General features: G+C 50.1%; 2 protein-coding genes across 3 annotated transcripts; one reads left to right on the top strand and one right to left on the bottom strand.

The window, feature by feature from the left end:
- The first annotated feature begins 38174 nt into the window (after positions 1–38174).
- Positions 38175–40798, top strand: LOC100191377 (uncharacterized). The gene is made up of 6 exons (NM_001136811.1): positions 38175–38525; positions 38630–38754; positions 39248–39477; positions 39827–39866; positions 40029–40120; positions 40347–40798. The coding sequence occupies exons 1-6, from the start codon at positions 38376–38378 to the stop codon at positions 40529–40531; spliced, it is 822 nt and encodes a 273-aa protein (NP_001130283.1). The 5' UTR covers positions 38175–38375; the 3' UTR covers positions 40532–40798.
- Positions 40799–43541: 2743 nt separating this feature from the next.
- On the bottom strand, positions 43542–47450 carry LOC103634991 (IQ-domain 1). Of its 2 annotated transcripts, NM_001362604.1 has the most exons (5): positions 46920–47143; positions 46110–46302; positions 45670–45990; positions 45216–45458; positions 43553–44669 (listed from the first exon to the last, which is right to left on the bottom strand). In NM_001362604.1, the coding sequence occupies exons 2-5, from the start codon at positions 46212–46214 to the stop codon at positions 43908–43910; spliced, it is 1431 nt and encodes a 476-aa protein (NP_001349533.1). In that variant the 5' UTR covers positions 46215–46302; positions 46920–47143; the 3' UTR covers positions 43553–43907. The 2 variants fall into 2 exon arrangements, with proteins under 2 accessions (XP_008655798.1, NP_001349533.1); XM_008657576.4 differs by lacking the exon at positions 45216–45458 and having other exon boundaries at positions 43542–44669; positions 46920–47450.
- Between the last annotated feature and the right edge of the window lie 24151 nt (positions 47451–71601).

The raw sequence follows: 71601 nt of genomic DNA, 5'->3' as shown, positions 1-71601 counted from the left end.
GTGAAATGATCAACTAGGCAAACCAGTTAGTCCACAAGGTTTGTGATGATCGTCAAACACCAAAATCGATTATAGGAAATGTTGAGACTATTTCCCTTTCAATCTCCCCCTTTTTGGTGATTGATGCCAACACAAACCAAAGCAAATACAAAGTGTAGAAATATAACTAGTTTGCATTTTGACAGATGTGCATAAATTATTTTGAAATGAAAGCATTTCTAAGCATATAAGTTTGATTTGATATATTTAACATTTTGGACCACATTTGCACCACTTGTTTTGTTTTTGCAAATTATTTTTGGAAATTCTTTTCAAAGACTTTTGCAAATAGTCAAAGGTATATGAATAAGATTGCAAGAAGCATTTTCAAGTTTTGAAATTTCTCCCCCTGTTTTAAATGTTTTTACTTTGACTAAACAAAACTCCCCCTGAATCAAATTCTCCTCTTAGCTTTCAAGAGGGTTTTAATAGATATCAAGTGGAACTTATACTTAGGATGCTTTTGAAAATGTATTAATTGAAAATCAACATACCAATTTGAAATATATCAACTAAGAATTTTCATCATAAGATACCAATTGAAAAGACAAACATAAATCATCATTTCGAAAAGTTTTGAAGTTTGGTGGTGCAGTCTTTTTGCTTTGGGCTTAATATTTCTTCCCCTTTGGCATTAATCACCAAAAATGGAGACTTTGAGAGCCCTTGTTACTTTCTCCCCATTGGTACAAGTCAATATGAGTGAAAGATTATACAAATTTGAGAGTGATGTAGAGTGATGGCGAAGGGTAAATGATACCGATAGAGTGGAGTGGAAGCCTTTTCTTCGCCGAAGACTCCATTTCCCTTTCAATCTACGACTTAGCATAGGATTACACTTGAAAACACATTAGTCGTAGACATAAAAAAGATATGATCAAAGGTATATAAATGAGCTATATGTGCAATGTTTCAATCAAAATTCCGAGAATCAAGTATATTTAGCTCATTCCTAAGCTTGCTAAAGGTTTTCTCATCTAAGGTTTGGTAAAGATATCGGCTAATTGTTCTTTGGTGCTAACATAAGCTATCTCGATATCCCCCCTTTGTTGGTGATCCCTCAAAAAGTGATACCGAATGTCTATGTGCTTAGTGCGGCTGTGTTCAACGGGATTATCCGCCATGCGGATTGCACTCTCATTGTCACATAGGAGAGGGACTTTGCTCAATTTGTAGTCATAGTCCCTGAGGGTTTGCCTCATCCAAAGTAATTGCGCACAATAATGGCCCGCTGCAATATACTCGGCTTCTCCGGTAGAAAGAGCTACTGAGTTTTGCTTCTTTGAAGCCCAAGACACCAGGGATCTTCCCAGAAACTGACAAGTCCCTGTTGTGCTCTTCCTATCAATTTTGTACCCTGCCCAATCAGCATCTGAATAACCTATTAAATCAAAAGTGGATACCTTGGGGTACCAAAGTCCAAACTTAGGAGTGTAAACTAAATATCTCATGATTCTTTTCACGGCCCTAAGGTGAACTTCCTTAGGATAGGCTTGGAACCTTGCACACATGCATACAAAAAGCATAATATCCGGTCGAGATGCACATGAATAGAGTAAAGATCCTATCATCGACCGATGTACCTTTTGATCTACGGATTTACCTCCCATGTCGAGGTCGAGATGCCCATTGGTTCTCATGGGTGTCTTGATGGGCTTGGCATCCTTCATTCTAAACTTGTTAAGAATGTCTTGAATGTACTTCATTTGGCTGATGAAGGTGCCCTCTTGGGGTTGCTTGACTTGAAATCCTAGGAAATACTTCAACTCCCCCATCATCGACATCTCGAATTTTTGAATCATGATCCTACTAAACTCTTCACAAGTGGATTTGTTAGTAGACCCAAATATGATATCATCAACATAGATTTGGCATACAAACAAATCTTTTGCAATGGTTTTAGTAAAGAGTGTAGGATCGGCTTTGCCAACTTTGAAGCCATTACTAATAAGAAAATCGCGCAGGCATTCATACCATGCTCTTGGGGCTTGCTTGAGCCCATAAAGCGCCTTTGAGAGTTTATAAACATGGTTAGGATACTCACTATCTTCAAAGCCGGGAGGTTGCTCAACATAGACCTCTTCCTTGATTGGTCCATTGAGGAAGGCACTTTTCACGTCCATTTGATAAAGCTTAAAGCCATTGTAAGTAGCATAGGCAAGTAATATACGAATTGACTCAAGCCTAGCTACGGGTGCATAGGTTTCACCGAAATCCAAACCTTCGACTTGTGAATATCCATTGGCCACAAGTCGGGCTTTGTTCCTTGTCACCACACCATGCTCATCTTGCTTGTTGCGAAAAACCCACTTGGTTCCTACAACATTTTGGTTAGGACATGGAACTAAGTGTCATACCTCATTCCTTGTGAAGTTGTTGAGCTCCTCTTGCATAGCCAACACCCAATCCGAATCTCTTAGTGCATCCTCTACCCTGTATGGCTCAATAGAGGAGACAAAAGAGTAATGTTCACAAAAATGAGCAACTCGAGATCGAGTGGTTACCCCTTTAGGGCTTGTTCGTTTGCTAGGGGATTAGAGGGGATTGAAGGGGATTAAATCCCCTCCTATTCAATTTTGAATAGGAGGGAATTAAATCCCCTCCAATCCCCCTCAAACCACTAGTAACCGAACATGGCCTTATGAATATCGCCAAGGATGGAGTTCACAGGGTGATCTCTTTGAATCGCTTGGTGGACTCTTGGGTGTGGCGGTCTTTGACCCTGAATTTCTTGATCATCTTCCTTGTCTTGATCAACTTCATCTACCCCTTGATCATTGTCTTCCTCTTGAGGTGGCTCATCTTCTTGATCTTCATCTTCATCATGAGCCTGTTCCTCATCTTGAGTTGGTGGAGATGCTTGCATGGAAGATGACGATTGATCTTGTACTTGTGGAGGCTCTTCGGATTCCTTAGGACACACATCCCCAATGGACATGTTCCGTAGCGCGACGCACGGAGCCTCTTCATCATCTAGCTCATCAAGATCAACTTGCTCCACTTGGGAGCCATTAGTCTTATCAAACACAATGTCACAAGAAACTTCAACTAATCTAGTGGATTTGTTGAAGACTCTATATGCCCTTGTGTTTGAGTCATATCCTAGTAAAAAGCCTTCTACAACCTTAGGAGCAAATTTAGATTTTCTACCTCTTTTAATAAGAATAAAACATTTGCTACCAAAGACTCTAAAATATGAAACATTGGGATTTTTACCGGTGAGGAGTTCATATGATGTCTTCTTGAGGATTCGATGGAGGTAGAGCCGGTTGATGGAGTAGCAGGCGGTGTTAATCGCCTCAGCCCAAAACCGGTCCGGAGTCTTGTACTCATCAAGCATGGTCCTCGCCATGTCCAGTAGAGTTCTATTCTTCCTCTCCACTACACCATTTTGTTGAGGCGTGTAGGGAGAAGAGAACTCATGCTTGATGCCCTTATCCTCAAAAAGCCTTCGATTTGTGAGTTCTTGAACTCCGTTCCGTTGTCACTTCTTATCTTTTTGATCCTTAATCCGAACTCATTTTGAGCTCGTCTTAAGAATCGCTTTAAGGTCTCTTGGGTTTGAGATTTTTCCCGCAAAAAGAATACCCAAGTGAAGCGAGAATAATCATCCACAATTACAAGACAATATTTACTCCCGCTGATGCTTATCTAAGCGATCGGGCCGAATAAATCCATGTGGAGTAGCTCAAGCGGCCTGTCGATCGTCATGATGTTCTTGTGAGGATGATGGGAGCCAACTTGCTTTCCTGCTTGACATGCGCTACAAACCCTGTCTTTCTCAAAATGAACATTTGTTAGTCCCAAAATGTGTTCTCCCTTTAGAAGCTTGTGAAGATTCTTCATCCCAACATGGGCTAGTCGGCGATGCCAGAGCTAACCCATATTAGTCTTAGCAATTAAGCAAGTATCGAGTTCAGCTCTATTAAAATCAACTAAGTATAGCTGACCCTCTAATACTCCCTTAAATGCTACTAAATTGTCACTTCTTCTAAAGACAGTAACACCTATATCCGTAAAAAGACAGTTGTAGCCCATTTTACATAATTGAGAAACAGAAAGCAAATTGTAATCTAAAGAATCTACAAGAAAAACATTGGAAATAGAATGGTCAGGTGATATAGCAATTTTACCAAGTCTTTTGACCAAACCTTGATTTCCATCCCCGAATGTGATGGCTCTTTAGGAATCTTCGTTTTTCTCGTAGGAGGAGAACATCTTTTTCTCCCCTGTCATGTGGTTTGTGCATCCGCTATCAATAATCCAACTTGAGCCCTCGGTTGCATAAACCTGCAAAACAATTTAGGCCTTGTTCTTAGGTACCCAAACAGTATTGGGTCCTATGATGTTAGAAACAAACACCTTGCGTACCCAAACACAAGTCTTTGATCCCTTGTGTTTGCCCCCAACATATTTGGCAACTACTTTGCCTGTTTTGTTAGTAAGCACATAAGATGCATCAAAAGTCTTAAATGAAACATTAGGCTCATTTGATGCAGTAGGAGTCTTCTTTTTAGGCATTTTAACACGTGTAGAATGCCTAGAGCTAGATGCCTCATTCTTATACATATAAGCATGGTGAGAAACAGAATGAGATTTCTTAGCATGAACTCTCCTAATCTTGTGCTGAGGATAACCTGCAGGATATAAAATGTAACCCTCGTTATCCTGAGGCATGGGAGCCTTGCCCTTAACAAAATTAAACAATCTTTTGGAGGCATTAAGCTTGACATTGCTTCCCTGTTGGAAACCAATGCCATCCTTGATGCCAGGGCGTCTCCCATTATAGAGCATGCTTCTAGCAAATTTAAATTTTTCATTTTCTATCTCATGCTCATTGATTTTGGCAGTTAGTTGAGCTATGTGATCATTTTGTTATTTAATTAAAGCTAGGTGATCATGAATAGCATCAACATTAATGTCTCTACATCTAGTACAAATAGTAACATGATCAACACTAGATGTAGAAGGTTTGCAAACATTTAGTTCATCAATCTTAGATTTTAGCATGACATTTTCATCTCTAAGATAGGAAATAGATTCATTGCAAACATTTAAATCTTTAGCCTTAGAGATTAACTTATCATTCTCAGTTTTAAGGCTAGCAATTGATTCATTCAATTTATCAATCTTAGCAATTAAACTAGCATTATCATTTTTAAGATTGGTAATTAAATCATCACAAGCATTTGATTTTTCAACCTTAGCAATTAAACTAACATTCTCAGTTCTAAGGTTGGAAATAGTGTCATGGCTACCCTCATCACTAGATGTTGTATATTTAGTGGAGTCTCTAGATTTTACCTTCTTCCTTTCGCCGTCCTTTGCCATGAGGCACTTGTGGCCGACGTTGGGGAAGAGAAGACCCTTGTTGACGGCGATGTTGGTGGCATCCTCATCGGAGGAGGAGTCGGTGGAGCTCTCATCGGAGTCCCATTCCCGACAAACGTGGGCATCGCCGCCCTTCTTCTTGTAGTACCTCTTCTTCTCCTTCTTATTTCCCCTCTTGTCGTTGCCCCTGTCACTATCACTAGACATAGGACATTTTACAATAAAATGATCGGGCTTACCACGCTTGTAGCACATCCTTTTGGAGCGAGGTTTGTAGTCCTTCCCCGTCCTTTGCTTGAGGATTTGGCGAAAGCTCTTGATGATGAGCGTCATTTCCTCGTTGTCGAGCTTGGAGGCATCGATGTGGAGCCTACTTGATGTAGACTCTTCTTTCTTCTCCTCCGTCGCTTTGAATGCGACGGGTTGCACCTCGAGTGTGGACGTGTCGCCTTGCTCCAAGTTGATGATTTGTTTGGAGCCTTTGATCATCAATTCAAAGCTCACAAACTTTCCTATAACCTCTTTGGGAGACATTAGCTTATATCTAGAATCACCACGTATTAATTGAACTTGCGTAGGATTGCGGAAAACGAGTGATCTTAGAATAACCTTGTGTCGGGGACCATAATTAGGGGTACCCCCAAGACTCCTAATCTTAGCTGGTAACCCCCATCAGCACAAAGCTGCAAAGGCCTGATGGGTGTGATTGAGTCAAGGCTCGGTCCACTCAAGGGACACGATCTCGCCTCGTCCGAGCCCAGCCTCGAGCAAGGGCAGCCGACCGTGGAGGGTTTACGTCTCGCTCGAGGGCCGCCTCAAGCAACGGACACACCTTTGGCTCGCCCGAGGCCCAGTCTTCGCCAAGAAGCAACCTTGGCCAAATCGCCACGACGACTGACAGTATCGAAGGAGCATTTAATGCAAAGATGGCCTGACACCTTATCCTGACGCGCGCCCTTCAGTCGACTGAGCCGAAGTGACCGCAGTCACTTCGCCGCTCCACTGACCAGTCTGACAAGAAGACAGCGCTGCCCGCATCGCTCCGACTGCTGTGCCACTCGACAGAGTGAGGCTGACGGCGACCAAGTCCGGCCTCGGGCGCCATAGGAAGCTTCGCCTCGCCCGACCCAGGGCTCGGACTCAGGCTCGGCCTCGGAAGACGACGAACTCCGCCTCACCCGACCCAGGGCTCGGACTCGGGCTCGGCCCCGGAAGACGACGAACTCTGCCTCGCCTGACCCTAGGGCTCGGACTCGGCCTCGGAAGACAGACTCAACCTCGACCTCGGAGGAGCCTCTGCCTCGCCCAACCTAGGGCTCGGACCGACCACGCCACAGGAGGAGCCATAATTACCCTACCCCTAGCTAGCTCTGGCTACGGGGAACAAGACCGGCGACCCATCTGGCTCGCCCTGGTAAAACAAATAATGATGGCGCCCCGCATGCTCCATGACGACGGCGGCTCTCAGCCCCCTTACGGAAGCAAGGAGACGACAGCAAGGACTCGACAGCCCCGACAACTGTCCTTCCGCCAGGCTCCAGCGCTCCTCCGACGACCACGACACCACACGAACAGGGTGCCAAAAACTGTCCGGCTACCACGACGGCATGTACTTAGGGCACTAGCTCCTCTCTGCTAGACACGTTAGCACGCTGCTACGTCCCCCATTGTACACCTGGACCCTCTCCTTACGCCTATAAAAGGAAGGTCCAGGGCCCTCTTACAGAGGGGTTGGCCGCGCGGGGAAGGACAGGACGGCGCGTGCATAGGCCTCTAACTCCCTCCCGCGCGGACGCTTGTAACCCCCTACTGCAAGTGCACCCGACCTGGGCACGGGACAAACACGAAGGCCGCGGGTTTCCCCTTTTACGCCTGTCTCCCTCTGGCTTTTCCCCCTTCACGCTCCGTCTCGCGCCGACCCATCTGGGCTGGGGCACGCGGCGACAATTTACTCGTCGGTCCAGGGACCCCCCTAGGGTCGAAACGCCGACAGTTGGCGCGCCAGGTAGGGGCCTACTGCGTGTTGACGAACAGCTTCCCGTCAAGCTCCAGATGGGTAGTCTCCAGCAACCTTTCCAGCCCGGGACGGTGCTCCGTTTCGGGAGTCTTGAGTTCATGTCCCTCGACGGTAGCTACGATATGATACTCCTTCCCCCGCCGCGCGACAGCGACAATGGCGGCCGACAACCCACCCGCCGGTGGCGGAATCGACGACGTCTTCCCCACGTGGCGGAAGAACGACATTCGGGTTTGTCCCGTCCCCTCCCCCGCCGACGGAGGAGGAGGCGAGGCAACCAAGGCCAAGCAGGAGGCGGCACCTCGTCGGCTGTCGAGCGAGTCGACGGCGCCGGCGCCCCAACGGGGACACGCCGGGTATCGACCTCGCGTCTGAGACAAAGACGAGCGCCGTTTCCCCGCAACACGTCGACTCCGAGTGGATAGACGATGCCAGCACGCTCGCAAAAGACTTGCTGGGCGTCACCCTCGTACCTGAGACGACGGTGCAGTCTGCCCCTGACGTGACTTCGTCACCGCCCGTCGACCAAGAGGTACCGACCGATACCCATCTCGTGCCTTTTGGATTCAGCCTCGACCCACCAAGCGACTTCGCTTCGGTGGACGCTTTCATAGAGGCAAGTCCAAACCCTCCGGGGTACGGTATGCGGTCACCCTGGGACCGGCTGACAGCCATCTCGACCTACGGGCCCTCGGGTTCCGAGGAAGATGATGAGCCCGACTTTTGTTGGGATTTCTCCGGACTTGGTAACCCCAGTGCCATGCGGGACTTCATGACCGCATGCGACTACTGCCTCTCCGATTGTTCCGACGGTAGCCGCAGCCTCGGCGACGAGGACCGCAGCCCGAGTCGTGAATGTTTCCACGTCGATCTAGGGGGTCCCGGCGAAGGCAACCATCTTGGTATACCGGAGAACGGTGATCCCCCTAGGCCTGCGCCTCGCGTTGACATCCTACAGGAGCTAGCTGTGGTCCCCAGTCCCTGCGGGGGGTTAGGACTCACAGCTCGAGCAAATCCGCGAGATGCAGGCCAGGCTCGACGAGGGAGCAGGAACACTCGAGTCGTTCCGTCGGGACATCGGGCAGGAATGGGCAGGCCAGCCTCAGGCCGGAGAAGCGCGTCATCTACCCCAGGGCATCCAGCACCGCATCGCCGACGATATCAGGGCAAGGCCGCCACCGGCTTCCAGTGGGGTCGGCCAGAACCTGGCTGCAGCGGCAATACTTCTTCGCGCGATGCCGGAGCCATCAACCACCGAGGGGCGGCGTATCCAGGGAGAGCTCAAGAATCTCCTGGAGGATGCCGCGGTCCGACGGGTCGAAAGCTCTACCTCCCGAAGGCAGGGGTACCCCTCGGAGCATCGTGCCGCGACTTCCCGATTCATGTGGGAAGCCTCGGTCCACACCGGGCGCACGCGCAACACAGCGCCTGCAGCCCCGGGTCGCCTCGGCAACGAGCACCATCACCGCAACCGCCGAGCCCACCTCGATGAGAAGGTGCGCCGAGGCTACCACCCCAGGCGTGGGGGACGCTACGACAGCGGGGAGGATCGGAGTCCCTCGCCCGAACCACCTGGTCCGCAGGCTTTCAGCCGGGCCATACGACGGGCGCCATTCCCGACCCGGTTCCGAACCCCGACTACTATCGCAAAGTACTCGTGGGAGACAAGGCCGGAACTGTGGCTCGCGGACTACCGGCTGGCCTGCCACCTGGGTGGAACGGACGATGACAACCTCATCATCCGCAACCTCCCCTGTTCCTCTCCGACACCGCTCGAGCCTGGCTGGAGCATTTGCCTCCGGGGCAGATCTCCAACTGGGACAACCTGGTCCAAGCCTTCGCCGGCAACTTCCAGGGCACGTACGTGCGCCCTGGGAACTCCTGGGAAATCTGAAGCTGCCACCAGTAGCCGGGAGAGTCTCTCCGGGACTACATCCGGCGATTCTCGAAGCAGCGCATCGAGCTGCCCAACGTCACCGACTCGGATGTCATCGGCGCGTTGCTCGCCGGCACCACCTGCCGCGACCTGGTGAGCAAGCTGGGTCGCAAGACCCCCACCAGGGCGAGCGAGCTGATGGACATCGCCACCAAGTTCGCCTCTGGCCAGGAGGCGGTTGAGGCCATCTTCCGGAAGGACAAGCAGCCCCAGGGCTGCCAGCCGGAAGATGTCCCCGAGGCGTCCACTCAGCGTGGCGCCAAGAAGAAAGGCAAGAAGAAGTCGCACGCAAAACGCGACGCCGCCGACACGGACATTGTCGCCGCTGCTGAGTACAAGAACCCTCGGAAACCTCCTGGAGGCGCCAATCTCTTCGACAAGATGCTCAAGGAGCCGTGCCCCTGTCATCAGGGGCCCGTCAAGCACACCCTTGAGGAGTGCGCCATGCTTCGGCGCCACTTTCACAAGGCCGGGCCACCAGCGGAAGGTGGCAGGGCCCACAACGACGGTAAGAAGGAGGATCCCAAGGCAGGAGAGTTCCCCGAGGTCCACGACTGCTTCATGATCTACGGTGGGCAAGTGGCGAACACCTCGGCTCGGCACCGCAAGCAAGAGCGTCGGGAGGTCTGCTCGGTAAAGGTGGCGGCGCCAGTCTACCTAGACTGGTCCGACAAGCCCATCACCTTCGACCAGCGTGACCATCCCAACCATCCCGGCCATGTGCCGAGCCCGGGGAAATACCCGCTCATTGTCGACCCCGTCATTGGCAACGTCAGGCTCACCAAGGTCCTCATGGACGGAGGCAGCAGCCTCAACATCATCTACGCCGAGACCCTCGGGCTCCTGCGGATCGATTTGTCCTCGGTCCGGGCAGGCGCGGCGCCTTTCCACGGGATCATCCCCGGGAAACGCGCCCAGCCCCTTGGGCAACTCGATCTACTCGTCTGCTTCAGGACTCCCTCCAACTTCTGAAAGGAAACCCTCACGTTCAAGGTGGTCGGGTTCCGAGGAACCTACCACACAGTGTTGGGGAGGCCATGCTACGCCAAGTTCATGGCCGTCCCCAACTACACCTACCTCAAGCTCAAGATGTCGGGCCCCAACGTACCGACACGCGTATGAATGCGACGTGGAGTGCGTGGAGTACGCTGAGGCCCTCGCCGAGTCCGAGGCCCTCATCGCCGACCTGGAGAGCCTCTCTAAGGAGGCGCCAGACATGAAGCGCCATGCCGGCAACTTCGAGCCAGCGGAGACGGTTAAATCCGTCCCTCTCGACCCCAGCAACGACGCCCCCAAGCAGATCCGGATCGGCTCCGAGCTCGATCCCAAATAGGAAGCAGTGCTCGTCGACTTTCTCCGCGCAAACGCCGACGTTTTCGCGTGGAGTCCCTCGGACATGCCCGGCTGAAAGTTGCCTAGAGGGGGGGTGAATAGGCAAGTTAAAACTTTTTCAACAAAAACTAGAAGCAAACTGGGTAAAACTGAATTGATCTCGAAATTCACCCAGTTAACTTTGGAAATGAGATGTTCTAAATGATCCACAGGGTTCAAAGTAGTAGATCTGAGAAGGGCACTTCTCAAAATCCACACACCAAAAAGATATAAACAATTCTTTCGCGGGATGGTGAGAGAATGAAGAACACAAACAAACACAATGAGCAAGAACACAAGAAACACAAGATTTATCCCGAGGTTCGGTCACACCACCAAGGTGCCCTACTTCCTCGTTGAGGCGCCCACAAAGAGCCGGGTCTCTTTCAACCCTAATCCTCCCTTTGCCGACCACAAAGGTCAAGCTCACACACTAATCTTTGCTCAAACGAGCGGGTAATACAAACTTTCTTGTGGTCTTCCACAAGATTTGGAGACTCACAAGAGACACCTAGTCGTCTAGGAGCTAGAAGCTCCAAGAGTAATGAATCCACAAAGAACTCGATGTAATACCAAAGCTCGAATGAAGAAGAAGAGCAAGAGAGATTTAGAGATGAAGCACAAAACCGCAGCTCTCAAGCTCACTCAAAGATTTCTCTCCAAAGATTTGAAATGGGAGAGGCAAGAGATGTGTGAGAGAGAGTGAGAGGTGTTTCTCAAGTTGGAAATGGAGTTCAAATCGTGCTCTTGGCTATGGGGAGAGAGGTAGGAGGTAGTATATATAGTGGGAGCTCAAAACTAGCCGTTGGACTAAAAAATCCGTTGAAAACCGGTTGAACCGCCCCCTAGGGCGGTTGAACCGCCCCTGGCAGACCTGGCAGCCTGTCTGCCAGTCTGACTGCCAGACTGACGCGCAGACTGACCGCAGACTGGTCAAAGTTGACCAAGACCGGTTGAACCGCCCCTAAGACCGGTTCAACCGCCTGGGGCAGGCTGACAGACAGTCTACCAGTCAGACTGGCAGACTGCAAGTCAGACTGCAAAAACAGGTCCTGACACCGGTTGAACCGCCCCTAGGGCCGGTTCAACCGGTATTGACCAGTGAGGTCCGGGAAAAAAACCCCGGCTGAACTTTTCTTGGACCCCGGTTGAACCTCTCTGGACCCCGGTTGAACTTGCCCTGGACCCCGGTTGAACCTGCCTGGACCCCAGTTGAAGTTGAAGTTCAGCTGGAGTTGAGAAAGTTCAACTCAGCTGAAGTTCAGCTCAGCTGAAAAGCTCAGCTGCAGCTGAAGAAGCTCAACTCAGCTGAAGTTCAGCTCAGCTGCAGCTGAAGAAGCTCAACTCAGCTGAAGTTCAGCTCAGCTGAAAAGCTCAGCTGCAGTTGAAGAAGTTCAGCTGCTTTTCAACAAGAACACTCTAGTTTTTTTTAAAACCTAACCATGGTCAACTATAGAATTTTAAAGAGATTTTTGGTTTTCAAAAAATAGCTTTTGAATATAGAGGCTTGAGCTTTGGCAAAACACCAACCTTCTTTTTGGATCCCTCTTTATAGTACGACGATTCCTATACTCAAGTTAAATAAAATATAATTAAGTAAACTCCTTGAGTCATTGGTGTCTCATGTGTGATTTCTCCATGGCGTTGCTTCATAAGGATCACAAACATCTTTGTCTCACCTTTTGAAGCAAACATAAATCAAACCCTGTGACTTGTACCATATCACCATATGTGAGTTCAAATCATGGCTTCAAGTCACCGTACTGATGCATCAACATGTTATAACTCTTCATAGCTGATTAGTTCATCGACTTAGTGCAAGTACTCTCTTCTTCACCTTAGCCATGGTACCTCGGTCCACAAGCCGTCGCTTGGCCTTCACCTTCGCTTAGTTCCTCGAAGCCCTTTCCTTGCTATCTTCACCCTATCAAGCCATTCTTGAGTCACATCATATTGAGCATCCATTGAGAGAATCATTTCTTCAATATTGTGAACCTTGCTTGAATGTCTTTTAGATATAATTGTTAAGACCAATCAAGCTCTAGTTTGATTCTCATAGAAGCATATATGGACTGATAGTAATATGGTCAAGCCAATTCACGATTCCTCATATCTTATCCACTTTGGCTTAACCAGTCCTCTTAATCACTTTATCCTCTATTCTGATCATATGTATGTAGTGATTTCTCAGGTCTTGTCCATATATATTCAAACCAATACAGAGACCATATTATATCCATTTGCATTGTCTCATTGGTTATTTAACCTCATGTTGAACCTTTGTTCATTGATCATTATACACTATTCAAGTGTGTTCATCATACTGAATTTCCTGTTCAACACTTATTAAACTCGTTAGACCTTTAAATGTGTTGTTATCCAAATCACCAAAACTCACAAAAGGGATGAATGCACTTTCAATCTCCCCCTTTTTGGTGATTGATGACAACACATTTAAAGCTTACATAAGATTTGATAAATAAGATTTTGAATCCCATGATATAGTTTCTCCCTCTAAATATGTGCATTTCAGAAAATACCAATTTTGTACTCAAATGCCAAAAGCACATATTTGGGTCAAAGTGTGGAGACAACTTATATCATACTATTCATAGGGTGCAGTGTGTCATAAAATAAACGTGATGCTCATGACATAGTATGCACTCATCAACTTTCTACATCTTATGTTTTTCTTATGATTTCCCCTTTTTGTTTTCTCCCCTTTTCAAAAATAAAGATAAGCTTTAATGCAAAATTTCTCCCCCTTTGTCATAAATCTCCAAAAAGGATACAAAGAATATAAAGGGTAGAAATTATGATTTAAGCAAGATGTGAACACACTATCATGAAAAGGATCCTTAGATGACAAAAAAAATAATGTACAAGTGGCATGAAGTGATGTACCTTTGTTTTACCTTTTCAAGGGGGGGTTCCAAACTTGTGTTGGATTTAGAATTCATTTGTAAGCTCTTGTTGGCATAATTGTGACATAGGTCCAAGATATCAAATGAAGATTGTCATACTAACTGAAAGATAAATCTTGATACCTGGAGTCTAGACGTCACCTAGCATTTTCTTATCACAACAAGAGGCAACATGAAAATTGCACAAGTATGGATTATGCAACTAGTGATCATGTATGAAAAATATCAATTGAAAAACACCAATTGATACAATTTGATAGATAAATAGATCACTAATAGCATATTACACTAAGTTCTCCTCAAGTTTTAGTGCACACATATATATATGAATTCAATTGATATCTGTTGAGAGTACTTATTTGCAACTTAAAGTACCATTGGCATAAAAGGAGTATCAATTGAACATAATTATGCAACATAAGAAACATGTGCACTATTTAATCAATTAAGTTCTAGACAGGAGAATTTATAAGCTATGCTACTTCAGACATTTGCAATCCAAAAGGATGTGATACATATTTACCAATTTTAGATGATGTTGGAGTAGCATATAAAAGAGAAACTCATTCTCTTATGAAATGTATAACATATACATTTATTGGAGCAAAGAATCTTTGATACCCATCAAATTTGCAGTGGAAGCGATTGTCTTTGCCCGAAGATTCCTTTCTAATTCGATACTACACACATAATAGACTTGGAAATGAAGTTAGTCTCAAAGATTCAAATTATAGACTATTCTCCCCCTAAATGTGTGCATACAAGTGATGAATACTTGTTTAGCTTATGCACTTGGACTTGTGAGGCCCGGGGATTAAGTTCTATAATTTGAACCTTGGTACAAATAAGATATAAACAAGTGAAATTGTACCAATTTAAGGAATTACTCATAATCAAAAAGGTATACTAATAGACATGATATGCAATATTTTAAGCCAAGATTCTTGAGAAGTTAGCATGTTTGACTCATACCTCACTAAGATGACTTAAGACTAACTTGTGATATCACCACAAGAGGTATTAATCAAATATCTAGAGATTCTTTAATCGTCACCACAAGTGCAACCTTATGATGTGACTTAAGATATTGCATATACATGCACACACTAGCATGTAAGAGCCTAGATACACAAATGTAATACAATAATTCATGGAGTGACACACCTTTGTTCTACGCCACATGGTCTCCATTATAATCATGAATTTCCATCTTAGCTTTTGATAGGCTTGACATTTCAAATAGAAACTTATCCTCTTTAAACGATCAAGAGAAACTCATTCTCTTCAAAGAACTACACAAATTCACTAAAAGAAAATGTTAGTCTTTAAGGACACAAGATATAGAATGACCTCCCCCTAAATGTATGCATCAAGTACTCGAATTACTTGTAACATGCACTTGATTCAATTAAGATTCTTAGAGGAGTTCATCATATATCTTGGTCAAGGCATAATATATTTGAAACAATTGAATTTATGCTAGAGAACACCTATCGTTCCCCAATAGAACTAATCCATGGGGTGACATGTGGTAAATATTTGATCATTTCTTTGGAACCACTCATCCTCATTTGATGTTCTTCTTTCACCAAGGTGTGAGACTACATAACATGAACTTGAAAGAAATCATTAGTCTCACAAGATATAGGCTAAACTCTCCCTCAATTTGTGCATGCAAGAGTACACAAAGTACACTTATGCACATCAACAATATGAGGTTAAAGGAGATGTTTGTACTATATCTTGGTTTAACATAACATGCTTTACATAGATGATGAAAATTAAACCAATTGAAAGTTTAAGAACTGAAAGTATATCAATTGAAATTCTGAAGGGTAAAGCATGCTAATATGAACCTCAAACCTCATAATGAAGGATATCATATAAATATGTCACTACATCTTCATTATTTGGTTGACAAAAAGTGTAACTCCCTTCTTGAATCACTATGATTTCTTTTCTCTTTATGATTTCATCCAACCAGGCAATCTTGAACTTCATTCATCTTGGCATGGTTCAATCATACATGATATGAGACCCATCGAAACTCAATGATTGAAATAACCAAGACTCTTATATCCATAGATTTTGAATCCATCTTGAAAGCACTTGGAAGGACCTTGTTCAAACACTTAGAAAAGAGAGCATTAGAAACATAAGGGAGGGTTTCATAAATGATGATCCTTATATGTGGATGAAAATGAACCATCATTCTTGAAACCCAAAAGGATAGACTAAATTCCTTTAAATTAGTGCACACATATAATTGATGTCAAAGTTATATGCACTATCGAACATTTTATATTGCAAGGAATTTAACCTATACTATGGTACATCCCACTAAGGATAAAATACTAAAACAACTGAAGGAGAGGAAGTTTTCATACCTTGGCCTCTTATCAACTTCATCTTACTTTAGTTGAATAGTATCCTTTAAGCTTGTGATTTATCCAATTTAATAATAAGCACCATCTCTCAACATAGATTTTCTATGGATAAACTCAACATAAGAGATGGCATTAGTAGCACAAGCACTAGTTTCTTATTTAGCAACCCTTTATATGTGAAAGGCAAACAAGTTGCTAAAATAGAGAAACCTCATAATATGGACTAAATTTCCCTTGAGCCCTCATGCACAATATATTTTGAATGACATGGATAATATGCATGGTTGTTCAATGAAGTCTAAAGGGCTGACTTAATCCACATTATGGTGAGTGTCTAATATAGAAGAATCAAATCCAAATTAACTAGAGAGAGAGTACATCACATAGTTTTGGATTTGTTGACCATATGATAATATTCATTTATCTTCCAATTAGACCTTTATTTCATAATCAATGACTGATGTATATCCTCAAGTGCTTCTTTTCCCTTAGTGGCTACACAAGTCAAAAAGAGATAGGATTTGAAAATAATATGCACTTGAGATTCAGTTGTTACCACCCTTGCTACTATCTCCAAATATGATTTATATATTCATTATCGAGCACCCAACTTGATCCATTGAAGGAGTGATCCTGCAAAACAAGTTTAAGCTGCATATCTTGGTACCCAATTTGAATTGGGTCCTTTGAGATTAGTAGTAAGAGCCTTGAGTACCCACATATACTTTACAACCATCTTACATGGCTTCAAGTCAATATCTAATCACACATATAAAAGCTAAAGTTAAGAATAGGAGCCTTTTCTCCCTTTTTTTTGATACATCACTGTGTTGCTTTCATGATGATGAACCTACCTTGACTTTGGGTGCACCTAGCTTATCAAGGTTAGTCGCACAAGCATTCATATCATAAAGACAAGTTATGCATGGAATTTACAACTTAGTGATCCAATTCAATGTGAAGCATATGGATATCGATTGAAGTAGATTTCTAAGATATCAAAATATGGGTTTCCAAAATTTAGAGAGTATGGATCACTAATTGTACCTTTTACAGTTTAAAAATCATATCCATGTTAGTGCATATGTATGTGATGAATATCAACAGAAATATTATTATGCACTTTTAGAATTAACGATAAGGGAATTTTAAACTGCATCAAGAGTAGCTATTTAGAAAACAAAGATTACAATCCATATGAATGAGATACAAATTTACCATTTTGGATTGTCTTAGTATAGCTTACACAAGTGAAACTTATTCTCTATGACACAAGATATATAATGTTCTCCCACTAGATATGTGCATAAAGTATTTGAATGACTTACCACATGCACTTTCAATTCAGATAAGGGTCTCATGAGGAGTATATTACATATCATGGTCAAGGCATGACAAATTTGCAATGAATTAACTTATGCCTAAGAATACTTACCACCATATAGAACGTACCATTTGTTATACCAATTTGACAGATCTTACTATCTGTGGTGGTGTCACCTTAGTATTCTTCTTTTCATCATTTGTGGAGACTTCCTTCTTTGTTATCTCTTTTCCTTTTAAAACTAGTTGATAAAACACTTTGAAAAGAGGTATTAATAGTACAAGGAAGTATTTAATGAATGATGATATCTATATATGAATGGCAAACAAATTATCATTTATGAGGCATAAAAGGCATAAATTAAATTCTTTTTAAATTAATGCACATGGATGAGTGAATTAATAATATGCACCAATTTACAAATTTAAGCCAAAAAGAATTTAACTTTCATATTGACATTTTTTATAAAAAGAATGTCACTTGAAAGGAACTATTATTGGTCACATACCAAATGAAACAGTAAAAATCTTGCAAAAATAAAGCTGAAAAGGTTGCGACCGAGTGTCTGTGCAGATGAGACCGGACGGCAAAAGAAAAAGAACTGCGCTGCGCGCCCTGCATCCCTCACACTTCTGCACGGAAGAGACAAAAAAAAATATTTTCCTTGCTGCGCGGGTGACAACGACTGGTCACAAGAACAAAAAGGCTGCGCATACTGCAGTTGAGGGAGGCAAGAAAAAAATATGCATGGCGCCCTGACACGTTTGCTCGGCTGTGAGAAGTGACCGAACAGAGCAGAGGTGTCCAAAAAAAAAACTGGGCAGCGCCCAACAGAGGAGAAGTGACCGGACTCTGCATGCACACCCAAAAAAAAATGTTTGGCGCGCACAGGCTGTCCAGCGGAGCGGCAGCAAGCAAAGAGAAAGAAAAAAAAAGAATACTGCGCGCGCTAGGGAAGTGACGGGTAAAAAAAATAAAAAAATGCTGCGCGTGAAGTGACCGGACCAGCATCTGGCACCTAGACAAAAAAAATATTTTGCATGCGCATGTGACTGTAGCTGAGCACCCGTCAGAAAAAGAAAAAAAATTCTGCGCACCTGACGCTGCTGCCCATCAGAAAAAGCGACTGCGCGACTGAAAAAGTGCAGCTGACCTGCGCGCGGACAGACCTGCGCAGACCGGTCAGACACCGGTTCAACCGGTCACCCACACCGGTTCAACCGGTTTTGGTCAGGGTGCTCCAGGTAAAAACTGGTCAAAAGCAGCTGAGCTGAAGTTCAGCTGCAAAGTTCAGCTGGCCTCCCCAGCTGAGCTAGAAAGTTCAGCTGGTCAGACCAGTTGAGCTTGGAATGAAAATTTTAAAATAATTTTCCATAATAAATCTCATTTCAAATTTTAAAATGTACACATAGATTGAATGACACACTCTATTTTAGAAACACATTCTCATGTTGTGAGACTACATAAACACTTGGTAGAAACATTAGTCTCACAACTCTAGTCATATAGAGAATTTCCCTTTTGGTAAGTGCTTTAAGAATTTGAATTTCTTACTTAGCACTCTATTCATTTAAGAACATGGGATAATACTCTTTATGTCTAGGTCATGGCAATAATATGATGATAAATTGGAAATATGCCACAAGATACATACAATCAATTTAAATCATGTAGATTGTCACAATAAAAATATGATCTTGCAATCTACCATATAATTAGATCCTTTCCAAAGCAATGTAAAATCTTTTAAGTTCATTCTTAAGTGCTTCATTTTTCCTATGTGGCTACAAAATACACAAAGGAATATACCAATTAAAAGCAATGTGCACTTAAGAATTAATTGTTACCATCCTTTGAATATCACTTGGTTGTAGGCCTTTTGCTTGATTCCCACAAAGGTTAATCATTATTCCCTACAACATAAGTTCTTGCTAGAGATGAATATGAAGTTAGTGATATAACAACTCAATTCATCTTTGGGTCAATCTTAAAGGATAGACAATGTAAGATTGATAGCTTGAGATAAGAATTGAGTTAAACCGCTCAAGCACTCCAAAGCTTCATATCATCTCCGGGTACCTGCAAAACTTATTAAGTACATTTTGGTACCCATTTTTGGATGGGTCCACCAAGGTTAGCTAATAAGTACTTAGGCACCCAAATGGCCTTTGTGCTAGTTTTAGGTGAACTAATTACCTTTCTAGCACAAGTGTCATTTTTGGGTCTCCTAAGCGAATATGAAAGAATTGACATGGTAGGCTTAGGATACTTACTCATGGGACAATCCTTGAATAGATGACCTTTTTCACGGCAATTGTAGCAAATGTGATGCTTGTCCTTGCAAAGCATTTGCCTTTTGCTTTCATCCTTTTTGATGGTCATATTTCTTGATCCTGCAAGGTCTTGATTCTTCATGTGGGGGCATGAATCAATTTCATGGCCCTTCTCCTTGCATCCATAGCATCTCCTATCGCTTCTCTTTGATCTTTCTTTGTTGAAGCACATAGGTACATTGTTAGAGCAAATAGTATGAGCATTAATTTTCTTACCATGAATTTTGCTCATGCCCTTCTTGGAAAGCTTGGTATTCTTTTGAAGGGGTTTTGTGCATGCTACAGTTGTCCCCTTCTCAAGCTTTTTCACCATATTATCACGGTTATCTTGAGAAGGTTGAGCATGACACTTTCCCTTCAAAATAGTTAAGCTCCTTTTTAGCCTCTCATTTTCTTCCTTGAGCTCTTTATTTTCTTGTGTGATAGAAATATCACTAATTCCTGAAATTTCTAGCTCAATGGAAGATTGGCTTGCTTGATAACAACAATTGTTAGCACATGGTAATATAGTTTCTATTTGAGTACATGTGCATATGTGAGGTTGGCATGATTTCAAATTAGTTAACACAACCTCGTGAGCCATTTCTAACATGATATGTGAATCCATAAATTTATTATGAGAGCACACAAGCATATCATGTTTTTCTTGCAAAGCTAGATTTTCAATATTTAGCCTTTCTACCGTGTTCTTGAGCATAGCATTTTTATTTTCTAATTGAGCAATATATGATGAATGTTTAATAGCTTTAATTTGCTCAATTGAAATGTCTTCATACCTTTGGACCAAATCATCATGAGAGCACTTTAGCTTCTCATGCTCTTTGGTCAACTTCTCCAAGTCTTTGATTTTTTCGATGAGGACATCTTCTTGCTTATGAAGCATTTCCTTTTGTTCTTCCGCTCTTTTCATGAGTTTGAGCAAGCTCATCCGGTTCTTCTTACTTAGTTGAGCGAAGAATTTTTGAAGATCATCCTCATCTTCACTATCACTTTCATGCTCCTCCTCATTCTCACTTTCGCTTTCACTGTCACTCCCATTAGCTATAAAGCACATATGAGAAGTGGATTTGAAAGACGAACCTTGTGAAGAGGTGGATTCGTCGTTTGGTCTCCATCGATCATTTTCTTCTTCTTCAATCTTGTTCTTCGCCTCATCTTCTTTCATTTTGAGGAACATCCTTTCGGCGATTTTCATGGCAAGATCTATTGCCCTAGGATCAATATCTGCACCAAAAGATGAAGTCGAGACAACCTCAACTTTTTCAAGCTTAGAAGCACTTTCGTTTCTTAGTCCCCCCGACATGATCTTTCCTCACGCGGTTAAGCGTTAGAACGAGGATTAGGCTCTGATACCAATTGAAAGTTGCCTAGAGGGGGGGTGAATAGGCAAGTTAAAACTTTTTCAACAAAAACTAGAAGCAAACTGGGTAAAACTGAATTGATCTCGAAATTCACCCAGTTAACTTTGGAAATGAGATGTTCTAAATGATCCACAGGGTTCAAAGTAGTAGATCTGAGAAGGGCACTTCTCAAAATCCACACACCAAAAAGATATAAACAATTCTTTCGCGGGATGGTGAGAGAATGAAGAACACAAACAAACACAATGAGCAAGAACACAAGAAACACAAGATTTATCCCGAGGTTCGGTCACACCACCAAGGTGCCCTACTTCCTCGTTGAGGCGCCCACAAAGAGCCGGGTCTCTTTCAACCCTAATCCTCCCTTTGCCGACCACAAAGGTCAAGCTCACACACTAATCTTTGCTCAAACGAGCGGGTAATACAAACTTTCTTGTGGTCTTCCACAAGATTTGGAGACTCACAAGAGACACCTAGTCGTCTAGGAGCTAGAAGCTCCAAGAGTAATGAATCCACAAAGAACTCGATGTAATACCAAAGCTCGAATGAAGAAGAAGAGCAAGAGAGATTTAGAGATGAAGCACAAAACCGCAGCTCTCAAGCTCACTCAAAGATTTCTCTCCAAAGATTTGAAATGGGAGAGGCAAGAGATGTGTGAGAGAGAGTGAGAGGTGTTTCTCAAGTTGGAAATGGAGTTCAAATCGTGCTCTTGGCTATGGGGAGAGAGGTAGGAGGTAGTATATATAGTGGGAGCTCAAAACTAGCCGTTGGACTAAAAAATCCGTTGAAAACCGGTTGAACCGCCCCCTAGGGCGGTTGAACCGCCCCTGGCAGACCTGGCAGCCTGTCTGCCAGTCTGACTGCCAGACTGACGCGCAGACTGACCGCAGACTGGTCAAAGTTGACCAAGACCGGTTGAACCGCCCCTAAGACCGGTTCAACCGCCTGGGGCAGGCTGACAGACAGTCTACCAGTCAGACTGGCAGACTGCAAGTCAGACTGCAAAAACAGGTCCTGACACCGGTTGAACCGCCCCTAGGGCCGGTTCAACCGGTATTGACCAGTGAGGTCCGGGAAAAAAACCCCGGCTGAACTTTTCTTGGACCCCGGTTGAACCTCTCTGGACCCCGGTTGAACTTGCCCTGGACCCCGGTTGAACCTGCCTGGACCCCAGTTGAAGTTGAAGTTCAGCTGGAGTTGAGAAAGTTCAACTCAGCTGAAGTTCAGCTCAGCTGAAAAGCTCAGCTGCAGCTGAAGAAGCTCAACTCAGCTGAAGTTCAGCTCAGCTGCAGCTGAAGAAGCTCAACTCAGCTGAAGTTCAGCTCAGCTGAAAAGCTCAGCTGCAGTTGAAGAAGTTCAGCTGCTTTTCAACAAGAACACTCTAGTTTTTTTTAAAACCTAACCATGGTCAACTATAGAATTTTAAAGAGATTTTTGGTTTTCAAAAAATAGCTTTTGAATATAGAGGCTTGAGCTTTGGCAAAACACCAACCTTCTTTTTGGATCCCTCTTTATAGTACGACGATTCCTATACTCAAGTTAAATAAAATATAATTAAGTAAACTCCTTGAGTCATTGGTGTCTCATGTGTGATTTCTCCATGGCGTTGCTTCATAAGGATCACAAACATCTTTGTCTCACCTTTTGAAGCAAACATAAATCAAACCCTGTGACTTGTACCATATCACCATATGTGAGTTCAAATCATGGCTTCAAGTCACCGTACTGATGCATCAACATGTTATAACTCTTCATAGCTGATTAGTTCATCGACTTAGTGCAAGTACTCTCTTCTTCACCTTAGCCATGGTACCTCGGTCCACAAGCCGTCGCTTGGCCTTCACCTTCGCTTAGTTCCTCGAAGCCCTTTCCTTGCTATCTTCACCCTATCAAGCCATTCTTGAGTCACATCATATTGAGCATCCATTGAGAGAATCATTTCTTCAATATTGTGAACCTTGCTTGAATGTCTTTTAGATATAATTGTTAAGACCAATCAAGCTCTAGTTTGATTCTCATAGAAGCATATATGGACTGATAGTAATATGGTCAAGCCAATTCACGATTCCTCATATCTTATCCACTTTGGCTTAACCAGTCCTCTTAATCACTTTATCCTCTATTCTGATCATATGTATGTAGTGATTTCTCAGGTCTTGTCCATATATATTCAAACCAATACAGAGACCATATTATATCCATTTGCATTGTCTCATTGGTTATTTAACCTCATGTTGAACCTTTGTTCATTGATCATTATACACTATTCAAGTGTGTTCATCATACTGAATTTCCTGTTCAACACTTATTAAACTCGTTAGACCTTTAAATGTGTTGTTATCCAAATCACCAAAACTCACAAAAGGGATGAATGCACTTTCACCGGCATACCGAGGGATGTCGCCGAGCACTCGCTGGATATCCGAGCTGGGGCCCGACCCGTGAAGCAGCCTCTGCGCCGATTCGATGAGGAAAAGCGCAGAGCCATAGGCGAGGAGATCCACAAGCTAATGGCGGCAGGGTTCATCAAAGAGGTATTCCATCCCGAATGGCTTGCCAACCCTGTGCTTGTGAGAAATAAAGGAGGGAAATGGCGGATGTGTGTAGACTACACTGGTCTAAACAAAGCATGTCCAAAAATTCCCTACCCTCTGCCTTGCATCGATCAAATCGTGGATTCCACTGCTAGGTGCGAAACCCTGTCTTTCCTCGATGCCTACCCAGGGTATCACCAAATCAGGATGAAAGAGTCCGACCAGCTCGCGACTTCTTTCATCACACCTTTCGGCATGTACTGTTATGTTACCATGCCGTTCGGTTTGAGGAATGCGGGTGCGACATACCAAAGGTGCATGAACCACGTGTTTGGCGAACACATTGGTCGAACGGTCGAGGCCTACGTCGATGACATCGTAGTCAAGACGAGGAAAGCCTCCGACCTCCTTTCCGACCTTGAAACGACATTCCGGTGTCTCAAGGCGAAAGGCGTAAAGCTCAATCCCGAGAAGTGCGTTTTCGGGGTCCCCCGAGGCATGCTCTTGGGGTTCATCGTCTCCGAGCGGGGCATCGAGGCCAACCCGGAGAAAATCGCGGCCATCACCAACATGGGGCCCATCAAGGACTTGAAAGGCGTACAGAGGGTCACGGGATGCCTTGCGGCTCTGAGCCGTTTCATCTCGCGCCTCGGCGAAAGAGGCCTGCCTCTGTACCGCCTCTTAAGAAAGGCCGAGTGCTTCACTTGGACCCCTGAGGCCGAGGAAGCCCTCGGGAACCTGAAGGCGCTCCTCACGAACGCGCCCATCTTGGTGCCCCCCGCGGCCGGAGAAGCCCTCTTGATCTACATCGCCGCTACCACTTAGGTGGTCAGCGCCGCGATCGTGGTTGAGAGACGAGAAGAGGGGCATGCATTGCCCATCTAGAGACCAGTCTACTTCATCAGTGAGGTACTGTCCGAAACCAAGATCCGCTACCCACAAATTCAGAAGCTGCTGTACACGGTGATCCTGACGCGGTGGAAGTTGCGACACTACTTCGAGTCTCATCCGGTGACTGTGGTGTCATCCTTCCCCCTGGGGGAGATCATCCAGTGCCGAGAGGCCTCGGGTAGGATTGCAAAGTGGGCAGTGGAAATCATGGGCGAGACAATCTCGTTCGCCCCTCGGAAGGCCATCAAGTCCCAAGTCTTGGCGGACTTTGTGGCTGAATGGGTTGATACCCAGCTCCCAACAACTCCGATCCAACCGGAACTCTGGACCATGTTTTTCGACGAGTCGCTGATGAAGACAGGGGCAGGCGCGGGCCTGCTCTTCATCTCGCCCCTCGGGAAGCACCTACGCTACGTGCTACGTCTCCATTTCCCGGCGTCCAACAATGTGGCCGAGTACGAGGCTCTGGTCAATGGGTTGCGCATCGCCATCGAGCTAGGGGTCCGACGCCTCGACGCTCGCGGTGACTCGCAACTCGTCATCGACCAAGTCATGAAGAACTCCCACTGCCGCGACCCGAAGATGGAAGCCTACTGCGATGAGGTTCGGCGCCTGGAAGACAAGTTCTACGGGCTCGAGCTCAACCACATCGCCCGACGACACAACGAGACTGCGGACGAGCTGGCTAAGATAGCCTCGGGGCGGACAACAGTTGCCCCAGACGTCTTCTCCCGAGACCTGCATCAACCCTCCGTCAAGACCGACGATGCGCCCGAGCCGAGAAGGCCTCGGCTCAGCCCGAGGCACCCTCGGCCCAACCCGAGGCACCCTCGGCCCCCGAGGGTGAGGCACTGCGCGTCGAGGAGGAGCGGAGCGGGGTCACGCCTAATCGAAACTGGCAGACCCCGTACCCGCAATATCTCCACCGAGGAGAGCTACCCCTCGACCGAGCCGAAGCCCGGCGGTTGGCGCGGCGCGCCAAGTCGTTCATCTTGCTGGGGGACGGGAAGGGGCTCTACCACCGCAGCCCCTCAGGCATCCTCCAGCGATGCATATCCATCGCCGAAGGCCAGCAGCTCTTACAAGAAATACACTCGGGGGCTTGTGGTCATCACGCAGCGCCTCAAGCCCTTGTTGGAAACGCCTTCCGACAAGGTTTCTACTGGCCGACCGCGGTGGCTGACGCCACTAGAATTGTCTGCACCTGCCAAGGGTGTCAATTCTATGCGAGGCAGACACACTTGCCCGCTCAGGCCCTGCAGACGATATCCATCACCTGGCCGTTTGCTGTGTGGGGGCTGGACCTCGTCGGCCCCTTGCAGAAGGCACCCGGGGGCTACACGCACCTGCTGGTCGCCATCGACAAATTCTCCAAGTGGATCGAGGTCCGACCCCTAAACAGCATCAGGTCCGAACAGGCGGTGGCATTCTTCACCAACATCATCCATCACTTTGGGGTCCCGAACTCCATCATCACCGACAATGGCACCCAGTTCACCGGCAGAAAGTTCCTGGACTTCTGCGAGGATCACCACATCCGGGTGGACTAGGCCGCCGTGGCTCACCCCATGACGAATGGGCAAGTAGAGCGTGCCAACGGCATGATTCTGCAAGGACTCAAGCCACAGATCTACAACGACCTCAACGAGTTCGGCAAGCGATGGATGAAGGAGCTCCCCTCGGTGGTCTGGAGTCTGAGGACGACGCCGAGCCGAGCCATGGGCTTCACACCGTTCTTTCTAGTCTATGGAGTCGAGGCCATCTTGCCCACAGACTTAGAATATGGTTCCCCAAGGACGAGGGCCTACGACGACCAAAGCAATCGAGCTAACCGAGAAGACTCACTGGACCAGCTGGAAGAGGCTCGGGACATGGCCTTACTACACTCGGCGCGGTATCAGCAGTCCCTGCGACGCTACCACGCCCGAGGGGTTCGGTCCCGAGACCTCCAGGTGGGCGACTTGGTGCTTCGGCTGAGACAAGACGCCCAAGGGCAGCACAAGCTCACGCCTCCCTGGGAAGGGTCGTTCGTCATCGCCAAAGTTCTGAAGCCCGAGACGTACAAGCTGGCCAACAGTCAAGGCGAGGTCTACAGCAACGCTTGGAACATCCGACATCGCTTCTACCCTTAAGATGCTTTCAAGTCGTTCGTACACCTCATTCAAGCACAAAGTCTAACCATCAAGGAAGGGTCAGCCTTGCCTCGGCAAAGCCCGACCCTCCCTCGGGAGCTAGAAGGGGGGAACCCCCTCCGCGTCAAAATTTTCCTCGGAAAAGATCTTTTCTGCCAGAACGTCTTTCGTGCTTTTTGGCTACTTCGAAAGTGGGATCCTGAAAACGACGGAGTACACGTAAGCAGCCAAGGCAGACCGAGCCGAGGGACTCCTACACCTCCGGGATACGAATACCTCACTCATCACCTTCTGCGATAAGTAACTCACGCTCGGATAGGTGATTTCGCGGACCAAACAAGTCTTCACGCTCGAAAACTCTTCTGCCGAAACGATTTTTCGGGCCTTCTCGACTATGTCGATAGCAGAATCCTACGGACGAGTGAGAGTACACGTAAGCGACAAGGCTGACCGAGCCGAGGGACTCCTACGCCTCCGGGATATGGATACCTCACTCATCACCTTCCGTGAAAAGTAACTCTCGCTCGGACAAACAATTCTGTTACCGACAAATAAGTCCAGATACTCGAAACAAGAGGAAAAAAACGCAGCTTTACAACACGACGACAGTATGTTTGGGCCTCGGCGGCCGCAGAAACATACGCACACTACAAGATAAACTGATCCTGCAGGTTCGGACCTCAACGGAGGGGGAGCAGCAGCACCCTCGGCGTCAACTACACCTTCGGCGAAGTCTGATCTAGCCTCGGACGGCAACGTGGTCAGAGGATCTCCACTCCGAAGGACGACATCAGCGCCGCGCCCGGACCATCGCCGCCAGGGTCTTCTCCAGGAATCCGGCTCGAGCAAACAAGCTCGGCCGGCCACCCCGAAGCCTCCGCCAGCTATCCCCCGAGGACATCAGCCCGGCTCGTGGCCTCGGCAACTCGACTCCGGCATCGGTTCCGCCAGTGGACGACCCGGTCAGGCTCCGGCCGACAAAGTCTTCTTTTCGAGCCAACTTCGCCTCTGTCCGTGCTGACACCGCTGCCTCCGGCTTCGGCTCATCGAAGAGCGGCCGAGGGATCCTTTGACTAAGCAAGAGAAGCCTCGGGCGGCAAGGCCGACCGAGCCGAGGGACTCCTACGCCTCCGGGATACGGATACCTCACTCGTCACCTTCGCACGAGGCAACTCACACTTGGTTGAGCGGTTCAGTTAGCCGACAGGCGAGTCCTAGTGCTTGAAATAAGGAAAAACACGGCTCTGTGCCGAAAATACATACATGTTCAGGCCCCGACAGCCATAATGAACAGACACCGGCACTCAAGGTGCCATTACAAATGGAACTCCGGTTCCACCTCCGCAGGTACGAACAACCCCCCACGATTGGAGGGCCTGCGGAGCAACAGAAGGCCGACGGATGGCTCACCGTCGCCCGCTCCAGCAGCGGCGACGACGACTTCTGCTTCGAGCGGCCGAACAGCAGCAGTGATGACCTCAGGGCGGATGCTGCTCCCATAAGGCCCTCGCCCACATCCCCACTCGAGAGGCGAGGACGAGCAGAAGGCCGTAGAGTTGGAGGTCAGTCCGCGGGCGGCACCGACTATCTCGTCGGCGGAGAAACCTCTTCCGGCTGCCACGGCGGAAGGTGGCACCGGAAGCAGCGCCGAAGCCGCTCGGACCGGAGAGCCGGACACGCGGCAGCTGCCGGCGCCGCGAACGGCGAACACCCTTCCCCCCGATCGCTGAGGGAAGGAGCGGGCCGCTGCCCGCGCGGAGACCGACCCCAACTCGGCACACTCCCCTCCCCAGCACTGATGATGAACATCCTTGAAGCTGAGGGAGGGGCAGAGGCCGCAGCCCGGCTTGCTTCTCCCCACCCAGGAGCTGGTGGTCACCGTCTTGGGTGACCGCCGGCGAGGGGATGCGGCCGGGCTGCCTGATGAAAATCCTTGAAGCCGAACGATGGCTGAAAGGTACCAACTTCCGCGAAGTTGCGTTCCTCCAACGACAAGGCAGAAGGATTGCGAGTGTTCCCCATCCGGGGCTTGGAAGGTGGAAAGACGTGATGCATAAGGGGAGCGCGAAGACATGGTTGCCTTTCAAGGGGGTCACCCTCCTTTTAAAGGCAACTCTCCCCACTTGCGTCCTCAGCCATCGTAGGCTGAGTCTTCTCCAACACGCTCCAAGGTCCTCCCCCTACGACACGGGGGCTGGGTCCCACGCGTCATGCAAGCTGGCCTAGGGCAGAAGAAGCCAAACCGCCGTGCGCGCAACTGCCCAGCGGTTACAAGCATTCCTCTACTTTCGCCCAGACCAGCGGGTGAAAGGGCAGACCGCCATGCAGGCGGCATGCAACCGCACCAAGTGGGCGCACCCTTTCGACTCCAACGCGCCTAGCATGGGGGCCTAGGCCTACACGTCATGCGACCGGCGCGCCGGTTGCTACGTGCAAGAAACTGCACCGCCACTCGCGCCACTACCGTGCCTCCTCTACGGAACCAGTACCGTGACTCGAGGCAACCCTGCGCACGACCCAACAGTGCCAACCAAGCACATCGGTCATGGGTCAGTCAGCCGCGGGAGAAGGCGTGACGGTCGATACGGCCAGAAATGGGACGGCAGTAATGGCAGTGGCAGGCGGGCGGAAGCAGCGGTCAAGTCGTCAGCCAAGCTCACGTCCCCTCCTAGGACAGTGAGAGAACCCTCTCCCACGGCGTGAAGACGGCGCGCCCGTGTTCCGTTCCTCGAACGGCTCGCGCACGGGCAATGGCTGCCCCGCGAACCACTCGTCCCGTCGCATTAACTCTGCGGCAGGACAGGCGGCACCTTTGGCAGGAGAAGCGGGCGACGCTTCACCTTCGCCATAATGACCGTGTCAAAAAAGGTGTGCCACGTCATTCAATTTCGTATCCTTTTCCTCTTTCTCTCTCTTACAATAGGGACCGGGAAAGGGGATACCCCGAAAGGGATCCTTCTCTGCGAAGGAAACGGGCCCCGAGCCCCCCTACTGATCAGAGGTTCGAAGGCTGGCCCCTCGGAGGGGTTCAACAACCGCCTCAGAGCGCTCGGGCTCCGCGCCCGCTACTGGTCAGAGGTTCGAAGGCCGGCCCCTCGGAAGGGTTCAACGGCCGCCTCAGGCCACTCGGGCTCCGCGCCCACTACTGATCAGGGGTTCGTAGGCTGGCCCTCGAAGGGTTCACAGCCGCCTCAGACGCAGAGCGAGGGATGACCCTGGGTACGTTCGATAAATAACCAAGGCTCGGGCTACGCTCCCGAGGTACCCTAGGACATTTCCGAGACCAACGGGAACAATTTTGTAACGGAATCCCATTAGAGGGAGGCATCGAGCCCTCGGACCCTGTCAAAAGGGGACCGGGTCCGGCAAATCACCCGCAGGTACTTTTGGAGCGCGCCTCCGGGCCTCTAGCCGACCCCTAACAAATGGGGCACGGGCGTCCACTCGGATTACCCATTAGCAGCTCACTGGAGACACCATGTTCGGCGCCCTCCGAGGGCAACATGGCGCTTTTCCCCCCTCCTCCTTGCGGAAAGGCGATGCAGGGGTGTATGTAAAAAAGTCGAGTCTGCCCTTCACCGTCCTCTCGCTCTGTGCGGAGGCTCGGGGGCTGCTCTCGCAAACCCGGCTCCGGCCAAACCGTTGACAGCGTCAACATACCAGCCCGAGAACTTGGGACCCGACCGTGCACCCGGGCTACAGCCAGCTCGCATGAGGGAACAACCAGACCGGCCGAAGCATCGCAAAACGCATTAAGACCTCGAAGGAGTCAAACCACTCCTCCGAGGCCTCGGGGGCTACACCCGGCGGGTGCGCTCGCGCGCACCCACCGGAACAAAACGCAACCGAGAAAGGCCGGTCCCCTTGCAAAAAAGTGCGACAAAAGCCTCCAAGCGAGTATTAACACTCCATTCGAGGCTCGGGGGCTACTGTCGGGGACCATAATTAGGGGTACCCCCAAGACTCCTAATCTCAGCTGGTAACCCCCATCAGCACAAAGCTGCAAAGGCCTGATGGGTGCGATTAAGTCAAGGCTCGGTCCACTCAAGGGACACGATCTCGCCTCGCCCGAGCCCAGCCTCGGGCAAGGGTAGCCGACCCCGGAGGGTTTACGTCTCGCCCGAGGGCCCCCTCAAGCAACGGACACACCTTCGGCTTGCCCAAGGCCCAGTCTTCGCCAAGAAGCAACCTTGGCCAAATCGCCACGACGACCAACCGTATCGCACGAGCATTTAATGCAAAGATGGTCTAACACCTTATCCTGACGCGCGCCCTTCAGTCGACTGAGCTGAAGTGACCGCAGTCACTTCGCCGCTCCACTGACCAGTCTGACAAGAAGACAGCGCCGCCCGCATCGCTCCGACTGCTGTGCCACTCGACAGAGTGAGGCTGACGGCGACCAAGTCCGGCCTCGGGCGCCATAGGAAGCTCCGCCTTGCCCGACCCAGGGCTCGGACTCGGGCTCGGCCCCGGAAGACGACAAACTCCGCCTCGCCCGACCCAGGGCTCGGACTCGGGCTCGGCCCCAGAAGATGACGAACTCCGCCTCGCCCGACCCAGGGCTCGGACTCGGGCTCGGCCCCGGAAGACGACGAACTCCGCCTCGCCCGACCCCAGGGCTCGGACTCGGCCTCGGCCTCGGCCTCAGCCGACGGTCTCCGTCTCGCCCGACCCAAGGGCTCGGACTCGACCTCGACCTCGGAAGACAGACTCAACCTCGACCTCGGAGGAGCCTCCACCTCGCCCAACCTAGGGCTCGGACCGACCACGCCACAGGAGGAGCCATCATTACCCTACCCCTAGCTAGCTCTGGCTACGGGGAACAAGACCGGCGACCCATCTGGCTCGCCCCGGTAAAACAAATAATGATGGCGCCCCGCATGCTCCATGACGACGGTGGCTCTCAGCCCCCTTACGGAAGCAAGGAGACGTCAGCAAGGACTCGACAGCCCCGACAGTTGTCCTTCCACCAGGCTCCAGCGCTCCTCCGACGGCCACGACACCACACGAACTGGGTGCCAAAACCTCTCCGGCTGCCACGACGGCATGTACTTAGGGCACTAGCTCCTCTCTGCTAGACACGTTAGCACGCTGCTACGTCCCCCATTGTACACCTGGACCCTCTCCTTACGCCTATAAAAGGAAGGTCCAGGGCCCTCTTACAGAGGGTTGGCCACGCGGGGAAGGACAGGACGGCGCGTGCATAGGCCTCTCGCTCCCTCCCGCGCGGACGCTTGTAACCCCCTACTGCAAGCGCACCCGACCTAGGCGCGGGACAAACACGAAGGCCGCGGGTTTCCCCTTTTACGCCTGTCTCCCTCCGGCTTTTCCCCCTTCGCGCTCCGTCTCGCGCCGACCCATCTGGGCTGGGGCACGCGGCGACAATTTACTCGTCGGTCCAGGGACCCCCCGGGGTCGAAACGCCAACACCTAGACCATTTCATGGTCGTCCCATTTGGTGCTCCCGAGGTTGTGCACTTGATTCACCAAGGTCTTGAGTCAGTTGTACATGGCTTGTGGCTCCTCTCCTTGGTTGAGGACGAATCGACTGAGCTCCTCCTCGATCGTTTCTCATTTGGTGATCTTTGTCACCTCGTCCCCTTCGTGCGCTGTTTTGAGGACATCCCAAATTTCTTTGGCCGTCTTTAACCCTTGCACCTTATTATACTCCTCTCGACACAGGGAGGCGAGGAGTATAGTTGTGGCTTGGGAGTTAAAGTGCCGAATTTGGTCGGCCTTGTCCGAATCGTAGTCCTTGTCCCCTACCTTTGGTACCTGCGCTCCATAACAATATCCCATATGCTTTTATGGAGTGAGGTTAGATGATGCCTCATTTTATCACTCCACATACAATAATCCTCACCATCAAAAAATGGTGGTTTGCCTAGGGGAACGGAAAGTAATGAAGTGCGTTTAGAAATGTGAGGATAGCGGAGGGGCATCTTACTATACTTCTTGCGCTCATGGCGCTTAGAAGTTATGAATGACGAAGAGTCGGTCTCATAGTAGACCACTTTCTTCATCTTCTTCTTCTTGTCACCTCTCCGTTGTGACTTGATGGAGGAAGCGGACTCCTCCTTATGCTTGTGGCCGGACTCCCTCGAATGAGTTCTCCCCGAGCATGCGGACTTGTCACCGCCGGTCACGATCTCCCTCTTGGCGTGATCTCTCGACATCACTTCGAGTGGTTAGACTCTAATGAAGTACCGGGCTCTGATGCCAATTGAAAGTCGCCTAGAGGGGGTGGATAGGGGGAATCTGAAATTTATAAACTTAAGCACACACTACAAGTCGGGGTTAGCGTTAGAATTAAATCCGAGTCCGAAAGAGAGGGAAAACAAATCAACCAAGAAATAAAGCGGATGAACACGGTGATTTGTTTTACCGAGGTTCGGTTCCAAAGAACCTAGTCCCCGTTGAGGTGGTCACAAAGACCGGGTCTCTTTCAACCATTTCCCTCTCTCAAACGGTCACTTAGACCGAGTGAGCTTTCTCCTTAATCAAACGGGTCACTTAGACCCCGCAAGGACCACCACACACTTGGTGTCTCTTGCTTTGATTACAAGTCACTTGAGAATAAGAATGTGAAAAGAAGAAAGCACGATTGCAAAAGCCAAGCGACAAGAGCGACAAATAACACACATATCACTCTCTCTCTCTCAAGTCACTAATCACTAATGATCACTTGTCTCAGTTGTGGAACTTGGAGAGATTGGAAGCTTTGATTGTGTCTTTGAATGAATTACTAGCTCTTGTATTGAATGTGAAGGATTAGAGTGCTTGGGTGTGGTGAATGGAGGTGGTTGGGGTTGTATTTATAGCACCCAATCACTTCCTAGCCGTTGCTCCCTTTCTGCCGACCACGGACGGTCCGCCCCTGCACATCAACGGCTAAAATCGCAACGGTCAGCAGTAACGGCTATATCAACGGCTACTATGCATTAAATGTGTCGTTAGATGTCAGATAAAGCAGTCGCAGACGGTCCGGTCGTGCACCCCGGACGGTCCACGAGGACGCTAAAAATACATTTTACTGAATCCGTCACCTTCGAGTTTTTCTGGTTTTTACCGACCGGACGGTCCGCTCCTGAGGCCGGACGGTCCGCTCTTGGTCTCGGACGATGCTCGCTTTTCCATCGGACGGTTCGTAATGTAGACTTGTGTTTTTGCAGTGTTCCTGTCCGAGGGTCGCCTTGGTGCCGCGGACGGTCCGCCGCAAGGGCCCGGACGGTCCGCGCTTAAGTGTTTTTCCAAAAAACTTCTCCTGTCCGGAATAATCTACGGTATTCCGGACAGTCGATTTAGAATAGTTGTAGATGAACTTATGCACCTGTGAAATGATCAACTAGGCAAACCAGTTAGTCCACAAGGTTTGTGATGGTCGTCAAACTCCAAAATCGATTATAGGAATTGTTGATACTATTTCACTTTCACCATTACCATCTGAACTTGTAAGATTTGTTCAGGCTTATGTCTGGATATCAACCACAAAGAGGACATATAATATTACATTTAGGCAGCCCGAATTTCTCTAAATTGTGTGTGTGCAGTCTACCATATTAACATCCTAATTTAGCGATTCTATGCTTATTCCCCTCTCTTTCTCTTTAATTTTCTCTAGTACTCTTGGTACGTTGGTGTCGCAACACGATGATATTGTTCATATTAGATGAGTGTGTGGGTGTTGGGGGCCTTCTCTTGTCGAAGGTCCTCAAATCATTTTAAGTTGTCAATTATCTCTAAGTTTATTTTAGGTGTTTCGAAGGGGTAATGAAGACCACCTTTGTTTTGTACCTTCAGCCCGACGACACAAGCGAAAGCGAAGCTAAGAGCTTCGGCTTCATACTCTGGGCGTGAAACAGTTGACCAACTGAGACGAAGGAAGAATCTAGAGTCTTGATCAGCACGCCAATGAAGGAGAATACAGCGGGGCCCTTAGAAAATCTTATGGTCTACATGTTGTTAGAGCGATGAAGATTAGAGAGAGAGAGGATGAGGAATGCGAAAGTTAGCGAGGCAAGGGAGCTAACAGCGGAGAGACGTCAAGGCGCGATGTTGCCAAGTAGAGGAGCTTAGGCGATACAGAGACTACAAGAAGGCAAGGAGAGTGAACTAGATCTAGGGCTAGGGGGCAGGCTACCAAAATGAGGGTGGATGAGTGGTGATGATTGACGGATGTGAATGGGATGACTAGATAAATGGTAGTGGGAGCTAGGCTTAATAGTGCTTGCCTTCTTAGTCATGTAATGCCCCGACCGACATTATGGGTCTGAGTGGTAGCTCACACATGACACTAGGCATAGGGTCATGTTGTCAAGGCACTATCGACATAGTGTTGTGTCGTGCTTGGGCCGAGTCAGGCCCACCGTGCCTAAGAAGATATGCTAGAATTTTGCATGATCAAGTAGCGATCTACAACCTATTCCAGAATCGGTTGCATACTTGCATCTCTATGTATTTAACTTAATCTATGTAAATTAATGTGGGTTGGTGTAAAATTTAAACTAAAGTTTCCACACCAACCACTCCAATATATATGAATCGAGGCTTTGTTTATTTATCTCAACGCATACGTATTGGTTGGTTTGGTATGGAAATTAGTTTAAATTCTACAGCAATCCATCCCAACACATATGCACTAAGATGATACATGGACATCTAAATAAGCCTGAGGTGGATATATGGTCATCCTCATCCAAATAAGTTGTCTCATGGATTTTTTTTACAACTGAGAATTGTCTTCTGAACCTTGGAGCATTCTATCTTGTTGTTTGGAAGTTATTTTTGTTCGGGCCTTATGCGATGTACTCATATCAGGTTCCTTAAAACCTGACCGTGTTTGCTCGCACGTCCGCATCCGATGGAGGTGGAACCCACTTGTATTCTGACGCGTGTTTCACCTCTGGACCCAAAAATTTTATACGAGCTAATTCACCGGGATGCTCACGTCCGCCTCTCCTCGTCTCTGTCTGCCTGTCCTCTCCTCCGTCGTTCCTCCACCGTCAGCTCTTGTCCACGTCTTCCTCGTCACCGACGGTCGCTCTCGCGCTCCTCTCCGCGGCCTTGGGCCGCACCATGGACGCCGTCGCCCACCGCCTGGGCGCATGCCTGCCCCGCGTCCCGGTTGCATGGGCCGACATGGCTCCGCCCCCATCGCAGACACATGGAAAGGACGGCGGAGCCGCGGAGGGGCCAAGGAGCGGGTGCTGGTCAGCAAGCTCGCGTTGCGGGAAAGGACGGGAAGCCACTAGAAGCCACTGGAGTGGCCCAAGCTAGAGGCCGCACCCGCGGCGGTGCTACGCGTGTGCTGCCACCCCAAAGCTGTGCTCACCATGCGGGAGGATGGCCTATCTTCAGCAACTTTGTCAGCATCGTATGGTCTTCCCCGGTGGCCCAATTCTACACGGCTTGAACCTAGGTAGCCACGAGCCTTCAGCCCCTCACTCCGTCACCCACCAGCCGCCGCTACGTGACGAGGTCTCCCGTGTGACACAGACTGTCGTCCTTCACCTGGCGAATGGTGACCTACGACCTCCGTCTCCGGCTGCCGTCCTCCGGCTCCGGCTGCCGTCCTCTGCCATGGTCCATGGACCGTAGTCCGGCAGCAGCAGGGCTCCAGCCTCTGCCCAACCGCTTGCCCGCCACCGGCTTCCGGCCTCAGCCCGCCACCGGCGTCTGCCACCTCCGCATCCGGCCTCTGGGCACCAGTGTCCCGTCTCTGCCCCCGACGTTCATCGTCCGGTCTCCGACACCAGGCCCTCAGCTACAGCAGTACAGCACCAGTTCCCGCAACAGCGAGGTCATCGACGCCGCCATCTAGGACGGCTCCTAAGGTGTGCGCGCCCTTTTCTGCGTCGCCAAATTCACCATGCTTTACTGATTTCTAGCATCTGATGCTTGCTTAGAGAAATTTTGTGGACCACTACCTCCATGACATGGCTCCATCCCTTCCACCTCTTGCGGCAACGAAGCCCACCATTCCATCCCGTCAGTAACCCTCGCCTCCGTGACCTAATTGCTCTCCTTCTGAGACACCAAGACAGGAGGAGCCATCTCCTCCAAATCCACAGCCAATTTATTGCCCGCCAGGTGTTCGACCAAAGTCCCGCGTCGTGGCGCGCCTTCCTCAAGGCCTACTCCCACGGTCCTTTCCCCTGGAAGCTCTGCACCTCTTCAAGCACGCGCGCCAGCACCTGGCTGATGACACATTTGTCTTCAAGTTCGTGCTCAAGGCTTGTGCGGGTCTGGGGTGGCATCGAGCTGGTGCACAGCTCCATGCGCTCGTTGTCCAGAAGGGGTTCGAGTTCCATGCCTATGTGCACATCGCCCTTATCAATGTGTATGTCATGTCCAGGTGCTTGGTGGAAGCACGCAAGGTGTTCGATGAAATGCCAGTGAAGAATGTAGTTTCGTGGAATGTGATGATCACTGGCTTTGCTGGATGGGATGAGGTTGAGTATGCGAGGCTTCTGTTTGATCAGATGCCCTGCAGAAATGTTGTCTCATGGACTGGGCTGATTGATGGATATACACATGCTTGTCTTTATGCAGAGGCTCTTACTCTTCTCCGCCACATGATGGCAGGAGGCATTAGCCCGAGTGAGATAATTGTTTTAGCAGTTATTCCTGCGATATCTAATCTTGGAGGGATCGTTATGGGTGAGATGCTGAATGGCTATTGTGAGAAGAAGGGTATCATGTCAGATGTCCGGGTTGGGAATTCACTCATAGACTTGTATGCTAAGATTGGCTCTGTGCAAAACTCGCTAAAGGTGTTTGATGAAATGCTGGATAGAAGAAATTTGGTGTCATGGACATCAATAATTTCTGGTTTTGCAATGCATGGGCTGTCAGTTGAGGCACTTGAGTTGTTTGCAGAGATGAGAAGAGCAGGGATTAAGCCCAACAGAATCACCTTCTTGAGTGTCATCAATGTCTGCAGTCATGGGGGTCTGGTACAGCAAGGGTTAGCATTTTTCAAAAGCATGGTTTATGAGTACAATATAGATCCAGAGATCAAGCATTTTGGGTACATCATAGACATGCTAGGTAGGGCTGGACGTTTGTGTGAGGCTGAGCAAATAATAGAAGGGTTGCCTATGGAGGTTAATGTAACTGTATGGAGGATACTGTTAGGTTGTTTCAGTAAGTATGGAGAAGTTGAGATGGGGGAGAGGGCAATAAAGATGATATCAGACTTAGAAAGAGAATCTGGAGGTGATTTTCTGCAGGTGCTCCGTGCAGCTGTGGGGCATATATTAGCAAGAGTTCAAGACTTTTTGGTTTAAAGCACCATTTCTTCGGCGCATCCCAGCATTTGCACGCTTGATCATAGAAAATCTTACACCGTTTCCTCCAATCCACGCTGTATCAGACCTAAAAATGCTTAACAGCCTCGATCAATCTGTATAGCGCCCGATAGGGCGCTGCTGATTCTAGTATCATCAATCCATGATAGCGCATCCAACTAAGTCCTCAATTGAAACTTCACCTTACGTGAGCCGTTGGATCTAAACCCAACGGCAGGAATTCGAATGCGCTAGGGCTATGAAAACATGCGACACGGAATAGTAGAAACTCACCCCAAGCAGCAAGCACCCGAGCGGCCAGCTCCAGCCCCACCAGAGAAATACGGCGTAAACGCCGCCGGGGACCAACCCAGGCGACCGGGGTGCCTAGCTCGCCGTTTCTTTTCGCCTTCTCCTCGCAATTTCTTAGGATCAACGCCCTACTACACGACGGGGGTTTTCCCCTTCGGCCGCCACTCCGTCCTTTCGCAGCCTGCCGCCGGCGCCATGCTGTACATCGTGGGCCTCGGCCTGGGCGACGAGCGCGACATCACTGTGCGGGGGCTCGATGCCGTACGCAGCTGCTCCAAGATATACATGGAGGCATACACATCCCTCCTTTCCCTCGGCCTCGACCCGGCCGCGCTCGCCAACCTGGTGCGTCTCCCTTCTCTTGTCCGCCCATCACCTGTTCGAGCAAATACCCACGTGGCTCGTTCAGAGTTTCACTGGCGTTCTCGCTTTCTCCTGTGCGCGTCCAGGAGAAGCTGTACGGGAAGGAGATAACGGTCGCCGATCGGGAGATGGTGGAGGAGCGTGTCGACCAGGTGCTAAGCGAGGCTGCCGACACTGACGTCGCCTTCCTTGTTGTTGGCGACCCGTTCGGGTAGTTTATTCTCTCCCGTTTTTTGAGTCAGCAGTGTGAAGGTGTCTGTAGCTGGCATAAGTTCCGGGCATGCTTGACGGAACTCAGTGTGCTGTTCTTGAGTTGGTGGCCATGTCATTAGAGTACAAGTGGCGGAGTACATACTTTCTGTTGCGGAGATGTTCTTGGATAGACTTGCTCATGAATTCGACTAAATTTGTTAGTTGTGCTTTGATTGACCATCAATATGGCATTATTTTTGCATTCTCAGTTACATGCCACTGGCCATGATTCTACAGATGTCTCTGGGTCTTACAACTGGTTGCTTGTGCTATGTTACTTGGGGCTTAAAATATGTTCCTCATGTGACACACGATGTCCTTTGATAAGTAATGTGCACAAATTTACCATTTTGCACGCACTGAAGTTTGATTGGAGTCGATACAGACACTTGTAGGGTTTTATTTAGCTCTGTGAGTTAAATTTTATTCTGTCGTCTTGGTGACATTTTCAGGGCAACTACACATACTGATCTGGTTGTTCGTGCCAAGAAAATGGGAGTAGAAGTGAAGGTGATCCACAATGCATCTGTCATGAATGCAATTGGAGTTTGTGGGCTACAACTTTACCGCTATGGAGAAACTATCTCAATACCATTCTTCACAGACGAATGGAGACCAGATAGTTTCTATGAGAAGATTCAGAACAATCGCCAGCTTGGGCTACACACACTTTGCCTGCTTGGTTTGTGACTCTTGATCGACTTTTCTGGATTCTTGGTTATCAAGAATTAGGCAATTGATCTAATATTTGTAGCCATAGGTAATGTGTCTTATAGTTTAACCATTGTACAGGGTATACTGAACTTAAGTAGACACTGATTATTGCAAGCAAATACAATGAATGTTCAAACTATTAGACTGCCAGTGTCAAGATATAGTGTTGTTCAGTCCCTAATCTATGTTGTTTGAAACCAAGATCTTTCTCATAATATTCATTTCCAGTTTTAAATGATATATGCATTGTACCAAAGCATGGATAACAGAAGTTGTTTTACTTCATGATGGCTGATTTAATGTATTGTTCGATGTAGATATCCGTGTCAAGGAGCCAACATGGGAATCTTTAGCCAGGTAAATTAGCATCATTTAAATTCTTATTCTCAATACCTTGCAGTGCAGAATTGCCATCTCACTTGCTAAGTGTTCAGTTTGATGCAAACAGCTCTTAGTAGTTGTTTTTTATATTTACATTGGATAGATGACAGATCCATCTTTTCCTATGTATTTATGCAGAGGAAAGAAAGTCTATGAACCACCAAGATTCATGACTGTAAACACTGCAATAAGTCAGCTTTTTGAGGTGGAGGAAGCACGTGGGGGATATGGTATTTAAACTTCTTTTGAGGAGCTGTCTTTCTTTTTAAAAAATCATTTTGTATCAAACAATAGCTTCTTATGCTTATCGAAGTTAGAATTGTTTTAAAAAACAATTCATGATTCTTGCTCATACCATAGATATTGTTAGGTTTTTCCTTCATTGTTCCAGGTGCTTCATATATCCAACCATCTAGTATTACCGTGGTATCAAATTTAAAGATCATTTTCTTCCAGCATATCGCAGGGAAACATTGTGCATAGGAGTGGCACGACTTGGAAGTGATGATCAGAAGATTGTTGCTGGGCCTATGGAGAAGCTACTAGATGTTGATTTTGGGCCACCCCTTCACTGCCTGATCATAGTGGGAGAGACTCATCCTTTGGAAGAAGAGATGCTAGAGTTTTACATGATCAAGTAGTGATATACACACCCTACACATGTGAGTTTTCACTTGTATTGACTAAGGGAATGCTTAGACTTCTGTCCTTGTCAATATTGGATTGTTGAATACTTAGCCATTTGGATGTAGAACCCCAGGAAATGGTGCAGTATGTGATTTGGAGTGCTGGCAGCTTGTAAAACAAATCTGTGCTAGCAGTCTACCATTAGTTTACATCTCCGAATCTTGTTTGAAACTTGCATGTGAACGCAGGCCTCTGTCTCAAAATATAATTTGTTTTAGATTAAACCTACATCCATTAATCATCCTATATAATTCGTTTTAGATTAAACCTACATTCATTAATCATCCTATAAATATAATTTTTATATATATCTACATTTATTATCGTTCATTTGAATGTGGGCATAAAAAGGTTATAAAGAACTATATTTTAAGATGGAGGGAGTAGTTTTTTTATGATATTAAGGGTTAGTTTAACAATATTTTCACAAGGGGTTATTATTTTTCCAAAGGAAGATAAACTAATTTCTCTTGAGAAAATAAAAATTTCTTGAAAAAATAGGGTTGTCAAACTAGCCCTAACTCTAACTCTAGCCACTAGAAACTAAGGTAGTGTTTGGTTCGGTGTCAACGAGGGATGGGACGGGATCAACCCTGGGCTGACCCCGTCCCTTATTTTTTGAGGGATGACCTCATCCACCATTTTTGAAGAATATTTCTTGACCCTGACTCTGGACCTTTAAACCAAACGCGGGTTAAGTTAAAATGATCTCATCCCATCCATCTTCATCCTTTCTCGTCCCTCCATCCAAACACACCCTAAAGAATCGAATCGAAGAAGATAGCTTTAGGATTGAGAGGAGTTGTCATAGGAAGGATAACTTTGGTGGTCGACGTCAAAGTGGGTGACTCTATTAGAGTAAAGGTGCGGTCTTCCTTCACTTCGTTGTAGAGATGGATTAGATCTCGTTTGGTCTATGCGAGTGAGGAGGTACTATAAATATTGGTTCGCGTGCTTGTATTGCTTTTGCCACAATAACAATAAGACAATTAGTCACCTTTTCTTTAAGTGCCATGTAGCGCAAGCAATATGGCATATTGTCTAAATAGCTACAAATATTTACCCTCCCTCTAGTATCGCGGATATATTTAGGTCATAGCTAGGGGATTACTAAAGATTTAAAATTGTTAGCTCTGTTAGGGGTAGCAACAGTTTGTTGGACCATTTGACGACATATAAATATTATTTTGTTTCAATGTAAATATGTGACAAATTCTTTACATGCTCTTCATTTGGCTATCCATTGGCTCTGTTTCTGGGTTGTGCTACAGAAGCCTATCTTCCAGGAGTTGGTTTTAGCTGTCTGTCAACGTTTGGAACAAGTGGTCGGAGAGTTTTTTTTTACCCAGGCTCGTGAGTGGTGATCTAGTCTTAAGATTGATTACTACTAGAGTATTTAGGTTGTTAGTCTTCTTTAGACCGTGTGCATCTAGCGCGATGCAGAAGTTGGATTTTTTGTTGTCAAGAGAGTTGTGACTTATGATTATCTTAATGCAATAAATTTTACCTTATCAAAAAAATAAAAAAATGATCAGGGCACAAGAGTGGTTCGACTTGATTCTGTGACAAGTTAGAATGAGATCAACCTAATATTCTCCACTGATCTCATGTTTACTTGCTTGTATTAATTTCTTAACTGTTTATTCTCTTAACTTACATTTTTCACTCCTCGATAGATTAGTACATCAAAACCAAATCGTTGCAGCAACCAGTCATGCGCTACTAAACTCAATAACCATAGTACACCTTTCTATTTTAAAGCAAAACACTTATTGTTAAGAGAAATGTTTGTATTAATAATATCTTAATTTAGAATCATAAATACTTTATTAAACTCATGTCCACTATGTGTTTTCTAAACATGCTGGATGGAAGCCCTTTAAAGAACAGATTCCCAAGCATTTGGTTTAGTTTATATGTTCAGGTTCAATTGTTTTATCCTAGACTTTCTCCTTTATAACTTAATACTTTGGGCTCGTTTATTTGGCAGAGCTCTGCTCCATAATTCTCTAGCTCCGAGAGTTGATTCTCTAATAAAATTATTCCGGGTGATTCTCTAGCTTAAGTGAATCTATTTGACGAAAATTGTTTGGCAAATATGTTGTGAAGTGATTCCTTAGGGGTTAGAGAGTGGGGAGCATGTTGTGAGCGGTGTGAAGCATGTTTTTTGGCTCCCACTTTCTAGTACAAAATAGAGATTCACTCTACACACACCATGGAGCAGTTCAGATTTTTACCGTTTAGCTCTGCAGGAGTGATTCCGCTGGTAACAGAGCTGTGGAAGCTCTGCCAAACACCCCTTAGTGTCATTATGTTTGGTATAAATACTTATTGGTAATAAAATATTACATGTTCGTTATCGTGGTATAGCTTTAGCTGAAGCCTTAGGGACACTAAGTATCCATTTCAAGGACCAACAACAAGTGTCGCAGTAACGGATGTTATGACTACAATACATACTAAGAAGAAAGACTCAAAATTATAAGAATTGGGTCACAGACCTGCTTGTCATCAAGGCCATTTTTTGGGTATCATGCTCCCCCATGTAAGACACTCAACGCCTAATAGGATGGTGAATTAGATAATCTATTTTCACTAAACTTAGGCCTCTATTTTGCCTAGTCAAAATCCATTAACGAAAAAAAACTATCTATCAACTATGTTTTTTACTGATCTCTACCCCAAATGAATTATACAGGTTTCAAACCTATCCACTATCAAACAACTAGTCTAGATAAAGCACACAAGATACATGATAATATAGAAATGGAAGTTTAAGGACCTGTTTGGTTTGTGGCTATATGTCATACTTTGCCTAAGGTTAGTAGTTCAAATGGAATAACAAACCTTAGGCATAAAAGTGTGGTAAAATATGACAAATTAGGCAGCTAACCAAACAGACTCTAAGTGCATAGAATATATTTATGTTGGCGAGTCTAGTATTTTTATTGAGATACCAAGTACTAACATGCAAAGAAGATAATTATTGTGCTTATTCCCTGTTGGCGACTCAGGAAGCGTGCAATCAAGGAGTTTACATACTCCTGTTGGCGACTCTTATTCCCTAGACAGTGGGAAAGGGGACCGTGCCTCTGTTCAGGACTGACTAGGCCCAGATCACAATTCATATAGTTTGCGCTCTTACATCATGGATCCACGGTGCATTGTCACCTACAGTGCGATTGAAAGTTCCATCGTCTTGCATCCAACATTTGAACCCACCAATTTATGGTAAGGAAGTCGAACAAACAAAAGAATTGTATCTTCACAAAGGACCGACGGACGGCATCGTTGCTCGTTGCATCGCATCATCAGAAAAAGAGCAAACGTTCAGCGGACTGGGGTGTAGTGCTCCATCTGCAGCTGGTGCAGCGCAGCCTCGGAGCCGAAGCTGTGGTGGCCGCCGTGCGACCTCCGCGTGCGCGCCCTCGCGGGCGTCATGGGGCTCTTGGCCGGCACCCGCGGCGACCGCTGCGCGACGGGCGGCCTGGCGAAGCCCATGTCGCTGGCGACGGAGGGGATGGGCGACATGGACGGGATCGGCGAGAGCAGGCGGTCGGCGAACGGGAAGCAGTGCTCCGAGTAGGCGTCGTAGCCGGCGGCGGAGCGCTCCTTGGGCGTGCTCATGGACCTGAACTTGGCCTTGGCGGACGCGGTGGAGGCCATGTACCCCGGGAACTGCGCCGCGTCGCCGTAGCAGTCCCCCCTCGGCGGCGTGCGCGTCGGCCGGGCGAAGGAGCGGCGGGCCGAGCAGCCGAGCCGGTCGACGACGTCGTCGTGCTCACCCCTGCTGGCGCTGCGGGTGTACGGGGACTGGTGCGCCACGGGGACGTCCTTGTCGAAGGGCTGCGAGCCGACCCACTCCTCCAGCCAGCTCCAGCGCTGGTTGTTCAGCGCGTCCGCCTCGTCGTCCCTGGACATGGAGGGGGAGGGCGGCCGCCGGAGGCCCAGCTTCTCGTTGTGCAGGGAGGCGTACTGCAGCGCGCGCACGCGCTTGAGGGCCGCCTCCTCCTTGCTCCTCGTCATGGCGCTCATCTCTTCCTTGGAGAAGATGCTGCTGTCCCACCGCTTGTTGCTCGCCTGCTGCTGCTCCTGCACGGGCCCAGTTCAATCAGTCAGTCCGCCGGTCGGTCGCCGTCGAGTACAGTATTACAGCAGTGGCCGGGAACGGCAGCCGGAAATCCACCGTGCTCAGCGGTGCCAGTCTGTGATACACACGACACGAGTCGTACGAAACGCTGCCGTCATTCCTGCCGTGCTCAGTTGGACTGCATCACCTGGCTCCACGAGCCCCGTGCGGCTGGCTGGCTGGCGCGACCACGCAGACGCAGCACTGCACCTGCACGGCTGGAACCACCCCGCACGCATCGAAACAAACAGAGGCCAGGCACAAGTCGCGCGGGAGGGTCCCCCGCGCCGCCAACGACGAATGGAATCCCCCGCACACACACTGACACACACATCACACGCGCATGTGCCGTCGGACGACGCGCCGGCGTGATCGACCGGCCACCAGCCAGCACCTCGCCCGCCAGCCTTTACCCAGTTATCCACATGCCGAGCATGTGCGGCGCCAATCATTCCGCATGTTCCGTCCGTTCATCCGTGCCGCAAGGCGAGACCGCGAGAGTGACTTACGTGGACGGCGGCGGCAGCGGCAAAGAGCTCCCTGCCGCGCCGCAGCAGCAGGGCGTCGTCGTCGTCCGCCGCCTGCTGCTGGTGGTGGTCGACGCCGCCGGCCCTGGACCGGTGGCGGGCCTGGATCCGCATGAGGGATTCGAGGCCGCGCAGCGTGGCCGCCGTCTGCCGCCGCACCGCCTGCCCCCGGATCAGCGCCTGCAGCCGCACCAGGCCCTTGAGCGCGCGCAGCGCCCGCCGAGCCTGCGTTTCCGGCAGAGCGACCAGCATCTCATCAGCGACATGAATGCTGACCAGAACCAAAAAAAAAGGGATGGCGAAATGGCCCAGTTCGCATACACTTGACAAATAGCCGCATCAATGTTACGAAAAATACACCGACTTTGAGACGGATCGCGTCACTATATTTACGAACCCAAAAAAACCTGCATTGTAGTAACGACCGACGACGTACCAGGTATCCGCGGTAAGCCGACTGGATGGCGACGGCGGCCTGCTCCCGCTCCTTCTCCTGCCCCCGCACCTGCCGGGGCAAGGGCGGCACCACCGGCGCCTGGCCGGTGAGGCGGACCACGTGGGCGGCGGCGTGCGCGGCGGCGACAGCGGCCTCGGCGGCGGCCGCGGTGGCGAGGGCGACGGCCACGGCGTGCTTGCTCTGCTCGTCCTCCGCCCGCCTGATCTGGTCCGGTTCCGTGGCCGCGGGCGCGGGCGCCGGGAGCGCGAACGACTGCTGCGCGCGCAGCTTCCCCGGCAGCCACCGCTTGCTCTTGGCCTTCTGCGGAGGCGAGCGAGAAACAATTCATTGTTTGTTTGTTCCCGTGGACACCGATCGACAAACAAGATAAACGAACAGATCGCAGCAGGACGGGGGCGGGGGCGGGGGCGTGGTCGAACCTTGTCTGGTGCTGGTTTGGGCGCGGGCTTGGGGTCGGACGACGAGGTGGTGAAGAGCCGCCTGATGCGCTCGATCCAGCTCCTCCTCCTCTTCTCCTTGTCCATGTCGCCGACGGCCGAGCGAGCGAGAGCGGTAGCGGCTGCACTACTCTCTCTCTCTCTCTCTATCTAGGCTCCACTGCGCGGCGGGTATCTGAAGCAAATAAAGCACACAGCGGGCATCGGCATCGCCAGAAATGCAGGGGAAAAGAACAAAAAAAAACAGGGAATCAACAGGTGGTGTGGTTCCCGCGTCTGGATCGCAAGATCCACGGGAACATGGACTGCAAGTGTGGCAGTGGCGGTACGGCACGGCACTTCGCCGGAGACGCAAAATCCACTTTCCGCGTCCGCGCAAACCAATAAATCCCAAAAGGGGGGCTTCCGTTCTTTTATTATAGTAAAAAAACAAAAAAAATGAAGAGGGCTGCACTGGATTCATGATCGACAGCTGTGGCCCTCGGCAGACGCCAGCGATCAGAGCGAGGACTAGAATGCACAAACGAAACAAAACAAAACAAAACAAAAAAATGAAGAGGACTGCACTGGATTCATGATCTGTGACTGTTGCCCTCGTCAGACGCCAGCGATCATCAGAGCGTGGACTAGAATACACAAAGGAGCGATCGAATCCAAACGTGACGGGAACTCGTGCCAAATCTAAGTTGCTGCTGGTGGTGGTGGGGAGATGGACGGAACTGGATGCCACGACGAAAGACGAAGAGATCGCCAACCGGGGACGGGAAGAGGACCAAAACATACTCGGCGTACCTGCTGTTGTGTGGGCTCTGTGGCCCTCTGGGGGGATCCAAGAGCCCTGTCGCGCTCTCGCGTAGCGTCTCGCCCCTCGCGACGCAAGCTGGACAGCCCGAAGACACGGTGCGGCGCTCAAGGCTGCGCGGAGACCGAACGGCTCCGCGGCAGATGCGCCTCGCTCCCGCTCCCCATCCGAGTTCCGATGGGACGACGAGGGAGGGAGAAAGAGAGAGAGGAGTGGGGAGTGTGAAGACTGAGGACCACTGCCGCGTCCAGTTTATATATGGACGGCACCCATTTGCAGAGAGACGAGGCAAGACTCGCGAGACGCGCCCGGCTCAACTCCCGCCTTGTCTGCTGCTGCTCCCGCTTGATCAGTGGGTGGGCCCCCCGCCGTATGGGGAAACAATACGAGAATACTCCTACAGGCGCAGTAATGACGAACCAAACCAATGGTAGCCGTGGTAAAGTAGTAAGTACTAGATTTTTCATTGATTGGTCGATGAATGGGCGCGTCGAATTCTCCAGCGAATGCAAAGGGTTTTTCTTTTCGGCAGGTGACGTCACCCTATCCTTTTCTCTCATCTCTTGGCCAACCGCAACAGCTGTAGTCTGTAGATAGGGGAATAAAGGAGGAGAAAGCAGGGCACTCCTTAAAAAAGGCTGGGCTGCAGGTGCATGACACGACGAGTGCCTGAAAGTCGTTGCGTTGCGTTGCGTTGCTTTTGCAGGCGCACTGGCGCTGCCTATGTGGGAGGGAGACGAGAGATCCGATCAAAAGCCGGGAAACGCAGGCACTCGAGTGCGGCGCGGGACGCCATCCGTGCACATGTCGCGCGGGACGCCACAGCAGGGCGGAACGCCGGGTCTACGTAGCTACTAGCATGGATGCACCACGCGAGAAAGCGTGCAGGGGACAGGAGTCGAGTCGACATGGGTTCTTTCTTTTCAGGGAGGGAGGGAGGGGTCGACACTGCATTCGCCCTCAATAAAAGCAGCACCGGCTCGGCTCCATCCATGTCGAGAGGAAAGAAAAGTGCGCATTTGACTCGCTTTCCGCGGGGACAAAGCTGGGGCCGGCCTTCAGATCCAATCCCGCCTTGCATGCACGAGCAATAATGGCGTCCACCACCATGTGGCACAGCACAGGCAAATGTGGGGCGCCGTGCTAGAGAACAAGGCGGCCACAGGGAGATGGAATCGTCCGACAGGTGACCGGAGCACAGGGACAGCCTGCTTCCATTCAATTCACACGGGGGAACGGAACTGGTGTAGGAGGAGTACTCCTGACTGACTCACTGACACAAACTGTTGCCACGACTGCTGTGGAAACAGTTTTTTTACCAGATGTACTGTACGTAATTGTTTTCCAAAATGGTTTTATTTAGTACTACGTATATAGTGGTTGGAATGTCGGATCCTATAGCCCCCACATGGCTCCGTCGCACACATGCACCACCACCACTGTGCAGTGTGCACTGATCAACCGGTGCCGTGTCTCCTTCCCCGTGGAGAGCTTGACATGCAAGGCCTCTCTCTCTCTCTATACGCGGATGTACGCATCCAACTTATGATCTTATGATGTGGGCAGCAGCTGCAGTGGGCATATGGGAGTCTGGCAGTCTCCCACAGACATCCTCGCCAACCTGTTGCAGAGTTGCAGACCCTGCTGCTCTCTGTGGCCACCGACCGGTTTTCCAGAGGCCAGAGACTTGGTTTTGGGGGGTCCCTGCCAATGATTCTGCCGCCCAAACTGACTGTACAGTATTGGTTCAGCTGGGTAGCGCAGCGCAGTGAACTGATGCAGCATTCCATCCAGTATGCCAAGCTCCAGCTGACTGGATCCGCAAATATGAACTTCATTCATCGGGCCATATTCCTAAATCGCAATCATGTCGTCTCCCGCAGCTTATCTTCGTGTACCATTCACATAGTATTGTTTATGGAACGTCTTTTATCTCTTCTATCCCTTTCCCTAGCAGAGCTATTGAACTCTTTTTTTTTTTTTGCTTTATCAGCTCCGGGTCCTCTGACGCTAAAAGCAGTGTTACAAGGGCACGTGCAACACGATTAGATGAAGGGTCTCTATAGGGTTAAAGTAAAAAAAAATTTAAGAGGCGAACATTTTTCAGATGGTCAAGTTGAGTGCCATTGAACTAATTTTCCACGGAAATTATCATAATCCCAACATACTTGTGCATCAATATCAGTCTCTCTGTCCGCAAAAAAAAATTATCACTAGTACATATGCGTGTTAGATTTGTAGCAAAAAACACTAGCAATATTTACATCTCTAAATAAGTTTATTTAAAATATATATTCAATGATTTGTCTAGTGATACTATTTATACACCACAAATATTAATGTTTTTATATATATTTGTTTAAAGTTAAAATGTTCGATGTCACAGGAAATGAGAATAAGACTTCTTTTTGGACGTACGGAGTGAGTATATTTTTAATAATCTCTAACCCAGATATGACAGTCACATAATTCATCTCTCACTAATTTGACAACAACTTCTAAGACTATCTCTAGTAGACAGTGCTACTCTGAAACGCCAATATACAACCTTTCAAGTTTCAATTATCAAGCATCGTACTTGTGTCCCGTAACAATGAAATATGTGATGGTGCGAATGGCACTCCATGTAGTCAGCAAGCAACATCTTATTATATTACCTTGAATACAAACTACAGCTATATCTTTTCATTTTCATTTCAAATGCAAAATAAATCCAAGTTGGTTATATGGTATGACTAACACTCCTCGGGTCCTATGTTCGAATCGCCATGGAAGCGAATTTCAGCCTGTAGTTCTAAGGCTTAGCCTCGGTCGCAGTCATTCTCACATCTCACATGAGCTTCGATGTCGTTGTGTGAAAGGGAAATAGGGTTTAACCTTTTCCTATAAATATTTTTGGTGGTTGAATGTCCAACACAAATAATTGGACTAACTAGTTTGCTCCAGATTATATATTCTACAGGTGCATAAAAGTTCAACACAAACCAATAAAATATCAAAATTAGGGTTCAAAAGAAAGGAGCAAAAGAAACCGAAGAGAACCCTGGTCTGGCGCATCGGACTGTCCGGTGTGCCACCGGACAGTGTCCGGTGCACCAGGGCCGTACCACTCTGAAATTGCCACCTTTGGGTTTCAGAAAAGCCGCTCCGCTATAATTCACCAGACTGTTCGGTGCACCAGCGAAGCAACGGCTACTTCGCGCAACGGTCGACTGCAAAAGCGGTGAAGTCAGATGAATAGTGAAGAATAGTGCGCACGGAATCAGTGTCGTTCGTCAGAGGGGCACCGGACAGTGAACAGTGACTGTCCGGTGCGACACCGGACTGTCCAGTGCCACAAGAAGACAAAGCTCCAACGGTCGAAACCGCCAGAACCCTAACGGTTGGGTAACGTGGCTGGCGCACCGGACACTGTCCGGTGGCGCACCGGACTGTCCGGTGCGCCCATCGATAGCAGCCTGCCCCAACGGTTGAATTGGTGGTTGAGGGCTATAAATACCCCCAACTACCTCCACTCCAACCATCCAAGCATTCAGTACTACACATTCAATACAAGAGCAATAGACACCACTCTAAAGACACAATTCAAGTGATCGATCCGCTCAAAGTCTACAATTCAACTCTAGCGCATTTAGACTTGTGAGAGGATCATTTGTGTTTTCCTTGTTGCTCTTGTTTGCTTGGTTGGCTTTCTTCTTCCTCATTCTTGTTCTCTAAGTGACTTGTAATCAAAGCAAGAGACACCAAGTGTGTGGTGGTCACTCAAGAGACACCAAGAGACACCAAGAGACAGCAAGAGACACTAAGTGACTCGTTTGATTAAGGAGAAAGCTCACTCGGTCTAGGTGACTGTTTGAGAGAGGGAAAGGGTTGAAAGAGACCCGGTCTTTATGACCACCTCAACGGGGACCAGGTTCTTTGGAACCGAACTTCGGTAAAACAAATCATCGTGTCATCCGCTTTATTTCTTGGTCGATTTGTTTTCCCCTCTCTCTCGGACTCGGATTTTATTCTAACACTAACCCCTGCTTGTAGTGTGCTTAAAGTTGTAAATTTCAGTTTCCTCCTATCCACCCCCCTCTAGGCGACTTTCAATTGGTATCAGAGCCCGGTACTTCATTTAGAGTCTAACCACTCGAAGTGATGTCGGGAGGATCCGCCAAGAGGAAGATGGAAACGGGCACAAGCCACGGGAAGGCTCCATCAAGGGAGTCCGGCGCCAAAGGAAGGGAGGAATCACCTCCCCGCGTCAAGTCGCACCGGAGTGGCGACAAGAAGAAGAAGATGAAGAAAGTGGTCTACTACGAGACCGATTCTTCGTCGCCCTCCACCTCCGGCTCTGACGCTTCGTCCGTCACTTCTAAGCGCCATGAGTGCAAGAAGTTTAGTAAGATCCCCCTACGCTATCCTCACATTTCTAAACGCACTCCTTTACTTTCCGTCCCATTAGGCAAACCACCATTTTTTTATGGTGAGGACTATTGTATGTGGAGTGATAAAATGAGGCATCACCTAACCTCACTCCACGCAAGCATATGGGATATTGTTGAGTTTGGAGCGCAGGTACCATCCGTAGGGGATGAAGGATATGATTCGGACGAGGTCGCCCAAATCCGGCACTTTAACTCCCAAGCCACTACTATACTTGTCGGGGACCATAATTAGGGGTACCCCCAAGACTCCTAATATCAGCTGGTAACCCCCATCAGCACAAAGCTGCAAAGGCCTGATGGGTGCGATTAAGTCAAGGCTCGGTCCACTCAAGGGACACGATCTCGCCTCGCCCGAGCCCAGCCTCGGGCAAGGGCAGCCGACCCCGGAGGATTTACGTCTCGCCCGAGGACCCCCTCCAGCAACGGACACACCTTCGGCTCGCCCGAGACCCAGTCTTCGCCAAGAAGCAGCCTTGGCCAAGTCGCCACGCCGACCGACCGTATCGCAGGAGCATTTAATGCAAAGGTGGCCTGACACCTTATCCTGACGCGCGCCCTTCAGTCGACAGAGCCGAAGTGACCGCAGTCACTTCGCCGCTCCACTGACCGGCCTGACAAGAGGACAACGCCGCCTGCGCCACTCCGACTGCTGTGCCACTCGACAGAGTGAGGCTGACAGCAGCCAAGTCCAGCCTCAGGCGCCATAGGAAACTCCACATCGCCCGACCCCAGGGCTCGGACTCGGGCTCAGCCCCAGAAGACGACGAACTCTGCATCGCCCGACCCCAGGGCTCGGACTCAGGCTCAGCCCCGGAAGACGACGAACTCCGCATCGCCCGACCCCAGGGCTCGGACTCGGGCTCAGCCCCGGAAGACGACGAACTTCGCTTCGCCCGCCCCCAGGGCTCGGACTCGGGCTCAGCCCCGGAAGACGACGAACTCCGCCTCGCCCGACCCCAGGGCTCGGACTCGGGCTCGGCCCCGAAAGACGACGAACTCCGCCTCACCCGACCCCAGGGCTCGAACTCAGCCCTAGCCTCAGCCGACGGTCTCTGCCTCGCCCGACCCAGGGGCTCGGACTCGACCTCGGCCTCGGAAGACAGACTCGACCTCGACCTCGGAGGAGCCTCCACCTTGCCCAACCCAGGGCACGGTCGACCACATCACAGGAGGCGCCATCATTACCCTACCCCAAGCTAACTCAGGCTACAGGGAACAAGACTGGCGCCCCATCTGGCTCGCCCAGGTAAACAAGTAATGATGGCGCCCCGCATGCTGCATGACGACGGTGGCTCTTAGCCCCCTTACGGAAGCAAGGAGACGTCAGCAAGGACTCGACAGCCCCGACAGCTGTCCTTCCGCCAGGTTCCAGCGCTCCTCCGACGGCCACGACACCACACGAACCGGGTGCCAAAACCTCTCCGGCTGCCACGACGGCATGTACTTAGGGCACTAGCTCTTCTCTGCTAGACACGATAGCACACTGCTACACCTCCCATTGTACACCTGGATCCTCTCCTTACGCCTATAAAAGGAAGGTCCAGGGCCCTCTTACAGAGGGTTGGCCGCGCGGGGAAGGACGGGACGACACGCGCATAGGCCTCTCGCTCCCTCCCTCGCGGACGCTTGTAACCCCCTACTGCAAGCGCACCCGACCTGGGCGCGGGACAAACACGAAGGCCGTGGGTTTCCCCTTTTACGCCTGTCTCCCTCCGGCTTCTTCCCCCCTTCGCGCTCCGTCTCGCGCCGACCCATCTGGGCTGGGGCACGCGGCGACAATTTACTCGTCGGTCCAGGGACCCCCCGGGGTCGAAACGCCGACAGTTGGCGCGCCAGGTAGGGGTCTGCTGCGTGTTGACGAATAGCTTCCCGTCAAGCTCCAGATGGGTAGTCTCTAACAACCTTTCCAGCCCGGGACGGTGCTCCGTTTCGGGAGTCTTGAGTTCATATCCCTCGACGGCAGCTACGACATGATACTCCTTCCCCCGCCGTGCGACAGCGACAATGGCGGCCGACAACCCGCCCGCCGGCGGCGGAATCGACGACGTCTTCCCCACGTGGCGGAAGAACGACATTCGAGCTTGTCCCGTCCCCTCCCCCGCTGACGGAGGAGGAGGCAAGGCAACCAAGGCCAAGCAGGAGGCGGCACCTCGTCGGCTGTCGAGCGAGTCGACGGAGCCGGTGCCCCAACGGGGGGCGCGACGGGCATCGACTTCGCGTCTGAGACAAAGACGAGCGCCGTCTCCCCGCAACACACCAACTCCAAGCAAACGGACGACGCCAACACGCTCGCAAAGGACTTGCTGGGCGTCACCCTCATACCTGAGACGACGGTGCGGTCTACCCCTGACGTGACTCTGTCACTGCCCGTCGACCAAGAGGTACCGACCGATTCCCATCTCAAGCCTTTTGGATTCAGCCTCGACCCACCAAGCGACCTCGCTTCGGTGGACGCTTTCATAGAGGTGAGTCCAAACCCTCCGGGGTATCGTATGCGGTCACCCTAGGACCGGCTGATAGCCGTCTCGACCTACGGGCCCTCGGGTTCCGAGGAAGATGACAAGCCCGACTTCTGTTGGGATTTCTCCGAACTTGGTAACCCCAGTGCCATGCGGGACTTCATGACCGCATGCGACTACTGCCTTTCTGACTGTTCCGACGGTAGCCGCAGCCTCGGCGACGAGGACTGCGGCCCAAGTCGTGAATGTTTCCATGTCGATCTAGGGGGTCCCGGCGAAGGCAACCATCCTGATATACCGGAGAACGGTGGTCCCCCTAGGCCTGTGCCTCGCGTTGACATCCTTCAGGAGCTAGCTATGGTCCCAGTCCCTGCGGGGGGTCAGGACGCACAGCTCGAGCAAATCCGCGAGATGCAGGCCAGGCTCGACGAGGGAGCAGGAACGCTTGAGCCGTTCCACCGGGACATCGGGCAGGAATGGGCAGGCCAACCTCCAGCCGGAGAAGCGCATCATCTACCCCAGGGCATCCAGCACCGCATCGCCGATGATGCCAGGGCAAGGCCGCCACCGGCCTCCAGTGGGGTCGGCCAGAACCTAGCTGCAGCGGCAATACTTCTCTGCGCGATGTCGGAGCCATCAACCACCGAGGGGCGGCGTATACAGGGAGAGCTCAAGAATCTCCTGGAGGATGCCGCGGTCCGACGGGCCGAAAGCTCTGCCTCCCAAAGGCAGGGGTACCCCTCGGAACATCGCACCGCGACTTCCCGATTCATGCTGGAAGCCTCGGTCCACACCGGGCGCACGCGCAACACAGCGCCTGCGGCCCCGGGTCGCCTCGGCAACGAACACCCTCACCGCAACCGTCGAACCCACCTCAACGAGAAGGTGCGCCGAGGCTACCACCCCAGGCGTGGGGGACGCTATGACAGCGGGGAGGATCGAAGTCCCTCTCCCGAACCACCTGGTCCGCAGGCTTTCAGCCGGGCCATACGACGGGCGCCGTTCCCGACCCGGTTCCGAACCCTGACTACTATCACAAAGTACTCGGGGGAGACGAGGCCGGAACTGTGGCTCACGGACTACCGGCTGGCCTGCCACCTGGGTGGAACGGACGATGACAACCTCATCATCCGCAACCTCCCCCTGTTCCTCTCCGACACCGCTCGAGCCTGGCTGGAGCACCTGCCTCCGGGGCAGATCTCCAACTGGGACGACCTGGTCCAAGCCTTCGCCGGCAACTTCCAGGGCACGTACGTGCGCCCTGGAAACTCCTGGGATCTCCGAAGCTGCCGCCAGCAGCTGGGAGAGTCTCTCCGGGACTACATCCGGCGATTCTCGAAGCAGCGCACCGAGCTGCCCAACGTCACCAACTCGGCTGTCATAGGCGCGTTCCTCGCCGGCACCACCTGTCGTGACCTGGTGAGCAAGCTGGGCCGCAAGACCCCCACCAGGGCGAGCGAGCTGATGGACATCGCCACCAAGTTTGCCTCTGGCCAGGAGGCGGTTGAGGCCATCTTTCGGAAGGACAAGCAGCCCCAGGGCCGCCCATCGGAAGATGTCCCCGAGGCATCAACTCAGCGCGACACCAAGAAGAAAGGCAAGAAGAAGTCGCAAGCGAAACGCGACGCCGCCGATGTGGACCTTGTCGCCGCTGCTGAGTACAAGAACCCTCGGAAACCTCCCGGAGGTGCCAACCTCTTCGACAAGATGCTCAAGGAGCCGTGCCCCTATCATCAGGGGCCCGTCAAGCACACCCTTGAGGAGTGCGCCATGCTTCGGTGCTACTTTCACAAGGTCGGGCCACATGCGGAAGGTGGCGGGGCTCGCGACGACGATAAGAAGGAGGATCACAAGGCAGGAGAGTTCCCTGAGGTCCACGACTGCTTCATGATCTATGGTGGGCAAGTGGCGAACGCCTCGGCTCGGCACCGCAAGCAAGAGCGTCGGGAGGTCTGCTCGGTAAAGGTGGCGGCGCCAGTCTACCTAGACTGGTCCGACAAGCCCATCACCTTCGACCAGGGCGACCATCCCGACCGCGTGCCGAGCCTGGGGAAATACCCGCTCGTTGTCGACCCCGTCATCGGCAACGTCAGGCTCACCAAGGTCCTCATGGACGGAGGCAGCAACCTCAACATCATCGACGTCGAGACCCTCGGGCTCCTGCGGATTGATCTGTCCTCGGTCCGGGCAGGCGATGCTCCTTTTCACGGGATCATCCCCGGGAAGCGCGTCCAGCACCTCGGACAACTCGATCTACCCGTCTGCTTTGGGACACCCTCCAACTTCCGAAGGGAAACCCTCACGTTCGAGGTGGTCGGGTTTTGAGGAACCTACCACGCGGTGTTGGGGAGGCCATGCTACGCCAAGTTCATGGATGTCCCCAACTACACCTACCTCAAGCTCAAGATGTCGGGCCCCAACGGGGTCATCACCATCGGCCCCACGTACCAACACGCGTACGAATGCGACGTGGAGTGCGTGGAGTACGCCGAGGCCCTCGCCGAATCCGAGGCCCTCATCGCCGACCTGGAGAGCCTCTCCAAGGAGGCGCCAGACGTGAAGCGCCACGCCGGCAACTTCGGGCCAGCGGAGACGGTTAAGTCCGTCCCTCTCGACTCCAGCAACGACGCCTCCAAGCAGATCCGGATCGGCTCCAAGCTCGATCCCAAATAGGAAGCAGTGCTCGTCGACTTTCTCCGCGCAAACACCGACGTTTTCGTGTGGAGTCCCTCGGACATGCCCGACATACCGAGGGATGTCGCCGAGCACTCACTGGATATCCGAGCTGGAGCCCGACCCGTGAAGCAGCCTCTGCGCCGATTCGATGAAGAAAAGCACAGAGCCATAGGCGAGGAGGTCCACAAGATAATGGCGGCGGGGTTCATCAAAGAGGTATTCCATCCTGAATGGCTTGCCAACCCTGTGCTTGTGAGAAAGAAAGGAGGGAAATGGCGGATGTGTGTAGACTACACTGGTCTAAACAAAGCATGTCCGAAAGTTCCCTACCCTCTGCCTCGCATCGATCAAATCGTGGATTCCACTGCTGGGTGTGAAACCCTGACTTTCCTCGATGCCTACTCAGGGTATCACCAAATCAGGATGAAAGAGTCCGACCAGCTCGCGACTTCTTTCATCACACCTTTCGGCATGTACTGCTATGTTACCATGCCGTTTGGTTTGAGGAATGCGGGCGCGACATACCAAAGGTGCATGAACCACGTGTTCGGCGAACACATTGGTCGGACGGTCGAGGCTTACATCGATGACATCGTAGTCAAGACGAGGAAAGCCTCTGACCTCCTTTCCGACCTTGAAGTGACATTCCGGTGTCTCAAGGCGAAAGGCGTAAAGCTCAATCCCGAGAAGTGCGTCTTTGGGGCCCCCCGAGGCATGCTCTTGGGGTTCATTGTCTCCGAGCGGGGCATCGAGGCCAACCCGGAGAAAATCGCGGCCATCACCAACATGGGGCCCATCAAGGACTTGAAAGGCGTACAGAGGGTCACGGGATGCCTTGCGGCTCTGAGCCGTTTCATCTCACGCCTCGGCGAAAGAGGCCTGCCTCTGTACCGCCTCTTAAGGAAGGCCGAGTGCTTCACTTGGACCCATGAGGCCGAGGAAGCCCTCGGGAACCTCAAGGCGCTCCTCACGAATGCGCCCATCTTGGTGCCCCCCGCTGCCGGAGAAGCCCTCTTGATCTACGTCGCCGCTACCACTCAGGTGGTCAGCGCCGTGATCGTGGCTGAGAGACGAGAAGAGGGGCATGCATTGCCCGTCCAGAGGCCAGTCTACTTCATCAGTGAAGTACTGTCCGAGACCAAGATCCGCTACCCACAAATTCAGAAGCTACTGTACGTGGTGATCCTGACGCGGCGGAAGTTGCGACACTACTTCGAGTCTCATCTGGTGACTGTGGTGTCATCCTTCCCCCTGGGGGAGATCATCCAGTGCCGAGAGGCCTCGGGTAGGATTGCAAAGTGGGCGGTGGAAATCATGGGCGAGACAATCTCGTTCGCCCCTCGAAAGGCCATCAAGTCCCAAGTCTTGGCGGACTTTGTGGCTGAGTGGGTCGATACCCAGCTCTCAGCAGCTCCGATCCAACCGGAACTCTGGACCATGTTTTTCGACGGGTCGCTGATGAAGACAGGGGCAGGCGCGGGCCTGCTCTTCATCTCGCCCCTCAGGAAGCACCTACGCTACGTGCTACGCCTCCACTTCCCGGTGTCCAACAATGTGGCCGAGTACGAGGCTCTGGTCAATGGGTTGCGCATCACCATCGAGCTAGGGGTCTGACGCCTCGACGCTCGTGGTGACTCGCAGCTCATCATTGACCAAGTCATGAAGAACTCCCACTGCTGCGACCCGAAGATGGAAGCCTACTGCGATGAGGTTCGGCGCCTGGAGGACAAGTTCTACGGGCTCGAGATCAACCACATCGCCCGACGCTACAACGAGACTACGGACGAGCTGGCTAAGATAGCCTCGGGGCGAACAACGGTTCCCTCGGACGTCTTCTCCCGAGACCTGCATCAACCCTCCGTCAAGACCGACGAAACGCCCGAGCCCAAGAAGGCCTCGGCCCAGCCCGAGGCACCCTCGGCCTAGCCCGAGGCACCCTCGGCCCAGTCCGAAGCACCCTCAGCTCGGCCCGAGGCACCCTCGGCCCCCGAAGGTGAGGCACTGCGCGTCGAGGAGGAGGGAAGCGGGGTCACGCCTAATCGAAACTGGCAGACCCCGTACCTGCAATATCTCCATCGAGGAGAGCTATCCCTCGACCGAGCCGAAGCTCGGCGGTTGGCGCGGCGCGCCAAGTCGTTCGTCTTGCTGGGGGATGAGAAGGAGCTCTACCACCGCAGCCCCTCAAGCATCCTCCAGCGATGCATATCCATCGCCGAAGGCTAGGAGCTCTTACAAGAAATACACTCGGGGGCTTGCGGTCATCACGCAGCACCTCGAGCCCTTGTTGGAAACTGAAAGGGAATTAGGCTTACACCTAGTTCCTAAATAATTTTGGTGGTTGAATTGCCCAACACAAATATTGGACTGACTAGTTTGCTCTAGTGTATAAGTTATACAGGTGCAAAAGGTTCACATCTAGCCAATAAAAAGATCAAGTGTTGGATTCAATAAAGGAGCAAAGGGGCAACCGAGGGCACCCCTGGTCTGGCGCACCGGACTGTCCGGTGTGCCACCGGACAGTGAACAGTACCTGTCCGGTGCACCAGGGAACTCAGACTCAAACTCTTCACCCTCGGGATTTCTCGGAAGACGGCGCGCTATAATTCACCGGACTGTCCGGTGTGCACCGGACATGTCCGGTGCTCCAAGGAAGCTCGGCCTCCTGAACTCGCCAGCCTCGGGTTCGCGCGGCAGCCGCTCCGCTATAATTCACCGGACTGTCCGGTGTACACCGGACTGTCCGGTGTGCCAGCGGAGCAACGGCTCCCTGCGGCGCCAACGGCTCCCTGCGGTGCATTAAATGCGCGCGCAGCGCGCGCAGAAGTCAGAATCGCCCATGCCGGTGCACCGGACATCAAACAGTACATGTCCGGTGTGCACCGGACACCCAGGCGGGCCCACAAGTCAGAAGCTCCAACGGCTAGAATCCAACGGCAGTGATGACGTGGCAGGGGCACCGGACTGTCCGGTGTGCACCGGACTGTCCGGTGTGCCATCGAGTAGACGCCTCCAGCCAACGGTCACTTTTGGTGGTTGGGGCTATAAATACCCCAACCACCCCACATTCATTGCCATCCAAGTTTTCCACTTCTCAACTACAACAAGAGCTCTAGGCATTCAATTCTAGACACATTCAAAGAGATCAAATCCTCTCCAATTCCACACAAAACCCTAGTGACTAGAGAGAGTGATTTGCCGTGTTCATTTGAGCTCTTGCGCTTGGATTGCTTCTTTTCTTTCTCACTTGTTCTTGTGATCAAAACTCCATTGTAATCAAGACAAGAGGCACCAATTGTGTGGTGGCCCTTGCGGGGAAGTTTTGTTCCCGGCTTTGATTAGAGAAGAGAAGCTCACTCGGTCCGAGGGACCGTTTGAGAGAGGGAAGGGTTGAAAGAGACCCGGCCTTTGTGGCCTCCTTAACGGGGAGTAGGTTTGCAAGAACCGAACCTCGGTAAAACAAATCTCCGTGTCTCACTTGCTTATTCGCTTGGGATTTGTTTTGCGCCCTCTCTCGCGGACTCGTTTATATTTCTAACGCTAACCCGGCTTGTAGTTGTGTTTATATTTATAAATTTCAGTTTCGCCCTATTCACCCCCCCTCTAGGCGACTATCAATTGGTATCAAAGCCCGGTGCTTCATTAGAGCCTAACCGCTCGAAGTGATGTCGGGAGATCACGCCAAGAAGGAGATGGAGACCGGCGAAAAGCCCACTACAAGCTACGGGAGCACTTCATCGGAAGAGTCCCGCACCAAAAGGAGGGAGAAGAAGAAGAGCTCCTCCAACAAAGGGAAGGAGAAGAAATCTTCTTCTCACCACAAAGAGAAGAAGGAAAAATCTTCTTCCCACAAACCGCATCGGAAAGGCGACAAGCACAAGAGGATGAGGAAGGTGGTCTACTACGAGACCGACACTTCATCAACATCGACCTCCGACTCCGATGCGCCCTCCGTCACTTCTAAGCGCCAAGAGCGCAAGAAGTATAGTAAGATCCCTCTACGCTACCCTCGCATTTCCAAACATACACCTTTACTTTCCGTCCCACTAGGCAAACCACCAACTTTTGATGGTGAAGATTACGCTAGGTGGAGCGATTTAATGCGATTTCATCTAATCTCGCTCCACAAAAGCATATGGGATGTTGTTGAGTTTGGTGCGCAGGTACCATCCGCAGGGGATGAAAACTATGATGAGGATGAGGTGGCCCAAATCGAGCACTTCAACTCTCAAGCCACAACCATACTTCTTGCCTCTCTAAGCAAGGAAGAATACAACAAAGTGCAAGGGTTGAAAAATGCAAAGGAGATTTGGGATGTGCTCAAAACTGCGCACGAGGGAGATGAGCTCACCAAGATCACCAAGCGGGAAACGATCGAGGGGGAGCTCGGTCGGTTCCGGCTTCAAAAAGGAGAGGAGCCACAACACATGTACAACCGGCTCAAGACTTTGGTGAACCAAGTGCGCAACCTCGGGAGCAAGAAATGGGATGACCACGAAGTGGTAAACGTTATTTTAAGATCTCTCATTTTTCTTAATCCCACTCAAGTTCAATTGATTCGTGGTAATCCTAGATATACTAAAATGACCCCCGAGGAAGTTATCGGGCATTTTGTAAGTTTTGAGTGCATGATAGAAGGCTCGAGGAAAATCAACGAGCTTGGCGAGCCATCCGAAGCTCAACCCGTTGCATTCAAGGCGACGGAAGAAAAGAAGGAGGAGTCTACACCAAGCCGACAACCAATAGACGCCTCCAAGCTTGACAATGAGGAGATGGCGCTCGTCATCAAGAGCTTCCGCCAAATCCTCAAACAAAGGAGGGGGAAAGACTACAAGTCCCGCTCCAAGAAGGTTTGCTACAAATGTGGTAAGCCCGGTCATTTTATTGCTAAATGTCCTATGTCTAGTGACAGTGACCGAGGCGACGACAAGAAGGGGAGAAGAAAGGAGAAGAAAAGGTACTACAAGAGGAAGGGCGGCGATGCCCATGTTTGTCGGGAATGGGATTCCGACGAAAGCTCAAGCGACTCCTCCGACGACGAGGACGCCGCCAACATCGCCGTCACCAAGGGACTCCTCTTCCCCAACGTCGGCCACAAGTGCCTCATGGCAAAGGACGGCAAAAAGAAGAAGGTTAAATCCAACTCCTCCACTAAATATGAATCTTCTAGTGATGATAATGCTAGTAATGAGGAGGATAATTTGCGTTCCCTTTTTGCCAACCTTAACATAGCTCAAAAAGAAAAGTTAAATGAATTAGTTAGTGCTATTCATGAAAAGGATGACCTTTTGGACTCCCAAGAGGATTGTCTAATTAAAGAAAACAAGAAACATGTTAAGGTTAAAAAGGCTTATGCTCTAGAAGTAGAAAAATGTGAAAAATTGTCTAGTGAGCTAAGCACTTGCCGTGAGATGATTAACAACCTTAGAAATGAAAATGCTATTTTAAATACTAAGGTTGATTCACATGTTTGTAATGTTTCAATTCCCAATCTTAGAGATGATAACATTGACTTGCTTGCTAAGATTGATGAATTGAATGCATCTCTTGCTAGCCTTAGATTAGAAAATGAAAACTTAATTGCTAAGGCCAAAGATTTTAATGTTTGCAATGCTACTATTTCCGACCTTAGAACTAAGAATGAAATGTTGCATGCTAAGGTTGTAGAACTTAAAACTTGCAAACCCTCTACATCTAATCTTGAGCATGTTTCTATTTGCACTAGATGTAGAGATATTGATGTTAATGCTATTCTTGATCATATGGCTTTAATTAAACAACAAAATGATCATATAGCAAAATTAGATGCTAAAATTGCCGAGCACAATCTAGAAAATGAGAAATTTAAATTTGCTCGTAGCATGCTTTATAATGGGAGACGCTCTGGCATCAAGGATGGCATTGGCTTCCAAAGGGGAGACAATGTCAAACTTAATGCTCCTCCAAAGAACTTATCTAACTTTGTTAAGGGCAAGGCTCCCATGCCTCAGGATAACGAGGGTTACATTTTGTACCCTGCCGGCTATCCTGAGAGCAAAATTAGGAGAATTCACTCTAGGAAGTCTCACTCTGGCCCCAATCATGCTTTCATGTATAAGGGTGAGACATCTAGTTCTAGGCAACCAACCCGTGCCAAGTTGCCTAAGAAGAAAATTCCTAATGCATCAAATGAACATAGCATTTCATTTAAGACTTTTGATGCATCATATGTTTTGACTAACAAATCCGGCAAGGTCGTTGCCAAGTTTGTTGGGGGCAAACACAAGGGCTCCAAGGCTTGTGTTTGGGTACCCAAAGTTCTTGTATCTAATGCCAAAGGACCCAAAACAGTTTGGGTACCTAAAGTCAAGAACTAAATTTGTTTTGTAGGTTTATGCATCCGGGGGCTCAAGTTGGATACTCGACAGCGGGTGCACAAACCACATGACCGGGGAGAAAAGGATGTTCTCCTCATATGAGAAAAACAAAGATCCCCAACGAGCTATCACATTCGGGGATGGAAATCAAGGGTTGGTCAAAGGTTTGGGTAAAATTGCTATTTCACCTGACCATTCCATTTCCAATGTTTTTCTTGTTGATTCATTAGATTACAACTTGCTTTCTGTTTCCCAATTATGTCAAATGGGCTACAACTGTCTTTTTACTGATATAGGTGTCACTGTCTTTAGAAGAAGTGATGATTCAATAGCATTTAAGGGTGTGTTAGAGGGTCAGCTATACTTGGTAGATTTTGATAGAGCTGAACTCGACACTTGCTTAATTGCTAAGACTAACATGGGTTGGCTCTGGCATCGCCGACTAGCTCATGTTGGGATGAAGAATCTTCATAAGCTTCTAAAGGGTGAACACATTTTAGGACTAACCAATGTTCACTTTGAGAAAGACAGGATTTGTAGCGCATGTCAGGCAGGAAAGCAAGTTGGAGCCCATCATCCACACAAGAACATCATGACGACCGACAGGCCGCTTGAGCTACTCCACATGGATCTATTCGACCCGATTGCTTACATAAGCATCGGCGGGAGTAAGTATTGTCTTGTTATTGTGGATGATTATTCTCGCTTCACTTGGGTATTCTTTTTACAGGAAAAATCTCAAACCCAAGAGACCTTAAAGGGATTCTTGAGACGAGCTCAAAATGAGTTCGGCTTAAGGATCAAGAAAATAAGAAGCGACAACGGGACGGAGTTCAAGAACTCTCAAATTGAAGGCTTCCTTGAGGAGGAGGGCATCAAGCATGAGTTCTCCTCTCCCTACACGCCACAACAAAATGGTGTAGTGGAGAGGAAGAATCGAACTCTATTGGACATGGCAAGAACCATGCTTGATGAGTACAAGACACCGGACCGGTTTTGGGCCGAAGCGGTCAACACCGCCTGCTACGCCATCAACCGGTTATATCTTCACCGAATCCTCAAGAAGACATCATATGAACTCCTAACCGGTAAAAAGCCCAACATTTCATATTTTAGAGTTTTTGGTAGCAAATGCTTCATTCTTATTAAAAGAGGTAGAAAATCTAAATTTGCTCCTAAAACTGTAGAAGGCTTTTTACTTGGTTATGACTCAAACACAAGGGCATATAGGGTCTTTAACAAGTCCACTGGACTAGTTGAAGTCTCTTGTGACGTTGTGTTTGATGAAACTAACGGCTCTCAAGTAGAGCAAGTTGATCTTGATGAGATAGGTGAAGAACAGGCTCCATGCATCGCGCTAAGGAACATGTCCATCGGGGATGTGTGTCCTAAGGAATCCGAAGAGCCTCCAAGTACACAAGATCAACCATCCTCCTCCACGCAAGCATCTCCACCAACTCAAAATGAGGATGAGGCTCAAGTTGATGAAGGGCAAAATCAAGAAGATGAGCCACCTCAAGATGACGGCAATGATCAAGGGGGAGATGCAAATGATCAAGAAAAGGAGGATGAGGAAGAACCAAGACCGCCACACCCAAGAGTCCACCAAGCAATCCAACGAGATCACCCCGTCGACACCATCCTCGGCGACATTCATAAGGGGGTAACTACTCGATCTCGGGTTGCTCATTTTTGTGAACATTACTCTTTTGTTTCCTCTATTGAGCCACACAGGGTAGAGGAAGCTCTCCAAGATTCGGATTGGGTGGTGGCAATGCAAGAGGAGCTCAACAATTTCACGAGGAATGAGGTCTGGCATTTAGTTCCACGTCCTAACCAAAATGTTGTAGGAACCAAATGGGTCTTCCGCAACAAGCAAGATGAGCATGGTGTGGTGACAAGGAACAAAGCTCGACTCGTAGCCAAAGGGTATTCACAAGTCGAAGGTTTGGATTTCGGTGAAACCTATGCACCCGTAGCTAGGCTTGAGTCAATTCGCATATTATTAGCCTATGCTACTTACCATGGCTTCAAGCTTTATCAAATGGACGTGAAGAGTGCCTTCCTCAATGGACCAATCAAGGAAGAGGTCTATGTTGAGCAACCTCCCGGCTTTGAAGACAGTGAGTATCCTAACCATGTTTATAGGCTCTCTAAGGCGCTTTATGGGCTCAAGCAAGCCCCAAGAGCATGGTATGAATGTCTTAGAGATTTCCTTATTGCAAATGGCTTCAAAGTCGGCAAGGCCGATCCTACACTCTTTACTAAAACTCTTGAAAATGACTTGTTTGTATGCCAAATTTATGTTGATGATATTATATTTGGGTCTACTAACGAGTCTACATGTGAAGAGTTTAGTAGGATCATGACACAGAAATTCGAGATGTCGATGATGGGGGAGTTGAAGTATTTTCTAGGATTCCAAGTCAAGCAACTCCAAGAGGGCACCTTCATTAGCCAAACGAAGTACACTCAAGACATTCTTGCTAAGTTTGGGATGAAGGATGCCAAACCCATCAAGACACCCATGGGAACTAATGGGCATCTCGACCTCGACACGGGAGGTAAGTCCGTGGATCAAAAGGTATACCGGTCGATGATTGGTTCATTGCTTTATTTATGTGCATCTCGACCGGACATTATGCTTTCCGTTTGCATGTGTGCAAGATTCCAATCCGACCCTAAGGAATCCCACCTTACGGCCGTAAAACGAATCTTGAGATATTTGGCTTATACCCCTAAGTTTGGGCTTTGGTACCCTCGGGGATCCACATTTGATTTACTTGGTTATTCGGATGCCGATTGGGCGGGGTGCAAAATCAATAGGAAGAGCACATCGGGGACTTGCCAGTTCTTGGGAAGATCCTTGGTGTCTTGGGCTTCAAAGAAGCAAAATTCGGTCGCTCTTTCCACCGCCGAAGCCGAGTACATTGCCGCAGGACATTGTTGCGCGCAATTGCTTTGGATGAGGCAAACCCTGCGGGACTACGGTTACAAATTAACCAAAGTCCCTTTGCTATGTGATAATGAGAGTGCAATTAAAATGGCCGACAATCCCGTCGAGCATAGCCGCACTAAGCACATAGCCATTCGGTATCATTTTCTTAGGGATCACCAACAAAAGGGGGATATCGAGATTTCTTACATTAATACTAAAGATCAATTAGCCGATATCTTTACCAAGCCACTTGATGAACAATCTTTTACCAGACTTAGGCATGAGCTCAATATTCTTGATTCTAGAAATTTCTTTTGCTAAGCTTGCACACATAGCTCTTTTGAATACCTTTGATCATATCTCTTTTATATGCTATGACTAATGAGTTTTCAAGTTTATTTCAAACCAAGTCATAGGTATATTGAAAGGGAATTGAAGTCTTCGGCGAAGACAAAGGCTTCCACTCCGTAACTCATACTTCGCCAACACTCCGAGCAACTCTCTCTTCTTTGGGGGAGAAATGAGCATCAAAGAAAAGAACTTCATCCCTGGGGAAGAGAGTAAAAGCTCAAAAGCTTCGCTTTTTGGTATAATCTTAACTCATTTATTTTATGACCAAAGAGGAAGATAGCACTTAGAGGGCTCTAATGATTCCGTTTTTGGCGATTCATGCCAAAAAGGGGGAGAAATGAGCCCAAAGCAAAAGGACCGCACCACCACCACCAAATTCAAAAACTTAGTGCTTTCCAAAAGTCTTTATCATTTGGTATCCTATTGTGTTCAAAAGGGGGAGAAAGTAGTATTTCAGAAATGGTATATCAAAACCCTCTTGAACACTAAGAGGTGGATCTCTTTTAGGGGAAGTTTTGTTTAGTCAAAGGAAAAGCATTTGAAATAGGGGGAGACAATTTCAAATCTTGAAAATGCTTTGCAAACTCTTATTCATGTACCTTTGACTATTTGCAAAAGATCTTTGAAATGGATTTACAAAAAGAATTTGCAAAAACAAAACATGTGGTGCAAACGTGGTCCAAAATGTTATATAAGAAAGAAACATTCCTTGCATATCTTGTAAGTAGTTATATTGGCTCAATTCCAAGTAACCTTTTCACTTACATTATGCAAACTAATTCAATTATGCACTTCTATATTTGCTTTGGTTTGTGTTGGCATCAATCACCAAAAAGGGGGAGATTGAAAGGGAATTAGGCTTACACCTAGTTCCTAAATAATTTTGGTGGTTGAATTGCCCAACACAAATATTGGACTGACTAGTTTGCTCTAGTGTATAAGTTATACAGGTGCAAAAGGTTCACATCTAGCCAATAAAAAGATCAAGTGTTGGATTCAATAAAGGAGCAAAGGGGCAACCGAGGGCACCCCTGGTCTGGCGCACCGGACTGTCCGGTGTGCCACCGGACAGTGAACAGTACCTGTCCGGTGCACTAGGGAACTCAGACTCAAACTCTTCACCCTCGGGATTTCTCGGAAGACGGCGCGCTATAATTCACCGGACTGTCCGGTGTGCACCGGACATGTCCGGTGCTCCAAGGAAGCTCGGCCTCCTGAACTCGCCAGCCTCGGGTTCGCGCGGCAGCCGCTCCGCTATAATTCACCGGACTGTCCGGTGTACACCGGACTGTCCGGTGTGCCAGCGGAGCAACGGCTCCCTGCGGCGCCAACGGCTCCCTGCGGTGCATTAAATGCGCGCGCAGCGCGCGCAGAAGTCAGAATCGCCCATGCCGGTGCACCGGACATCAAACAGTACATGTCCGGTGTGCACCGGACACCCAGGCGGGCCCACAAGTCAGAAGCTCCAACGGCTAGAATCCAACGGCAGTGATGACGTGGCAGGGGCACCGGACTGTCCGGTGTGCACCGGACTGTCCGGTGTGCCATCGAGTAGACGCCTCCAGCCAACGGTCACTTTTGGTGGTTGGGGCTATAAATACCCCAACCACCCCACATTCATTGCCATCCAAGTTTTCCACTTCTCAACTACAACAAGAGCTCTAGGCATTCAATTCTAGACACATTCAAAGAGATCAAATCCTCTCCAATTCCACACAAAACCCTAGTGACTAGAGAGAGTGATTTGCCGTGTTCATTTGAGCTCTTGCGCTTGGATTGCTTCTTTTCTTTCTCACTTGTTCTTGTGATCAAAACTCCATTGTAATCAAGACAAGAGGCACCAATTGTGTGGTGGCCCTTGCGGGGAAGTTTTGTTCCCGGCTTTGATTAGAGAAGAGAAGCTCACTCGGTCCGAGGGACCGTTTGAGAGAGGGAAGGGTTGAAAGAGACCCGGCCTTTGTGGCCTCCTTAACGGGGAGTAGGTTTGCAAGAACCGAACCTCGGTAAAACAAATCTCCGTGTCTCACTTGCTTATTCGCTTGGGATTTGTTTTGCGCCCTCTCTCGCGGACTCGTTTATATTTCTAACGCTAACCCGGCTTGTAGTTGTGTTTATATTTATAAATTTCAGTTTCGCCCTATTCACCCCCCCTCTAGGCGACTATCAGAAACGCCTTCCGACAAGGTTTCTACTGACCGACCGCGATCGCCGACGCCACTAGAATTGTCCGCACCTGCAAAGGGTGTCAATTCTATGCGAGACAGACACACTTGCCCGCTCAGGCTCTGCAGACGATACCCATCACCTGGCCGTTTGCTGTGTGGGGTCTGGACCTCGTCGGCCCCTTGCAGAAGGCACCCAGGGGCTACACGCACCTGCTGGTCGCCATCGACAAATTCTCCAAGTGGATCGAGGTCCGACCCCTAAACAGCATCAGGTCTGAACAGGCGGTGGCGTTCTTCACCAACATCATCCATCGCTTTGGGGTCCCAAACTCCATCATCACTGACAACGGCACCCAGTTCACCGGCAGAAAGTTCCTGGACTTCTGCGAGGATCACCACATCCGGGTGGACTGGGCCGCCGTGGCTCACCCCATGACGAATGGGCAAGTAGAGCGTGCCAACGGCATGATCCTGCAAGGACTCAAGCCGCGGATCTACAACGACCTCAACAAGTTCGGCAAGCAATGGATGAAGGAGCTCCCCTCGGTGGTGTGGAGTCTGAGGACAACATCGAGCCGAGCCACAGGCTTCACACCGTTCTTTCTAGTCTATGGGGCCGAGGCCATCTTGCCCATAGACTTAGAATACGGTTCCCCGAGGACAAGGGCCTACGACGACCAAAGCAATCGAGCTAACCGAGAAGACTCACTGGACCAGCTGGAAGAGGCTCGAGACATGGCCTTGCTACACTCGGCGCGGTATCAGCAGTCCCTGCGACGCTACCACGCCCGAGGGGTTCGGTCCCGAGACCTCCAGGTGGGCGACTTGGTGCTTCGGCTGCGATAAGACGCCCGAGGGCGGCACAAGCTCACGCCTCCCTGGGAAGGGTCGTTCGTCATCGCCAAGGTTCTGAAGCCCGGGACGTATAAGCTGGCCAACAGTCAAGGCAAGGTCTACAGCAACGCTTGGAATATCCGACAGCTACGTCGCTTCTACCCTTAAGATGCTTTCAAGTTGTTCGTACACCTCGTTCACACACGAAGTCTAGTCATCAAGAAAGGGTCAGCCTTGCCTCGGCTAAGCCCGACCCTCCCTCGGGGGCTAGAAAGGGGGAACCCACTCTGCGTCAAAATTTTCCTCGGAAAAAGATCTTTTCTGCCAGAATGCCTTTCATGCTTTTCGACTACTTCAAAAGTGGGATCCTGAAAACGACGGAGTACACGTAAGCAACCAAGGATGACCGAGCCGAGGGACTCCTACGCCTCCGGGATACGGATACCTCACTCATCACCTTCTGCGATAAGTAACTCACGCTCGGATAGGTGATTCCGCGGACCGAACAAGTCTTCATGCTCGAAAACTCTTCTGCCGAAACGATTTTTCGGGCCTTCTCGACTATGTCGATGGCAGAACCCTACGGACGAGTAAGAGTACACGTAAGCGGCAAGGCCGACCGAGCCGAGGGACTCCTACGCCTCCGGGATACGGATACCTCACTCATCACCTTCCGTGAAAAGTAACTCTCGCTCGGACAAACAATTCTGTTACCGACAAATAAGTCCAGATACTCGGAACAAGAGGAAAAGAAACACAGCTTTACAACACGATGACAGTGTGTTTGGGCCTCGGCGGCCGCAGAAAACATACGCACACTACAAGATAAACCGATCCTGCAGGCTCGGACCTTGACAGTCGAAGGGAGGAGCAGCACCCTCGGCGTCAACTACACCTTCGGCGAAGTCCGACCTAGCCTCGGACGGCAACGCGGTCGGAGGATCTCCACTCCGAAGGACGACATCAGCACCGCGCCCGGACCATCGCCGGCGGGGTCTTCTCCAGGAATCCGGCTCGAGCAGACAGCTCGGTCGGCCACCCCGAAGCCTCAGCCAGCTGTCCCCCGAGGACATCAGTCCGGCTCGTGGCCTCGGCAACTCGACTCCGACGTTGGTCCCGCCAGCGGACGGCCCGGCCAGGCTCTGGCCGACGAAGTCTTCTTTTCGAGCCAACTCCACCTCTGTCCGTGCCGACACCGCTGCCCCTGGCTTCGGCTCATCAAAGAGCGGCCGAGGGTTTTCCTTTAACTGAGCAAGAGAAGCCTCGAGCGGCAAGGCCGACCGAGCCGAGGGACTCCTACGCCTCCGGGATACGGATACCTCACTTGTCACCTTCGCACGAGGCAACTCACACTTGGTTAAGCGGTTCAGTTAGCCGACAGGCGAGTCCTAGTGCTCGAAATGAGGAAAAAACACGGCTCCGTGCCGAAAATACATACATGTTCAGGCCCCAACAGCCACAATGAACAGACTCCGGCACTCAAGGTGCCATTACAAACGGAACTCCAGTTCCACCTCCGCGAGTACGAACAACCCCCCCACATTGAAGGGCCCGCGGGGCGATAAGGCTCCAGGTGGCCCGCCGCCGCTCGCTCCAGCAGCAGCGACAACAACCTCCGCTCCAGGTGGCCAAACTGCAGCGGCGATGGCCTCAGGGCGGACGCCACTGCAACAATGCCCTCGCCCACGTCTCCGCTCGAGGGGCGAGGACAAGCTGTCAAAGCCAAAGAGCCGGAGGCCCGGAGCGCGGATGGTGGCGGAGACCCCATCGGTGACGAGGACTTCTTCAGTCGCCACCACCTCAGCGCCAACGACGGAAGCCATCTGCCCACCGGCAGATCCCCACTCGGATCCTCCCAGACGAGCGGAGCACCGACCTCCACGCGGAAGCGCCATACCGGGGCAAAGGCAGGACAGCCCCAGAACACGAACGCCGCCCTAGCAGCGCGCGATGTCTTGGGCGGTCCTCAGGTGCACGCGGCGCAACGACCGCTCTTGCGGCAGGAGGAGGCACCGGGAGCCGAGCCAGAGCCAGCTGAACCAGCGAGCCCAACACGCTGAAGCTGACGACGCTCGCCGTCGACCAGCCCCGCGTTGTCGAAGTCCGACCCTCCCGCTAGGCCGGTGAGCGCCCTCTCCCTCGAACGCTGAGGGAGAAGGCGACCCGCGGACCCGCGCAGGAGGTAGAGCTCCGGCTCAGCCCGGCCCCCGCCCCAGCCAGGATGATGAAGATCCTTGAAGCTGAGGGCGGGACCAAGATCGCAGCCTGACTCGCTTCTCCCCACCATCGAACTGGAGGTCACCGTCTTGGGTGACCACCGGCGAGGGGACGCGGCCGGGCTGCCTGATGAAAATCCTTGAAGCCGAACGATGGCTGAAAGGTACCAACTTCCGTGAAGTTACATTCCTCCGACGACAAGGCGGAAAGACTGCGAGTGTCCCCCATCCGGGGGCTCGGAAGGTG

The sequence above is a fragment of the Zea mays genome, chromosome 1 (genome assembly GCF_902167145.1).
Source record: "Zea mays cultivar B73 chromosome 1, Zm-B73-REFERENCE-NAM-5.0, whole genome shotgun sequence".
NCBI lineage: Eukaryota > Viridiplantae > Streptophyta > Magnoliopsida > Poales > Poaceae > Zea > Zea mays.
This window is presented reverse-complemented; position numbering and strand designations above follow the sequence as displayed.

Bases quoted from the DNA above. Each gene is read 5' to 3' on its own strand.
- LOC100191377 (NM_001136811.1), top strand. From the start codon at position 38,376: ATGCTGTACATCGTGGGCCTCGGCCTGGGCGACGAGCGCGACATCACT. The intron at 39,867-40,028 runs GTAAATTAGCAT...GTATTTATGCAG, and splicing joins ACATGGGAATCTTTAGCCAG to AGGAAAGAAAGTCTATGAAC. The intron at 40,121-40,346 runs GTATTTAAACTT...ATTTTCTTCCAG, and splicing joins GGAAGCACGTGGGGGATATG to CATATCGCAGGGAAACATTG.
- LOC103634991 (NM_001362604.1), bottom strand. From the start codon at position 46,214: ATGGACAAGGAGAAGAGGAGGAGGAGCTGGATCGAGCGCATCAGGCGG. The intron at 45,459-45,669 runs GTACGTCGTCGG...CCGGAAACGCAG, and splicing joins CGGCTTACCGCGGATACCTG to GCTCGGCGGGCGCTGCGCGC. The intron at 44,670-45,215 runs GTAAGTCACTCT...GGGCCCGTGCAG, and splicing joins CCGCTGCCGCCGCCGTCCAC to GAGCAGCAGCAGGCGAGCAA.